This window comes from Phaseolus vulgaris, chromosome 8, assembly GCF_000499845.2.
Source record: "Phaseolus vulgaris cultivar G19833 chromosome 8, P. vulgaris v2.0, whole genome shotgun sequence".
NCBI lineage: Eukaryota > Viridiplantae > Streptophyta > Magnoliopsida > Fabales > Fabaceae > Phaseolus > Phaseolus vulgaris.
The window spans coordinates 9,474,881-9,541,133 of record NC_023752.2 but is presented as its reverse complement, the minus strand read 5'-3'; the positions used below and the strand labels follow the sequence as shown (position 1 = coordinate 9,541,133).

The 66,253-nt window shown below is 31.0% G+C and overlaps 4 protein-coding genes, 1 long non-coding RNA gene and 1 other non-coding gene across 6 annotated transcripts; 2 read left to right on the top strand and 4 right to left on the bottom strand.

Annotated features, from left to right (window-relative positions):
• Positions 1 to 13,139: 13,139 nt before the first annotated feature.
• Positions 13,140 to 19,956, bottom strand: LOC137824187 (receptor-like protein 7). Its single transcript, XM_068629672.1, has one exon. It carries the CDS (start codon positions 16,607 to 16,609, stop codon positions 13,289 to 13,291), a length of 3,321 nt encoding a protein of 1,106 aa, XP_068485773.1. The 5' UTR covers positions 16,610 to 19,956; the 3' UTR covers positions 13,140 to 13,288.
• Positions 19,957 to 22,952: 2,996 nt separating this feature from the next.
• On the top strand, positions 22,953 to 23,706 carry LOC137824186 (uncharacterized). The gene is made up of 2 exons (XR_011083218.1): positions 22,953 to 23,227; positions 23,333 to 23,706. It is a non-coding gene; the product is annotated as an uncharacterized lncRNA (long non-coding RNA).
• A 752-nt stretch (positions 23,707 to 24,458) lies between these two features.
• Positions 24,459 to 27,435, bottom strand: LOC137824185 (ferritin, chloroplastic). The gene is made up of 8 exons (XM_068629671.1): positions 26,789 to 27,435; positions 25,901 to 25,984; positions 25,745 to 25,805; positions 25,543 to 25,630; positions 25,371 to 25,432; positions 25,218 to 25,283; positions 24,819 to 24,882; positions 24,459 to 24,704 (listed from the first exon to the last, which is right to left on the bottom strand). The coding sequence occupies exons 1-8, from the start codon at positions 27,076 to 27,078 to the stop codon at positions 24,655 to 24,657; spliced, it is 765 nt and encodes a 254-aa protein (XP_068485772.1). The 5' UTR covers positions 27,079 to 27,435; the 3' UTR covers positions 24,459 to 24,654.
• A 9,262-nt stretch (positions 27,436 to 36,697) lies between these two features.
• Positions 36,698 to 37,172, bottom strand: LOC137824533 (secreted RxLR effector protein 161-like). Its single transcript, XM_068630199.1, has 2 exons — positions 37,093 to 37,172; positions 36,698 to 37,043 (listed from the first exon to the last, which is right to left on the bottom strand). Exons 1-2 carry the CDS (start codon positions 37,170 to 37,172, stop codon positions 36,698 to 36,700), a joined length of 426 nt encoding a protein of 141 aa, XP_068486300.1.
• Positions 37,173 to 58,338: 21,166 nt separating this feature from the next.
• Positions 58,339 to 58,409, top strand: TRNAG-GCC (transfer RNA glycine (anticodon GCC)). Its single transcript has one exon. It is a non-coding gene; the product is annotated as a tRNA-Gly (tRNA).
• A 667-nt stretch (positions 58,410 to 59,076) lies between these two features.
• Positions 59,077 to 64,425, bottom strand: LOC137824184 (uncharacterized protein At5g01610-like). Its single transcript, XM_068629670.1, has 3 exons — positions 64,122 to 64,425; positions 60,347 to 60,401; positions 59,077 to 59,571 (listed from the first exon to the last, which is right to left on the bottom strand). The coding sequence occupies exons 1-3, from the start codon at positions 64,206 to 64,208 to the stop codon at positions 59,201 to 59,203; spliced, it is 513 nt and encodes a 170-aa protein (XP_068485771.1). The 5' UTR covers positions 64,209 to 64,425; the 3' UTR covers positions 59,077 to 59,200.
• Between the last annotated feature and the right edge of the window lie 1,828 nt (positions 64,426 to 66,253).

The following is a 66,253-nucleotide window of genomic DNA, read 5'->3' as shown; positions in this document are numbered from 1 at the left end:
TATTACACCTCCCTTAAATATTACTATGTTTCTGTGATTCCAAATCTCGTTGACAACTGCGATCCAAATCACTCCCCAAACCTCATTTACCGAAGTAGACACATTACACAACCTAAATTGAGAAAAATTTAACAATGGAACATTATGAAACACACTTTACGCTCCCAACCATGCACAACAATGGTTCCACAAAAGCCACACAAATCTACACTCAAAGAACAGATGGGTGCAAGACTCCTCCTCCACCCCGCAGCAGAACTTACCACCGTGATCCCACGTTTTTCCAAATTAGCCTTAGTAGCCAACTTATTTTCCAACACCCTCCACGCAGTAACTTGTGCAGAAGGAACAACTTTACCCTTCCAAAACTTCATAAACTCCCTATCACTCTCCCCTGCTCGCCCCCCCTTAGACGAAGATACCCAGATTTAACCGAATACCCTGTCTCCTCCCCTTCCTTCCACTCCCAACTATCTTACTTCTCCAAAGTCAAGCTCACTCCCTGAACTTTCTGAGACAGTAGACTCACTAAACTCTTTTCCCACTCAAAAAGATTCATTCTCCAATCAAACTTCCATTCTCAAACGTTATTGTTCCAATCCCCTAGCTCTGCCACCGCAGAAGCTTTAGAGACACGTATTGAGAACAACCTCGGAAAAACATTTTTCAGCGCCCCCCTACCCACCCAATTGTCTTCTCAGAACATAACTCCCTTTCCATTACCCACCTTCCAAACGACATCATCTTAAAAGTTCCGACCCCACCCTTCTAAATTCCACACCTCCCTTAAATCTTTCCACCACAGGGATTCCTTTCTATCTACCCTTCCCACTCTGAAGCTTCTCCACCCCGTACTTGGAATCAATTACCTCCTTCTACAAACCCCCATTATCCGATCTCAAACGCCAAATCCATTTACCGAGTAAAATCAGGTTGAAATCGATATACGACTTTAATCACCACCACGAAATTTTAGAAGACACTAACTTGCATAAATAAATCCTTCTTTATTTTACTACCATATATAGTTTTTTTAAATTAATTATCACTTTATTCAATTTCCGTTGATTATGTATTAACTATTTTCATTTATTTTGAACAATTTTTTACTATTTTTTCACAAAGTAAGTTAAATACAAATTTTCAATTTAAAATTAAAAAAAGTTGTGTTTTATAGTTTTTTTTTAAAATTCAAATTTTAAATTTTAAATTAAAAAATTGTTTTTACCTTTTTTTTTCAAATTCAAATTTATCATATTTTAAAATCATAAAGATAAGATAGGAAACAAATTTAAACACAAAAAAGAATCCTCTTGTTTGTTGTTATACATGCACACCATCTTTCTTTCTAATTTTCTCTTCACTTTTTATTAAATCATTTATTACACTTATTGATTGCTCTATCTTCTTTTATATATTTTTTTTTCTGAGCCTCACCCTTTATTTATTATATACCAAAAAGTAAGATATATGTTATGATGGAATTGATAAGTTACTTAATGCAACGTATATAAAAACTGTTACAGATTCATTATTTAAAAAATGGAAATGAAGACAACAACGAAAAATAATTATTACAAATATTTCTTAAAATTTAATTACAATGACAACCATGAAGTAAGTTCAAAAACATTAATAGGTGTATAAAATTTCCTGAAAAAAAAATATAAAAAAAAAGCAAAAAGAAAAAAAGGAGTACTCGAAGTTCCATAAAGGTAAACTCATTACATTCATTCTTATATACATTTTCTTAGCTGACAAAAAAAGAAAAAAAAAATAAATCGTAAATGAAATTGATATAAAACTCATTGAATACTTGAACTTTTTTTTTTCAATAATGCAAAGGATTATTTAATCAAATTAAAGAAGTCATTTATGGATAAAATATTAAGGTTCTAATATATAAATTAGAACTCAAACCAAAGAACAAATGTAACAGCGTGCCCTTTTTTTAAAATCAACAGAAACATTCTTCTTCACACCACAGTACCATTTTTCTTCTCACTCTCTCTCCAATTCTCTTCTCTCCCTCTCTCTTAATTTCTCTCCCAATCTTCATCTATTTTAGAATCTGATCATACCACGTTGTAGCAGAGGAGTTAAGGAACATTTCTATCCAATCAGATTTTCAAACAGAGTAAGTTCATTTTTACTCTAAGTATCCTTTGTTCTCTGTTTTCCTTAGGATTTAGTCATCAATCTTGGTGGGGTCAGTTGAGAAGTTTAATCCTCTCAACTTATTCTATTATATACTGAATTTTTGTTTTGTTTGGATAATTTGCATTAGGTCCGTAAATCTTGAAGCTTATCCAAACGGTGGGAAATAAAATTCTAAAAGTTGCTTGGAAAGCAAGCAATTGAGGTAAGGGAAGCTAAATTTAATTTTTTATAGCACCCTAGGATAGAAGATCTGAATGCGGAAGGGACGTGGTCCCAATATTCAATTTTTCTTGCAGGGATGTTGTGTGTTATATATATTGGGTTGTTTGTTTATATATTATTTAAATTTGTAAAAATATTATATTTTGATGGTTTAATATTTCAGTGTTGTTTTTTTATTTTAATTACGTTTTTGAATGTTGTGGATCGTGTTTGGAATGATATTGTATGACGGGATGGTATGGAATTGAATTCATACATTTGGGATAATGTATGGACTGATGTTTGCTGTGTATTAAGTATTGATGCCTATGCGGTAACAGAGATCTCCGAGCTTCACTGATGATCTAAGTCACATAGACTAAGATATCAAGTGGTGAGAAGCTGACGGGGGAGTTCATGCACACCGTGACATATGAGATGCACAGCTTGGGTTGTATTGAACTTACCCTGATCCTTTCTGTTGGATTCGCTGGTAATCTTTGGATCAGGTGTTAGTCTCTGGTAGGACTTACTTAATACGGGTCTTCCGGAAGATGTTGTTTGTTGAATATTCTGGATGTGTAGATCCATGTGAGATCTATGTGATTGTTTTATTGTTGAGATTTGAAAAAGATTGAATAATTTGAGAAATTGATCATGTAACTTGGTTTTCTCTTTTGATTTAATTGTGTATATTATAAAATTCTATTTTCACTAGCTTACCTTTGTTTTTCTTGTTGTGTTTGAACTGCGATGACTGTACTACGTACACGAGCAGATGATCTTACAGGTGTCTGAGGATCAAAAGAGTTTTAAGGCGTTGATTATGAAACTTTTATTGTAAATATTTGTATTTCTATATGTCCTAATCATGTATTAGGAATGTTTTGAAAAACTTTATGCTTGTATTGAAATAAGTAGAACCTGTATTGTAATAGTTAGATGTATTTTCTGGGGTGTTACATTTAATGGTATCAGAGCGGTTCATCCTTAGGATAACCTGAGGGTAGTGGGTTTATTTTGTTTCTCTTGCGTGTAGATTTTTGTTTAAGTCTAGCCTCAAGACTTAGTGAAAAGTTTCTAATAAGATGCTTGACAAAGTTGTTTTTCTTGAAATCTTGTTTGTGTTTGAGTCAAGTTAATTGTTATGAATAAAGATGAAAGCATTAAGAATGAAAAGAATCTTGATAGAGTGGTGATGGTGCACACTCATGACTGGATCAAGATTATTTTCTATCTTAATTCTAAACCGTTAGAGTACATTTTAGAGATAAGTCTTGATTGGTTTTGTATCTATTTTGTGTGATTATTTCTTTTAAGTTAATTTGTCTTAAAGATGTAGTTGGAAATTTTTAGTAATTTCTAACCCAATTCTTTACGTGCTTAGTAGATGGCACGTAGACCACCTACTCCTCCTCCACCAGTAGATATGCCCAACTTAGCTCGGGCAATAGAGATGATGGCAACAGCCTTGCAACAATAGAGTGCTACTATGGCACAACAGCATCAGGCTGCCCTTCATCAATTAGAAACAGCTAGATTAGCAGCAGAAGCATCTCAGCTTCATCAACAACCCCATACTTTTAGTCTAGAGGATTTTCTGAGGCACAATCCACCCAAATTTAATGGCAAGGTAAATCCAGATGAAGCAGACCAGTGGGTGAGAGACATAGAAAGAATCTTTGAAGCTATTCAATGTCCTGAAGAGAGAAAGTTATCCTATGCCATTTATGTACTAACTGAAGAAGATGAATTCTGGTGGATAGGCATGAAGCAAATGATGGAAGACAAAGGAGAAGATGCCACTTGGGAGAACTTCAAAGTAAGATTCCTGGAGGAGTATTTTCCTGATAGTGTCAGGTATGCAAAAGAAATCGAATTCATGCAGCTGGAACAAGGAAATCTTTCAGTCACTGAGTATGCTACTAGGTTCAAACACCTAGCTAGATTCTACACCCAGACCATGACTGAGGCTTGGAGATGTAGAAAATTTGAGTTTGGGTTGAAGCAAGAACTTAAAGAAGTGGTGATTCCTATGTCTATTAGAGATTTCCCTGCTCTAGTGGAGAAAGCAAAAGTAGTGGAGAGTTTGAAAAGTAGTAGCAGACTTGCTAAGCCTCAAGTGGGAGGACCTTCTAAAAGCATGCCTAAATATGAAGATAGAAAGAAACCTTATTTCAGACCTCAATCTTATAGCATCGAAAAACCCAGTTCTCAATCACCACCTAGTTTCAAATGTTTTAGATGCGGTAGGTCACATGTTGTTAGATTTTTCCCTCATTCAGTGTCAAATGTGACATGTGATAGATGTCACAAGTATGGTCATGCAACAAAAGACTGTTGTGTCCAATTGGGAGCTCCAAATTCTGGCGGAGTGCAACAAGTACAACAAAATAGTAATAAAAAACCCAAAGCTGCTGGCAGAGTTTTTGCTATTAGTGGAGCTGAAGCTTCACAGTCTGATAGCCTTGTTAGAGGTATTTGTTCTATCCTTGGAACACAGTTATCTGTATTGTTTGATTCTGGGGCAACCCATTCTTTTATATCTTTTGATTGTGCTCCAAAATTAAAAAGTAACCAAATATGAACAAAAAAACAGACATAACTTGCTCATATCCTTTTTCTTTCTCTCGCACTTGCAACCATTTGTTCCGGTAGTTCCTCTCTCTTTGGGTTCTCCTTTATCTTTAATTTAGTAATAATAGAAAATGACAATATACTCAATTTTCAAAATTGCTCAAGTTTGGTCACATTTGACCACTACTCAAGTCTCCTAATATTTATTTCTCTCTCATAAAACCATAAAACAGACACCCCTCTCATCATGCAATTAATTTTCAAAATAAATTATCTCTTTCAATTCAAAACGGTTGCTCTATTTATTTCAAATAATTTTTAAATTTATTTCTCTCTCATAAAACAGACACCCCTTCTCATTATGCAATTAATTTTCAAAAAAAATTATCTCTTTCCATTCAAAACGGTTGTTCCATTTATTTCAAATATTTAAAAAAAGAAAAAGAAATGACGCAATGCCCAAAATACTAAAATAAAATCAAATATTAATATAAGGATAAAATAAGAAAAAATTTGAGAGCAGTTAAAGTGGAGAATCCTTTTATATATAGGTATAGATAATATTTAAATAAAAAATGTTAGTTTAGTTTTTCTTTTGTTTCCATGTTGAATACCTATAAGTGTTGGATGTTGCATTTTATACTTGGGTTGAAGTTCATTTATCATATTAAACATAAACTAAAGGAAAATTACATCAAATTCATATAAATTTGCAGACTTTGAGTCAAATATCAAAATAATTCAAAATAAAATGATCAATTATGTATAAAAATGTTAAATTCTATATCTAACCAAAGAAAATATAAAAGAAGGAAAATATCTAGAGTAAAGGTAGTCTTCTATACTAGGTAATACACAACAAAACACAAAATAGATATATGGAGTCTCTCAACAATATTCATGTGAAGAATGTATATCAGATTCCTTTTGTTTAGTAGTCAAATTAAATATGATTACAACGACGACCTAACTTTAGAGAGATAATAGTATAATTATGTTCAGATGATCCCAAATCGTCTTTCAACTAATTCAATACTGAAATTAGTAGATTGATGTTTAAAACATATCTGCAAGTAGTAAAAGTTAACAATAATAATAAGAATAAAAAGAGTTGAAATAGTTATGAAAAAAATACATAAAAAGTAAAAATAAAAATTAAAAAGGAGTTGATCATCAAGTTCTTCTCCCAACATTGAATTCTTCATCCCATAACTTCCATATTTTTCAAATCTTAGTTTCGCCCGTTTTCCTCCTCTTGCCTTCTCTATCATACCGGTTCCAATTCTAGTGTCCAATGCCACCTCGTCACCGACCTCAACTTCGTTTTGCACGACGCTCTCCATGCTTCTGGAATCGACACCGCACATGCCAGAGTATATATATTTAGGTTTTAGAATAATAAAAAAAGTTATTAATTTTATTTGAACTTTATTAATCATTAAAATAATTGACCATGTTTAATTTTTAATAATTAACACAGTATTATTAAAAAATTAATATTAATTTCCAAATAACCTTAAAAATAGTCGTTGTAGATTTTAAATTTACAAAGTAATAAAGAAAGCGTAGAAAACTAATTTGAAATTTACAAAGTAGTAAAGGAAGCGTAGAAAGCTAATTTTAAATTTACAAAGTAATAAAAGAAAGAATAGAAGACTTCTTTAAACATTAATAATAATAATGTTTTATTCATATTCTGTTGTTAATAATTTCATTAATTTTTCATAAATTATGTTTCCTATTTTATTTTTATTGATTTAATGATTCATTTTATAAGTTATCGACTTTCTAAAATAGAAACATTTTAATTATTTATTAAATATTGTACATATCTTTATTTTTTTATGTAATTATACATTAATATATACACACTCGTTGGTATATATATATATATTTCTGACAAGGTTATAATTTAATTTAATTTTCCAAAAATATTTTAGTCCAAGAACATAATGTAGAATGAATTAACATAACTGGAGGGAGGTAATGAAAGTGAAAATGATGAAACCCTTTAGAGATATTGTTGTTGAATCATTACGTAGCGTCAAAAACACGCTAATCTTTGTTCACTAAAAGTTACTACATTATTCTGAGCGATCACGTTCTAAAAAGTAAAAACAAATATCACAGAGATAGATTAAATAATGAGAAACAAAATAATATATCACCCGTGTTGTGGTCTCAACAACAGAGAATGACCCGAGGAACATTGCAGAGCTCACTTCGTTGGGGACGGATGTTTGAAGTGATTGTGTGCGTCAAGAACATTGGAAGATATTTTGTATCTGTTTATGTGGATGGTTTCTGTTGTAAAACTTCATATATTGTAAAACGGTAAAAATCAGAGACTGTGAAAAAATGAAAGAAAACAGAGTGTGTGCAGAATTCTATCGATTTCCGGGAACGTTGGAGTAGATCGTGAAAGTGGAACGGTTACTAGATCTATGCCAAGTTTGATATGCATCGTTGCCTTCTACATCCTAGATCGTGGCCGCACGTCTAGGGAAGGTTCACATTCTTCACTCTCGTTGCGTTCCTTCATCCTTGTAGTCTTTCCCAATCTTTCGACGGCTGCTCCGTTTTCGGAAGCCAGTCAATCTTCACTCTCGTTTCCGACGTTGGCAAGAACGCGTGTCCACCCTATTGGACATGTATGGAGTTGCTCTTGCACTTACAACTTCTAAACCCGACTCAAGCACGACTGCGAAACAAGTTGATGATTGGATCCATGCAAATAAGGTATGTCGTTACACCTTACCCAGTGTATTATCTAACGATCTGTTCGATGTCTATGCTTCTTATAAGAATGCAAAAGATATTTGAGATTCTCTTATCCTCAAATATACTGCCGAAGACATCGTCAGACAAAGGTTCGTAATTGCAAACTACTACCGTTGGGAGATGATCGAAGGCAAAGACATCAAAATGCAGATAAACGAATATCACAAGCTGATTGAAGATATCAAAACTGAAAGCATAACCTTGCCGAATGAATTCGTGTCCGAACTCTTGATAAAAAAGCTTCCACAATCTTGGATGGATTACAAACAACAACTAAAGCACAGACACAAACAGATGTCACAATCAGATCTGATCACCCACATCATCATCGAAGACAAAAACAGGAAGGAGTGCGCTGCTGTAGAGGCCAAAACTTTGTCTGCCAAAGCAAACGTGGTAGAAGACAAACTAGCTCCAAAAAGGTACGAGAAAAAATTTGATCATAAAAAGAAATATAATAAATTCTCTCGACCCAATGGAACTAACCTCACTTTCAAGAAAAAAGGGTAATTGCTTTGTCTGTGGAAAGTCATGTCATCATGCACCTCAATGCAGACATAGGGCCAAAAACGACTATCCTCCTAAGGCAAATCTAGCCAAAGGGAAAGATACTATTGTGGCATTCGTTTCACAAGTAAATCCATTGACAAATGTGAGAAAATGGGTGGTAGACTCTGAGGTTACCAGACACATCTGTGCAAACAGAAATGTGTTTACCTCCTACACAAGTGTGGGGGGTGGAGAAGAACTAGTTTAACTAGGTGACTCCAGGACAACTCCAGTCCTAGGAAAAGGAAAAGTTCTTATGAAGCTCACATCTGGTAAAACTCTGGCTTTGAGTGATGTGCTACATGTGCCATCAATTAGAGTTAATTTGATCTCTATGGCATTGCTAAGCAAAGTTGGGGTTAAAGTGTCATTTGAATCTGATAAGATTGTTATGACAAAAAACAATGTTTTTGTGAGGAAGACATATTGTGATCAAGGTCTTTTTGTATTGAACATTTATGAAGTTATGAATGAGTTTGAATCTTCTGCTTATATTGTTGACTCGTATGATATATGGCATGCTAGATTAGGACATGTAAATTCTTCGTATGTTATGAAATTGCAACGACTAGGATTAATCAACATGCATGACAAACAAAATAGTAAATGTGATGTATGCGCAGAATCTAAAATAACAAAGAAAACATGTCACTCTATAGAACGTCAAACTGAACTTCTTGGTTTAATTCATACCGACATTGCTGATTTAAAACAAACCATGTCTAGAGGTGGTAAAAATTATTTTGTAACTTTTATAGATGATTTTTCTAGATACACAAAAGTGTATTTAATTAAACATAAGGATGAAGCTTTTAACGTGATCTTAACTTATAAAAGCAGAAGTAGAAAATCAATTGAATAAGAAAATTTTAGATCAGATAGAGGTGGTGAATATGTTTTATTTAATGATTATTGTGAAAAAGAAGGTATAATTCATGAAGTAACCTCATCGTATTCACCTGAGTCTAATGGAGTAGCTGAAAGAAAAAATAGGACTCTTAAAGAAATGATGAATGCCATGCTTATTGGATCTAATGCTCCTAATAATTTATGGGGTGAATCTCTGTTTACCGTGTGTTTTCTGCAAAATAGGATACCGCATAGGAAAATTGGTAAAACACCCTATGAGTTGTGAAAAGGTTATCAACCAAATCTGAAATACCTAAGAGTGTGGGGGTGTTTAGCTAAAGTAATGTTACATGATCCTAAGAAAAGGAAAATAGGCTCTAAAACATCTGATTGCATGTTCTTAGGATATGCGGAACATAGTGTTGCCTACAAGTTTCTAGTTCTTAAAAGTGATATAATTGAACGTAACACTATAGTAGAGATGAAAAACGTTGAGTTCTTTGAACACATCTTTTCTCTAAAGAGTAGTGGTACATCTGAACAACCTATAGATAGTGTTAGTGATGCCTTGTGTGAGGATGTTAGGAGAAGTAAAAGACAGAGAAAGGAAACATCATTTGGAGATGACTTTTACACTTATCTAGTTGAGAATGATCCAATAAGGTTTTTTAGAAGCTACTAGTGCTCCTGATGTTAAACATTGGGATAAGGCCATTAAAACTGAGTTTGATTCAATTAAGAAAAATATTACGTGGACCTTAGTAGATCTGCCTAAAGGAGAAAAATCCATTGGTTGTAAGTGCATCTTTAAGAAGAAGTACCATCCTGATGGATTCATAGAGAAATACAAGGCAAGATTAGTAGCTAAAAGTTTTACTCAAAAACATAAAATAGATTACTTTGATACTTTTGCACCTGTTACTAGGATTTCCTCTATATGTGTGTTGCTAGCATTAGCATCTATCCATAAGTTAGTAATTCATCAAATGGATGTTAAAACAACTTTTTTGAATGGTGAATTAGAAGAGGAAATTTATATGACTCAACCTGAAGGATGTGTAGTTCCAAGTCAAAAGGAAAGGGTATGCAAACTCTTAAAATCTCTATATGGTTTGAAACAAACACCAAAACAATGACATGAAAAACTTGATAATGTTTTACTTTGTGAGGGTTTTTCTACCAAAGATGCTGATAAATGTGTGTATTCTAGATCTGAAAATGGTGAATATGTCATTATATGTTTGTATGTGGATGTCATGCTAATTTTTGGTACATGTAATGATATAGTTTTTAAAACAAAATTGTTTCTTGGATCTAAGTTTGAGATGAAAGACATGGGGGAAGCAAGTGTGATTCTAGGAGTTAAAATCATAAGGAAGGGAGATAGTATATTACTATCCCAAGAAAAATACACTGAGAAACTTCTTAAGAAGTTTGGTTACTATGACTTTAAGTTAGTGAGTACCCCTTATGATGTTAACTCTAAATTAAAGAAGAATAGAGGATAATCTATTTCTCAAACTCAGTATGCCCAGATAATTGGGAGCTTATTGCATTTAATGAGCATTTCTACACCACATATTGCTTATGTAGTAGGTAGACTGAGTAGATACACTCAATGTCCTAGTCAGGATCATTGGGATGCACTTGCGAGACTCATGAAATACTTGAGAGGTACAATGGATTATGCTATTGAATATAGTGGATTTCCCGTTGTGCTAGAAGGATACAATGATGCTAACTGGATCTCTGATTCAGATGAGAATAAATCCACTATTGGTTATGTATTTACACTTGGGGGTGGTGCATTTACATGGAGATCAGCCAGGCAAACGATTATTGCAAGATCAACAATGGAATCTCAGTTTGTTGCACTCGAGATGGCTGGTAGTGAAGTTGAGTGGTTGAAAAACTTCATAGCAAACATTTCGTTAGGAGTGAAACCAACCCCATCTGTATCAATGCATTGTGATTGCCATTGGCAATAGCTATAGCTAAAAATAAAAGCTACAATGGAAAGAATAGACATTTACAATTGAGACATAATTTGGTGAAACAGCTGTTAAAGAGTGGAACGATTTCTATTGACTATGTCAAGTCCATACGGAATCTAGTAGATCCTTTGAGAAAACCCCTAGGGAGAAAAATGATTTTAGAAACATCGAGGGGAATGGGACTTAAGCCACTTGCAAACAAACAAGTGATGGAAACCCAACCTTTGTGATTGGAGATCCCATGAATAAGGTTCATATGGGTAAAAACAACTCACTTGTTAGTTCTGTTAGCACTAATACTGATTTTAAATCAATTTTGTCCATTCCTATGGTGTGTGTGAAAGTGTTAGATATTGTATTATCGAGAGGATAGACTTTGTGGTTAAAATTATGAGGTAAAAGAGTTTTAACAATTTACAAAGTTTTAATGATCTTCATATCCCTTATGGGTGGTGTGTGATTTGCAACATACACTTGATGAAATCACCTGTATGAGTGTCAAGTGGAGCCGCTTGCATGAAATCTTGGCAAGATCTCTATAGCACTCATGAATACCGGGCAGGCGCATGGCCTAGTAGCGCAACACAACGATAACAACAAGTAATGTGGGGGTGTATTGTGATTGATAAACCTCTAACACATACTAAGTGTTAAGTTCATCAATCTAAGACTGGTTCATATAGCTTGCTATACCAGCTCTGATGCATTACATCTTAGATGAACCCAAAATTATTTTTCCTTTCTTTATCTCTATGTTTTATCTTTTGCAATATGTGGGGGATTGTTGTAAAACTACATATATTGAAAAACGGTAAAAATCAGAGACTGTGAAAAAACGAAAGAGAACAAAGTGTGTGTACAGAACCCTAGCGATTTTCGAGGACGTTGGAGTAGATCGCGGAAGTGGAACAGTTACTGGATCTAATCCAAGTTTGATGCGCATCGTTGCCCTCTACACCCTAGATCGTGGTCGCACGTCTAGGGAAGGTTCACGTCCTTCACTCTCTCTGCGTTCCTTCATCTTCGCGGTCTTCCCCAATCTTTGGGCGGTTGCTCCTTTTCCGGCGGTCAGTCAATGGAATGTGCCACGATTTCAGTTGTGAAGATGCAACAGATACTTGGTTCTTCTCCCTATATAAAGAGGGGGTTTCGTTCTCATTTACACAGATCTCTTACTTAAGCTTCCTCTCTTCTTCATCTTCCTATATCACTCTCCGTGCAACCTTCATCTTCTTCTCTTTCCCTTTTCACTTTTATTATTTTATTTAATTATTATATTTCTGGGTTCTATTGGGTATTTATTCTTTTAAGAGTAACTTACTAGTTCTGATCCTCGAAAATTTTTGAAAAATTCCTGTTGTATCCTAGGAGAGTTGTGCAATACATTACGGATAAGTCCTTACGGACAGTAATTATTCACACCTTTGGAAATCAATTTTGTTCGTTTTAAAACCTCATTTACAACCTTGAATAATTGAAGTACTTAATATTTAATTCACTATTCATTCATGTATTCTCTTTTGATTACTTAATATTAGATTAGACACTATTGATTTCAGAAAGCTTCAAATGTTATTATGTTAATGTTAATCGGAATGTTACTGTTAATGTGAATGGGAGGGAATGTTACTGTGAGATACATTAGACCGTAAACTTTCAGACTGCATCACCCATTAAAAGGTCTATGAGCTATCAAAAGCTATGATTCATAACATTGTGTTTACAACAAATTAATGAACATTAATGAAATTCATAATGTTAATGGGAATGTTACTCTGATATATACCCTTAAATCGTTTATGAACTCTCAGATTGCATCACCCATTAAAATGTCTATGAGCTGTCAGAATCTATGATTCATTACACTGTTTATAACAGATTAATGGATATGGAATTCATACCAGATGAAGTCTGCACCGTCTAACATACCACTTCTCTATTATTATTATTATTATTATTATTATTATTATTATTATTATTATTATTATTATTATTATTATTATATACAAAACTTTACTTTAAGATGTTGGTTTTAGATTGTGTCAAACATAAAACATTTATTATACAGTGATTTATAACACTGTGTTTATTCATAAAAACAAGTCCAAGAAGAAAACATGAAAACCCAAAGGAGAAAGAAGATGCAACATATGTTTGCTTCACCATCGTGAGATCAGCTACCCCATCCACTTTAGAGACTTGTACCTTTGGCCTCCATAGTATTCATAGACAAAATCAAGTTGGGGGACAACCCTTTGAAGGAAATTATCCACTAGCTGCCAATACAAAACCCTCCACCTCTTCAAGAACATAAGGGGAAGGATGAAGATTCCCAACCCAAAAATGAATCCCAACTCCACACTTATGAAATTTAACTCAATTGATCCATGCATTTCATGTACTGGTGTTGGAGCTGAATCTCCCACTCTACCATTGGTGCAACCTTTCAAGGGTGGCCCACATAATCCTTCATTGCCCACAAAAGAAGATGCTTCAAATGTGTTCATTTGACCACCTGTTGGGATTTTCCCCCACAAATGATTAAATGAGAGATTCAAGTATGCTATAAAATTTAAGTTCACAAGCTCGAGTGGGATTTCTCCACTCAGATTGTTATTTGACAAGTCCATGGATTCAAGATTCCTCAAATTTCCTATTGATGAGGGGATATTGCTTGAGAAAGCATTATGTGACAGGTTAAGAGATTTCAGTGCTCTCAATCTCGAAAATTCTTGAGGTATTGGACCTTGAAAATGGTTAAAGGAGAGATCCAAGGAAGAGAAGGCAGAGGGAATTTTGATAAACTCCATTTGCTTTGCTTTGTGCACAATTGCAACTGAATTCAAATAGCGACCACCAAATTGGTTAGAAGTAACATAGTAAGCAAATATGTGGTCAACCACAGTGTAAGGTTCAGTTGACAATAATTTGTATAATTTTACTACGAGAAACTTGTTGATAACCGAGAACAAATTATCGTAACGCATTTTGTCATGATTATCAAACATGTCAAAAAATAATGTCCCATGCTCTTCATAGGATACAGTATGATTACCCATCATTCTTGTCCAGCTTCTCAATAATGCTCCAGGTAGTATACTCATGAAGTTATTGTAGGATAAATCCACAATATGAAGCATCTCCCAATTGGTAGTGCTATGGGTGCATGAAATAGGACCATTGAGTTTATTTGACCTCAAAATTAGCACTTGTAGGGTGGAAATGTTCCTTAAGAAGCATGGAAATCTGTCACTAAACTGATTATTTCCAAGATTTAAGACTTGTAGACTCTGACAGTTGGCTAGAGAATTTGGGATAACACCCCCCAATAGATTTTCATTGAGGTTAAGGAACCTTAAATTACATGAAATTGAAATGGTATCAGAAATAGAACCCTGGAGTTTGTTTCCTGCAAGATTTAGTACTCTGAGGGTACTATTCCTTGTCATCAAACACATGGGAATGAAGCCGTTGAAGCTATTGTAGGAAAGATCAAGCAACCGGAGATAAGAAAAATTACAAAAGGCTTCATGGATTTTCCCTTGAAATCTGTTATTTGAAATGGAGAGAAAGTATACATAGGGGATATAGTTCTCCAAGTCAAGTGGCAAAGTGCTGAATTTATTGCTTGAGTAGTCCAAATGGACAGCATATTTTGTGAAAGTAGGAATGGATCCAAGAAGTTTATTGGAATGAAGGTCAAGGATGTATAGCTTGGAATTCAGATCATCAAAGGGTCCTTCCATGGTAGTGAGAAAATTGTTGGAAAGATTTAGATAAACTAGAGAGTCAAATCTCCAAATCCAGTTAGGTATTTTTCCATGAATCTGGTTGTTGGATAGGTCTAAAGCATGCAATTGGGGATGGTTTCTCAAGAACCCTGGAAATTCTCCCAAATTGCAAGAACCCAACAATAAGTATTTCATGCTGGGAAAGGACGAAATGTCATGGTCATCAATGGAAGTTATATCAACTGACAAGTTATTGTGTGAAAGACCTAATGTATGTAAACTCCTCTGGATCATATCAAGTGCTATGGTGCCACTGAATTCATTTGCAGAAAGTTGTAGGAAACGAAGTCCTTCAAGACGAAAGATAGATACAGGAATAGAGCCCTGCAAGCTGTTGCTGCTCAAGTCAATCAACTGTAATTTAGAGGAAGAAACATTTGGGAATTCATCTAATGGACCGTCAAATCCATTATGAGAAAGTGTAAGTTCTTGCAAAGATGGAAGTGTAAAAAGTGACACAGGAAATTTTCCACTCAGAAAATTATCTCCTAAATTGATGATGAGGAGATTTTCAAGTCCCTCAAAATGAGTTGTAGCAATGGTTCCTGTCAAACTATTGTGCAAGAGAGATAAATATCTGAGTTTTTTTACCATCATGAAAGAAGGGAGTGAACCGTTAAACTTGTTGTAAGACAAGTCCAAGTAAACAAGTTGAGTGAGTTCTGACATTGAAATTGGGAGTGTTTCAAAGAATTGGCAGTTAGATAGATCTAAAATAGACAACTGCTTTAGATTCGAAATAGAACCTGGTAATTTCCCTGAGAAATTTGTATTACTAAGATTCATGGTGTGAAGAACTGCATCCTCTTGGAAGTCTGGCAAAACTCCATGAAGATCCTTGTTGTTTGATATATCAAGAACGTTTAGAGTTTGTATTTGAAAGATGCCCTTTGGAAAATGACCACTCAACCTGCAACTGTTAAGCTCCAAAACATTCAAATTGGAGAAATTTGCAAAAAATTCTGGCACAGAGCTTGAGATACTATTTTTATTCAGTCTAATGACTGACAGTCCCTGAAGAGTTGCCAATGAAGAATCAATTGGCCCTGTGATATTGCATGATGACATGCTCAACACTTTTAGTTTTTGAAGAGAAGACAAAGCATGACACCACTCCTTTCCCTCAGCAGAGACCCTTACACCATCAAGATAAAGTTCTGAGAGTTTCGTAAGGTTCTGCAAGAACATGCTGATATTTGGCTTCTGGAGTTTGAAAAAATGTTGCGAGGCAAGTGATGTAGAGAAGTCAAGTGTCGTCAAATTTTTCAGGTGAGAAATCTGGGAAGGAATTTGTCCATGAAATCCAGCATTTGAAAAATTCAAAGACCTCAAATTCTTGAGCTTGTCAAACATCAATGGAATGGAAGAGTTGAAATCATTGTAAGCCAGATTCAAATTCAGCAAATATTGCAGTTTAAAGAGAGTGGAATTATCTAGTTCTCCAGAAATAGACTCCCCACTCAAGTCAAGACCAATTACATGTCCCATGCTGCATGTTACTCCATTCCATTGACAGCAATCACTACTTTGGTTCCAGTGAACCAATTTGTTAGAAGTGGCTGGGTTGAATACAAGATTTTCCTTTAATTGGAGTAACAAGAATTGGTCATGGTCATGACAGTGGCATGTTACTTGGTGGATGTTGATGTTCAAGCATATAAAGCACAAGGGTATGAAGATATTGAAGAAGATTTGATGGATTCTCATTGGAGATGAGTATAGAACAAGCTGAATAAGTGACTGGTAAGGAGTTTGAGGATGGTATTAGATTTTATGATTGAAATTTGAATACTCATACTCCTTTTATAGACACTCAAAAACTCACTCATTGTTGACTAAATAGTGACTCTTGTATAAAATATTATTAAATAACCAGAAATAATATTAAATAAAAGAGATGTACTTTTCATTATGTGGAGGACTGGGTCAATTTTCACCAATATTATATTTCAGCAGTAAAACGAGAAGGCAATGATCTCTTCAATTTATCACTTTTATATGTTGGCGTGTAGAAAGTGAGAAGTTACTTCATTTTAACTTTCAATACTTTAATACTTCCATCCATTTCAATACATAAGAATTTCTTATTTATATACTTTCTCAAAAAAAATAATTAAAAGAATAAACTTTAAAAAAAATACCAAACTTGTTAAACATGATAATTTTAGGTGAAATGTATATCTAAAATGGTGTTTTACACCTCCTTATTTGAAAAACTATTAGTTTAATATAATAAATATGGATATATTTTATTTGTAATACAATACAAAATAATTTTAACATAAATATTTTTATAAGTATTGTTTGAATTTTGTATTATATTAGTGTGACTGTTGTTGTTTAGAATTTGCAATTAAGTAATGTTATAGTACGGAAATTTTAGGTTTTTGATTGGAACAAAGCAAAACTTTGACATTATCATGAAGAAATGTTGCATATCCTAAGTCTTTAAAGTCAAGCAAACAATATTAAACTACTAACTTGGAGATTAGAATTGAAGAATAAAAATTGAAAACAAACAACGACAGAGTATCGTATATGATACGATGAAGCATTAAATCAACAAAGAAATGTCGATGACCCTCGTTTATTATTAGGTTTTCTTATAATTCTATAATTTTAAATTTTCCTTTCTACAATTTATTGTGTTTACACTAATTTAAAGATTAAATATAAAATAAAACTCCTAATTATAAGATTAATACAATTAATTGCCAATAATTAATATTTTTAATATGGATGGGAGAATATTTTCTTATATATTAAGTTATTCGAGTGAATATATTGGAAATAATTAAGACATTTGAAAAGTCCTGATAAAAATCTTAAAATAATAAATTTCTTAAGTTACACATTTCACTTATGTCCATTTGAAATGGAAATGTTCAACTCTTGAAAAGAATAAAGAATATGGAAAATTCTTGAAAGTTTTGTGAGTCATGTCTTTTCTAGTCGCTATTTGGAAAGCAACTTATATATTTTCTTAAAATGATAATTAATTTATTATTATTAATAATCATTTATATTATTTATATATAAAATATAAAATAAATAAATAAATCATTTAAAATAATAATAAATTATTTGTGTAAACAGTATCTAAAAAATCTTTAAATAAATATTTTTTTAAATACTACATTAAAAGATAAATTAATAAAAAAATATTCAATTAAAATTTTTAAAAGATAAATTAATTTTTTTTAGAGAATATTAATGTTTTGGGAATAACTCTATTTGAAATTATGTCATGGCTTCAATCTTCTTTTTTGCTAGTAAATGATCATTGTTTGGTCTCCAAACCAACTTCAAAAGCCCAAGAAAAGACTCCAATTCTTCTATGAAGTACCCAAGATTATTAGCTAAACTCTATCAACTAACAACAGACTAAATTCTTTATTTTGTAAATTTTTTATTTTTAGTAAAAATTGAGATAAAGTTTCTTAAATAATTGATCATTTAAAAACAATTCTAAGATTATAATTTTAATTGCATGAAAATATGAAAAACATAGTTTAAATTATAACCTTATAACTATTGTTTGAATTTATTAATACTTAAAATTGGGTTATATTTATTCTAAATAAAAAAATTTAATTAAAAATATGTACTAGTAGGTTCCGTATGACCAAGACTCTAATTCTGCATCTAGTCCAAATTAACTGACATGACCAACAACGATGACTCAGCGTTTGTTGATCTCCTTTTATTAGGCTCATTAACGACAATAGACTCACAATAATTATATAAATAAGCACAAATTCCAAAGGATCAAGTACGCATTCATCTAATCCTAAATACTGAATGTCGAGTGTCAAAGTCTAACTTCAGGCTTAGAGTACCTTTCAATTGCCTACAATGACTTTGAACATGTATGTCTTGTCTAACTCTTTTAAGATGTTAGCATTATGAGTCATGTGGTTTATGCATCCACTATTTATCAACCAAGCTTATTTGATCTTTCTTGTTGAGTAATAATTTGCACTACAGGAACCAAAAGCTAACTCTAATTAGTAAATAGTATTGGATTTATATCGCACATTTGGCTCTAAAGTCAAAATGCTAATTCCCTAGCATTAGTTTTTTAAGGCCAACTTTAATTGTTTTTATTAAAGCCTTTTAGTTTATTTAATTTAATCTCGATTAATTTGACACTAAATTAAATTTGTTTAATATTAATTTAATTTATGTCAATGTGGTCGACACTAATAACAACAATTTCAAAAAGTAATTTCTCTTACAATGATTCTATCTTCAACAAAAATAAAACACCAAAAAAATGTAGTAGATGGAGGAGATGAGTGTAGATGAAGGAAATGAATGTGCATGAAGGAGATAGGTGTGAATGAATAAGGTAAGTGTGAATGAAAGAGATGAGTGTGGATGGAAAAAAGATGAGAGTGAGAAGATTTATGTAGAAAAAGGAGCGTGTAAAATTGTGAGTGAAGAGATTTGTCATCTTTAAATATGGACCTTTGAATTAAAAACATTTACGGTTCCTATTTGTTGTCATGAACATGTACGGATTTATAGCATATAAATTAGCATTAACTTAGTGGACACTAACTTAAATAAATATTAAAGACATAGTGTCTATCTAAGCAATGATAACTTAAACAAATAACATTAGTGTCAAATAGGTCAACGCTAATTACTTTTTTATATTTATTTCACTTAGTGTCAATTTAGAATTGAATAAATCGATATTAATAATGTCTAACATTAAGTGAACTCTATAAACGTCAACTAAATCGACATTAATCATACTATAACACAAATATTTTTATTTATTAAAAAGTTAACATCGATTGAACGTTGACTTAGTCAACTCTACTTATGTAGTTAGGATTAGTTTATCCTACCTATAAGTTTTACATAATATAAATATAAATTTAAAAATAATTTTATGTTTTTTTTAAAAGTCAACCTTTTTGGTTGAGTCTAATAAAGTCACATTTTTGCTAACACTATTATTTGGAAACTAATATGAATGTAGTATTGCAACATAGAGTTGTTTCTCCGTTTTGGTAGTGTTGTTGAGTGGTCTTTCCTTGTGTATTGTGTATATTCTTATATGTAGCAAGTGCTTTTTCTTCTTTTGTTAGTTTGTTAATGACTTCTAATTGTTCTACTCTTAGACTTTCAAGTAATGGAGTTTAAATATCTTCCACTATATCCTACAACCTTTGAGTTCTCAGATGAATCTTCATCTTTTCAACCCACAAATGAAAGTTCTAATAGCAAAAAGAAGGTGAAGGTAAAGAATTATCAGAGACCATTTTTGCTTTGGAATGCTTTTTCTCTCAAACTTCTCACTTTCTCTTCTTTTTCACTCTCATTATTCCCTTAAAAAAAACATTTAAGCTCTAATATCATATTAGGATTTCAACGATAAAAGATGAAAGATACTATAAACGCAAAATAAATTTAGATAAAAGAAAGTATGATATATTATATATTTAGATAAAATATATGATATATTATAAAAGTGATTATTTCACCGTCACAAGAAACCTACAAAAATATATAATCAACCCCAAAAGTTTCTTTTATTAACATACATAAAGAATTGTCTTTTGGACCAGCCGACATTTATTCAACAAGTATTAAACTAATAATCTTCTCATTATTTATTTAATTTAAAAAGGTAATATATGATAAAAAAAATTCTTTACATGACTCAATTCTTCATATAATACTATTTACACTTTTATTTCTCCATCTAACATACTTTTATTTTTATTTCCCTATCTAGCACCATTTCAAAAGTTAAAAAATAATTATTAATTTTAATTTTGAACACATTAAAAAACTAAATATTTATAATTTTTAAAATAGCTATTAATGAATAAAGAAATGAGTTTTTACAAGATAAAAATAAAAAAAGTAATAAATTAAAAATGTTTAGTTTAATTTTTTTTAAGAATGAAAGTTGAATCTATAAACATAAATTAGTATTTATTTTTATTATTATTGATGATGTAATCATGTTAATTTTAAGTCAAAAATACATGACATAATTATAAAAATAACAAAGTCAATTAGTATTAATTAATAATGAACACACAGATAATATTGAAGAGTATTGGCCTGCATACACTGGTCAAATACTATGCCCATGTAAAGAACCTCAAAGGGGAACCTAAATCAAGTTGAATAAGGACCGATATATACAAAAGAGAACAACATGATCAAACAAAAAAAATGTGGTTCATATTATCAAACACAGACACACAAAATTCTTAAAAAAATTTAAACTAAACATTTTTAATTTATTAATTTTTTATTTTTATTTTGTAAAAACTTATTTCTTTATTCATTAATTATATTTTTAACTATTTAAAAAATTAAAAATATTTATTTTTTAATACATTCAAATTTTATTTTTTTTTAAATTTTTTTTACTTTAAAATAGTGGTAGATAGAAAAATAAAAACAAAAGAGTTCTAGATAGAAAAATAAAAACAAAAGAGTGCTAGATAGAAAAATAAAAACAAAAGAGTACTAAATAGAAAAATAAAAATAAAAGGTGATAGATAGGGAAATAAAAAATAAAGAAAAGAAAATTTTCAAATTCTAACCGTTAATGTTCTGAATATTTAATTCCACAAGTAAAGTCCCTTTAAAATTTAAATCCGCGAATAATTTACCTAGGGAGTTTATATCTGCAAATAAAAACTTCCGAAAGAAAATCCCTAAATAATTGCAGCTGAGTAAAGAACATACAAATAAAAACATTTTCAACACTTTTATTTCTTAGGTTTGTGTCAAGAGAACCTCACTTTTCTCATCATTTCTATTAGATTTTTTTCCCTTTCAAATTTTGTTCTCAATTCAAAAAAATAAAACAGTGAAAGTTGTCTGAAACACCAAGAATATGTACCAAAAATATTCCCATCTACACCTCTCATCCCAAAAAAACACACACACAAAAACAACAAGAGATATAAATTCAAATTCAAAGCATATAAATTGGTGAGATGTCAAAACAAGTGATTGATCAACACCTAAAAAAAGCTTAAGAACATGCCACGGCCTAACTTTTAAATTTCACTCACCAAAATTAAACTATATATTATACCATAGAAAGCGATTGAAACAGTATCCAAATTAATGCTCCTTCAAACATTAATCACTTTTATGGTCCTACTAAATTGTGCCAATTCAAGAACCTTGCCTTTTAATATCAACCACTCAGGATGTTAAGTCTCTTCCATGGCATAATAATAATTCTTATTTTTCTTATTTTTTTTGTTTGATGAATTGAATCTCAACAACTTATTAAGATAAGTACATACTTTATGTTTAAAAAACGCTTATAGGATTACTTCGAGATTTTTTTTACAGAATCATATTATATTTCGAAGAGTTTTGTGGTTGCATTTGACTATTCTTATAAATATTTTTAAAATTTGAAATAATTTAAATAAATAAAATAAAATTTATGAGTAACTTTCTATGTTTTCGTGGCAATACAACTTTTTTTTTTTACTTAAAACGAGACAATATGTTTCGTGAAAATAAAATTTGTGAAGAAATAATTTTCAATAAAAAAATTTACTTACGATTGTGGATGTAATTAATATTTTTTGGTGCATAAAGAAAGACTACAGAGAAAGTGCAAATACAAACACAAAGAAAATGAAGATACACCAACAACCGCTTCAAAAGGGCCCACACCGAACCATTTTGCTTATAGATGTAATTAGATTGAGAATATTTAGTGAGTTGAATAAGTAGGGAAGCAAAATCCAAATCAAGTTCCTCCAACCCATTAATTATACACTGTTGACCTGCATTATCTGTTATAAACTAAAAAGATCCACCTCTATGATATGATTTTTGGAGTATTTTTCATTTTTTCTACAGTCAAAATCAATTTACAATAAGTGTTTTTCTGGTCAAATTTAATGAGAATGTGAAAATAATATTTCATACCAATAATAATTTACCATAACTAGTTTTTCTGATACATTAAAGAAGTACCATAAGCATGTAGTAACAGTTTGAATGGCATAATCAAGCAAATGTCTTGAATACTTTATGGAAGATAGAAGACTCAAGAAGTACACAAAAGGCCTTGTCTTCTATCTTGTTGCTTTCTTATATGGCATGATTCATCTTGTTGTTTTGCTAGAAATCATTACATTATTTTTTAAGGACATGCTTCACACATATAAAATGGAGGGTGCAAGGAAGAGAAAACTAGCTATCTGCTTCAGAAAATGGGAAACTGGAAGGGTTGGAGGTACTTCAAGAGGATGTCTATCTACCCAATTAAAACTATCATTCTCAAAGTGACTTCAAACTTCATGTTCAGATCTAAAGGTAAAACTACTTTGAAGTAGAGATGCTATGATTCACTAGTAATTCTGGATCACATAGTTAACTTTCCTTTGATATTTTTTTATTTATTTATGGAGTTGAATACAGGGCATAGAAATGGACTTATGAATCTTTATAAAGACATGGAGTCTTGTGGAGAATATTCAGATATCCAAGTTATGTGGAAAATGATTGAGTCTTCTTCTCCTCAAAATACATTTCACAAGAAAAGAACCAACATATCTTCATATTGGATGATCTGTTTTAGGCCAACATGAAATATTGTTGTGTGGTTATTTAGATGGTCATGAATTTTTCTTGATGGATGAGTCCAAAGGTTTAATTAAAGTATCATAGATGTATGAGGAAGGGGAATAAAAATTTTCTTCAAGTTCCATTCCTTCAGCGTCTACTCCTTCCCTCGCATATCATTAATTTTGTTTCCAAGGGAAGTAAAAGTGAATTATCAGACTTTGAATTATTCAGTTTCAGCTGAGTTTTAGTCTATATTTTGGATATTCATTACAGTTTTGCATTTGTAAATGCAAGCTCCAATTATCTATATTTTGCAAACTATAGTTCTAGAGCAACCAGGATTCAATTCAAACCCTGTGCGAATCGGTAAACAGGAAACCAAAACATATCACCAAACTAAGTTTGGCAAGACAACTATAGTTCAACAATACAGCAGAACAGAAACCAAAAACACCCCTTTCCTTCAGAAAAGTAGAGTTCCTCCATAAAAAGAAGCAGAAATCAAGTTACCAGCGTGATATATCAAGTTAATATAGGTGTTGCCAGTGAAGCTCTTACAATTTCCCACTATCCATTGGCAATTTCCATTTATGTAATAATTTTCTTCTGAAAATCTTACATCAGATTTGCGTTTATTTTTAAACCTAATAACATATTTTCAAGTAAATTAATGGGTATCAGTAAGAAGAGCAGTGTTTTTGATACTTGGTACTTGACAAGTGGCCTTCAATTGAAGACATTCTATGTTTGGACCCTACTTGGATTCCAAATTAAGTTTAACTTTTAAGTCAGTTTGTGGCAAGTATTCCAACTTAAGTTTTTCCCTGTGACATCAAATTACTAACCTTCCAGGGTATTATAATTTATTTTCAAAACAAACGTGTATATTTTGATCTTGTATTCCTCATTGTCAAGATTATGAAAATTTTCATATCATCATGCCAAAGTAACCATTGACATTTTTACTGGAGAGGGACGATTGAAAAGCAGATATCGAATGTTATTGCATAAAATGCTTGCAGTCTTTTACATATGATACTCGCTACCACAACACTACAAGTTCTTACACCTCAGTACTCAGGAAAAACACTTAAATACTACTTCTAAATTAGAAAACAACCCAGAACTTAATACAAGAGCAAATATAAACGAAGACTAATAAAGACTATTCAAGTTCAAGCGGCATGTCCATCATGAAGCAGACTTTGATCAAAGTGCCAAACACCTGCGAGCCAATAAAACATAAATACAAGTAGAAGGAAAATACCAAAGTGATGGAAATGTACATCAAAGGCAAATTCAGTGAACCAATATGAGAAATAGTGGTAGCAAAACATACCGTGACCCTTTCCAACCATTCTCAGTTGAGCCACATACTCTGAGATCTTCTTAATTGCTTCTACCTGTACAAAAGAAAGGGACATGTTTTAAGAAACACATAAAACACATTGGCAATATAAACAAGCTCAGTGCATAGATACACATGTAATGGTTTTCTGTTTTTATTAGCCTGTGGTAGATGTGTTCCTCCTTTCAGGGTAAACAACAACAAAAGCCACATCTAATGGTCCTGGTTTGCTTCATAAGGAATTATACAAAAATAATAAAAAGTTTGGAAAAACCATACAGTTCATCTATATTTCCTCTCTTTATTTTTCCAATTTCTTTCAATTTTCTAAGAAATTTTACCGAAATTTTTATGAATTCACAACCACTCTGAGGTTTAGATGACTTTAACCTGTTCAGAAAGAAACTCGCTTTCAATGAAGTCTGCCAATTGAGGGTCTTTGTTGCGATCTGCCACCTGTTAGATAAAATAATTTGTGAGTTCCACAGGGAAAAAAATTAAGAGAAAAACAAAACCAAAAGCAGAAAAGTAAAGATGCATTACACTGTGCACACTCCGAAGTTTCTCATTCACTAACTTCTCCAAAGACAAAGCTAATTCCATTGCTGAACAAAACAATAGAGGAAAATCAGCATATATATTCAATTGAAAACATGAAAAACCACAATGCACAGTTTCAGAGTCATTGAAACAGCAATTAAATCAGTAAGCTCACCATATAACGCATCCCCCTTCTCCACATGCTCAAATTCTGAGGGTACATTCTTGATCGGGTGAAGAACAACTCTACCTCCACGAGTGTTCTAAACAATTTACCAAAGACCATATATATATCAGTATACTGTCATGTAACTTCAGAGAAGTTACTTTTAGCTACATGATTAGGAATTAACAGTTAACTATAAAATTAATTTAACCTGATATTTCATAAGCTTTTCAGCGTGCTCTCTTTCTTCTTCACTAGATTCCTTGAAGAACCTGTTTTCAACAATAGCAACGTGAAATGAACACCTGTTTGAGAAATGGAAGAAACTTTTAACAGAAACAGACACAAGGGGTTTAATGTTAGTTACCTGGCAAATCCCTTGAGAGCTACGTTGTCCCTGTCAAAGTATGCAAACAAGGAGTGGTACACATAGGATGCATTGTATTCCACACTGTGACACAAAATTGAAGTGGAAAAAACTCTTAATCAGAGGACCACTATTATATGCAAGCAAATAAAAATTAAAAACCAATATAAATTTTCACCTTTTTTCTAAATTAATAATGCGTTTTAACCTATCAAAATTTGATCGAATATGTTTTTAATTCTTATATTTTAAGAATGATGATTTTGGTCCAGATCTTGTACTTAATCTTGAAGTAATTAGGGACAAAGTCCACCACATCTCAGAAATGCTCTGCTAAAACCAAAATCACCATTTTTATAATACAAAAAACTAAAAACAATATTTTAAAAAAAAATACATATTTACCCTTTTTTTATTTCAGGATCAAACCCTGCAGAACAAAATCTAAAAAGTAGAAGCAGAGTGATTGTTAAATGGTCACTAATTTTAAGACATCATTGATTATTACACATGTATTTACAATAATCACCGTTCGTTTTTAATTTGTAACTACAAGTACAAGGAAAAGTACTTTCCTGAGTTTAAATCACTCAACAATGCAAAAAGGTCACTTTACAAGAGCATATATAAAAATAATTGATTGATCTGCTTATATAAGCAAAGCAGAGACTCTTAAAATTGTTTTAAGCTTTTTATTGTTCATTTTTTGAATTATAAATTTGTCAACTTTTCAATCTGTTTAAACAAATCTCTCTAAACAGGAGACAGAAAAGACAGCAACAGATTTGTAAACAAAAACTCAAACAGATAACAAAAGCAGAAAATGTAATCACAAGTAATTACTCAAAAAATAAACCAAAAAAAAAGTGAAAACAAAAAAACGCTCACTTTATCTGCTCGTTAATTGCAGATTCGCACTCATCAGCGTAATACTGACGAGCCAACGAAACCTGCCCAGCAGTGGGAACAGCAAGCTCTTCCTTCTTAACCTCCTCAAAGGGTTCAAAGATCACCCCAGTAAGAGGCACAGTTGAGGCAGAAACACCAAGGTTCCTGCTTCCCACTTTCTTATTCAGAAAGCTCAAAGAAACAGAACAGGTTGGGTTTCTCACGGCCCCAACACCGTCTGAAAGAGAAAACCCAGAAAAGGGGGAAACTTTAGAAGGAGCGAGGGCCATGAGATCAAAATCTCCAAAAGGATAAACGAAAAGAGATCGAGAAAGAGGGAAAGGAAATGGAAGAAGAAGAAGAAGAAGAAACAATGGCGGCCAAGGATTGAGGCTAGAGTTGTGGTGGTGAAGCTTGCGTGGGACAAGGAAGGTATATGTAGGAGAAGAGAGGGGTATTTTGGGATTTCGGAAAGTGAGATCTGTATTTTTGAGCGTTGGATGAGAAACAGATGGACGGGTAGGATTGCGTAAGGAAAGAGGCGTGTGGCGAGCTCGTGGTGAAGGTGCGAAAGGAGAGAAAAAGAAGATATTGTTTCCACGTAATAATAGTTGGCATCATTCGGAAAGTAGGGACATGTGTTTCCCACTTCAACTCCCAAGCATCTACCACCAATATAGTATTTTACATTTTTTAAATTTAAAATTAGAAATTATGATATAAATCTTTATTTTTATTTAATGAGCTGGATTATATTCAAATTCACATCAGCATCAAATAAATAATATTAAAAATTATTTATCATTTTAACGTTCAAGGTAATTAATTTAACGTTAAAGTAAATATATTAATTAAAATAATTAAAGTACCAAAATATTTTTAAATAAGATAATTAATTTTTTTATACGTGTAATAAGTAACCTTTTTTCTAATATGCATAAAGTAATTATATATATATATATATATATATATATTATTTTATACTTTTATTCAATAATTTACTTTGATATTGTATTTGAATTAAAAATAATTATATTTTAGTTAAATTTATAATTTATTTTTTTATAAATTAATTTTATTATTAAAGTATTGAATAATTGTAAAATAATATTTTTCAATATACACTACAATCATTAAATAGAAAATAATTTTAGAGATTAAAAATAATTAATTGTTATATCGATTAAATTAGATACTATTTTAGGGACTAAAAAAATTATTGATTTCTAAATTAGTTTTTATTACTGATAAATACTTTCTAAATTGTTATCTTACCTATCAAAATTTTTGCTACCAAATTTAGAATCTAAATAATTAGTAATTAAAATATTATTAGTTAATTATATACTAATTTAAAAATCATTTATCAATAATAAAAATTAATTTAAAAATCAATTTTTATCTAATTTAGTTAATATATCAACTAATTATTTTAATTTTTAAAATTAATTTTTATTTAATAATTTTTAGTAGGGATATCATGACTACTAATTTATCTTGAAAGACAAAAAAAATATGTTTACATATTTAGAATTAAAAACCTTTCTTTTCGCACAATTTAAAATTAATATAAAATAATTTACTTATTTTAACTTTCTCCAAATATTATGCTGGCAAATTTTAATTTTAATTTTTTTCAATACACAACAATCATTAAATAGAAACTAATTTTAGAGATTAAAAATAATTAGTTGTTATATTGATTAAATTAGATACTATTTCAGAGACTAAAACTATTATTGGTTTCTAAATTAATATTTATTAGTGATAAATAATTTCTAAATGGGTATCTAATTTTGCTACCAAATTTAGAATCTAAATAATTGGTAGTTAAAATGTTAGTAGTTAATTAAATACTAATTTAGAAACTATTTATGAATAATAAAAATTAATTTAGAAATCAATAATTTTTTTAGTCTTTAAAATAAATAATTTAGTTAATATAGCAACTAATTATTTTTATTTTTTAAAATTAATTTCTATTTAATGATTTTTTAGTAGGGATATTATGACTACTAATTTATCTTGAAAGACAAAAAAAAATATGTTTACATATTTAGAATTAAAAACTTTTATTTTTGCACACTTTAAAATTAATATAAAATAATTGACTTATTTTAACTTTCTCCAAAATATTATGCTGACAAATTTTAATTTTAATCTTTTTCAATATACACTACATCTACAAGAAAATTATTAAGTAAAAACTAATTTTAGAGATTAAAAATAATTAGTTGTCATATCGATTAAATTAAATACTATTTTAGAGACTAAAAAAATTATTGGTTTATAAATTAATTTCTATTAGTGATAAATAATTTTTAAATTGATATCTAAATAGCTAACTAGGTTTTTGCTACAAATTTAGAATCTAAATAATTAGTAGTTAATTAGATACTAATTTAGAAATTAATAATTTTTTTAGTCTCTAAAGTATCTAATTTAGTTAATATAGCAACTAATTATTTATAGTTTTTAAAATTAATTTTTATTTAATGATTTTTAGTAGGCATATTATATTATGACTACTAATTTATCTTGAAAGAGGAAAAAAAATATGTTTACATATTTAGAATTAAAAAAAAATCGCACAATTTAAAATTAATATAAAATAATTGACTTATTTTAACTTTCTCCAAATATTATGCTGTCTAATTTTAATTTATGTAGATTTATTTTCACTTTTAAACGGTTGATATGATTACCGATTTTTTAGTTTTTATTATCAGTTATGATTAATTAATTAAAACAATTGGATCAAGTGCATAATTCAATTGATAATATATTTATTATTTTTTAAAACAACATAATCACGTCTATCTTTTTATTTTTAATACATTATTAACAATAAATTTTATATTGTTTTTGTGTATAAATTTGTCATCTATACAATATTATTTTTAAAAATTATTGCATACGAATAAACAATATTAAAAAATATTATTTACCTCTCTTACGTTCAAAATATCTGTAAATATTTCATTGTAACTACAATGAGCAATAACATAATTAAATTATAAAGTCGAAGTAAAATGTAATTATTTTTAATATAAATAGAATGTTAAAGTAGAATTGAATGAAAGTGTAAGAATAATATGTATATATAATTAATATTAGATAATATATATATATATTATTTAATTAAATCAAGTATCTAAAAAATTTAATCATTTTAATTTATTTAAGATATTTTTTGTGTAAGTACTTAAAAAATTGTTTTGAGTAGAAGTGCTAAAATTAAAATGACATCAGAATTTTTCATTATTAAAGTGAAAATTTATATATTAATAGAAAAAAATAGTTATTCAGGTTTCATTTTAATTTAACCATTCTCTCTCTAACTTGTTTTAGGTGGTCTTTGGTCTTCTGAGTGAGCAAAGTCAAAAAGTTTCAATTATGCTCATTTTTTCTTTGATTTAGTTTTATGTTTTTTTTCTTCTGTTTATCTGGATAGATTCATTTACATGTGGTACAAGAGACTTCAGAATGAGTCTTTGTTGGTTTAGAGTCCTAGTGATATGCTTGGATCATTCATCAGGGTTTTGTGGTGCATGTTAAGTTATCATTGTGATCTTTAGGAGTTGGACCTCTTTGTGAGCACACGTACTTCTACTTGGGTAATGGAAGCTAGTTTTAATCTGCAATAGAACCTTAGGTTAGAAGATCTATATGTGAATGTGACACGGTCACAATCTTCAAATTTTCTTGCAGGTTGTATTGTTGAGTAAATGAATGTGTTTTATTTGGGATTGAAAGTGAAAGTATTAAGATAATAGATTTTGTTGATTTGATAAATTTACAAGTTGATTGTGGTGTGAACAAGATTCTTGAATGTTTGGCAGATTTGGTGTTTTTGCTTTAAGTGGTTGGGAGTGTCGTTTGTGTCTCACATTGATCCTTCGTCAAACATTGCTCAGTTCAGGTTAAGCATGTTTTCTGATTCATTTAATGATGTATGGAGCACAATTTGGGTTGGGGTTGTGGGGGAAATCTGGAATCACAAGAACTCTATCATTTTCAATAGGAGGGTGGCTGACGCGTCAGAAGTGTGTGCAATGGTGCAAGCAAAGGTGTGGTCTTGGATTTCTGCAAAATTTCGTTCTGCCTCGTTTTCCTTCTCTAGCTGGTGCTTAGAACCTTTGAAATGTATGAGAATGGTTTATTGACGTATGTTAGGTTTTTAGTAAGATTCGTGCTTTGGTTTGGTTAGTTTGGTGGCTTTAGTTTAGAAGTTGTTTATTGTATATTTTGTATAAGGGTTGAACCACCCCTGAAGTGGTTCGCATTTATTTAATCTTTATTGCTGATAAAAAAAAGATTCTTGAATGTTTGAATGGTATTATGAATCATTGGAAATGGAAACATTGATAAATATCTGTTGTTTGAATTTGGATGTTGAAAACTAAATGAATTTGGTTTAAAAATCATGAATATATAGATATATAGGTTGACATGAGAGTACTTATCCAACAGTAAGCAAGGTGATGTTAGTTTGGTTTGATATGTTTTATAAAATAAAAGTTTGAGTATTAATTTTGATGAAATCTTGAAAAGTTGTTTCCTAAAGTTTTGTTCTACTATTTTCGCTCAAGCAAAAGATCCTCGTTAAAGATAGAATATGGCAGGAAAATTTTGCTTGCTCTTGGGTACACTTTCTCTCAAGCGAGAAAATTCTCGCTTAAGAAAAAAATTGGGTGAAATTTTGGGGTGCTCTCGGGTCTATTTTCGCTCCTGCAAATGGATTCTTGCTCAAACAAATATAGTACTTGAATTGAGCTTGCTCTCGACCTCATTTTTTGCTCAAGCGACGAGATTTTCGCTCAAGCTAAAAAAACCTTCAAATTTGAAATTTAATTCTAAAACATTATTTTATAATTGTTTATTGTTTTAATTAAAATTTGTGTAAATTTTATTTATATAAGTAATTGAACTAATTAGTTATGTATTTATGTGACTTCTTTTATATTTTTGGATTGTTTAAAAATGTAAAAAATTGGTGTAATTGAATTGTGTATTTATGTGATATGAGATATGAAATATGATCAAGACAATATTTTCAAGAAATGAATTGTCGTTTTGATATTGTTAGGATGTGCATTCACTAGGAATTCGTCTAGAAGGAGGTATCCTGACTCTACATGGAATCAAATAGATAAAGTTATTCAGGTGGTGAGAATCGAATGAGACTCATATGAATGGGTCAGTTGTTTGAAAGAGATAATATGTGCATAACTGAGTGAATTTCACAGTGTGGTCGTATGACAGGGCAAATCTTTTAGTCTAACTCAATACACGCATCTTCCAAAAGTAGAGTTAAGCGTATGTATGTTAGTCAATGAATTTCTTACATGAGTGATATGGATTGTGAATTATGATAAACAATTGACTACTTCGAAAAATGTATAAAAAGTAATAAATTTTATGTTTGTGATTTATAGTTACATTTATATAATTGCTAGTTTACCCTATTATTTGTCTTATATTGTTTTTTATTCATGTTGATTGTGTATTACAGTAGTATATGATTTTACTAGTAATAAAGTTTCATAGTGAGCATATGAAGTACTCTATTTCTTGTGACTTTTTTTTAATGTATATAAATATTAAATGAAGATGAATGCATTTTTTTAGATACTTCCTTGTGATATGTGTATACTTATATATTTTAATTAAATATTTACATGCACAATATAATATTTAAGAGGTATAATTAGTAACTTTAAATTTAGTGTTTAATTATATTAATTAGTATATTTTCTCTTTGGTTTGTATAGGGATGGTCTCATGATGTACTCTTTTTAGATGTAGGCTTGAGCGCCTTAAGTGATTCTCTCTGGGTTCAACTAGATGTATTCTGTTAGGCATATTTGGGAGTTTGTCTAATAAGGGAGGTTAAAGGTTGTGTTTATGTATAAGGGTTTGACCACCCGTCAAGTGGTTCATATTTATTCATTTTTTATTACCGGTAAAAAAAATAGTATATTTTATTTTAAGATTAAGAGAAGAAATGATAGGGTTTCTAGAGGAAAAATTGTTTTTGTGAAAAAAAAGGAATGTTGTGAAGGGAATGGAAAATTTATTTTTGGGAAAAAGAGAATGTTGTGGAGGGAATGAGATTTTTTTATTTTTATATTTGGAAAAAGATTAATGTTGTAGAGGGAATGAAAATGGTTACATGTTCTTTTTAGTGTTTTTTAATATCAGTATGTAACACAATATACACTAATATAATCTATATGTAAATATTTCAGTTTTTTAAATTAAATATGTAATACCTTACATACGGTGAGAATCCGTATGTAATTATTTCTGTTTTTTTAATTAAATATGTAATACGTTCCACTTTTTTTAAGTAAAAATGTAATGTTGTATATACGGATATGATCCGTATGTAATTATTCTAGCTTCATGGCGTCAAAATTACATATGGATTATGTCCGTATGCGATTACTTTTGATTTACATACGAAAAAATTCGCATGTAATGTATTTACATACTGAATTAAATTCATATGTAAATATCCGTAAGTAAAGGAATTTGCAACAAAACAAACAGATAGAATCGAAATTCGAATCTAAAAAGGATTGGAAAATCCTACTGGGATTTCAATATTTGTTTTAGGAATATAAAAAAATGCATTTGTTACATACGGATTCATATATGTATGTAATAATCAGTATGTAAATAAATAATTTCTTGTAGTGATATAACAAGTGATCCAATTGGTTCAAATTGAATTTTTTATTCCAAAATAACATGGAATATTTTATTCCAAAATAACAACAACTTGAGTCAATTTGACTTAATTGAAATATTTCAACTTTTAACTATTAAAATATATATAACATATCTCATTGAAATCTATTCACTTAAACTATATAATTTTTTATCTCAATCACTTTTAACCCTTTAACATCTCAATCATATTATACATAACTAGCTAGAATTTTTTTATAATAAAAATTTAATCATCTTACCACATGAATATCTTCATCATATCTCTAAACATTTATCATTTCATATAACATTCCTGTCTAAGTTCAAACAACTAGAATACATTCAAACAACACAAAATCCCTACATAAAAATCAAGATATTGTGACCACATCACATTGAAATCCAAATGAGGTATGTGGGGGTATTTAATGGATATTGAAAGAGCATGGTGTTTGAGTGACTAGGTGTGATCTAAAAAGTCCTTTCAAAAGTCATATTGATTCGAAGAATGTTTGGATTTCCCACCAAAAAAGAACAAGATGTTTGACTTTGGATAAATGGTCAACTAGGCTCTACTCCTACAAGGCTTGAGCCTAGGGGACTTGTGGATCATGCATAATAATACATCAAGTTTTAGGTGACATCGACATGCTTGTCGATCTTAGAACCGATGTACTTAAATAATAGTAGTTTTCTTAAAGTTATCGATCGATGGTCGAAAAGGAACTTTTGAGTAGAATCCATAAATATCGTCCAGAATTTAAGAAAAGAGCTTAACCAACTAAACAACTAAAACCAATTTCTTAATTTCAAAAAATGTAACTATAATTCCACATGATAAAGTACTAATTTCCTAGAAATTAGAAATTAGGAAAGGATGAAAACTTAGTAGACCTTTCCTCCTATAAATAGATCTTGGTCCTAGAGACTCAGAGGAGGTGATTTCACCCTTCTATAGTCTAGTCACCTTGCGTATCTTTAACTTGACCTCATGATTTGAAACAATTTTTTATTAACAAGTGCGAAAATATATATAGCTTGACTTCAAGCCAAGAATCACTAGCTTAAACAAATTGAGGATTTTGAGTTTTGTTCTCAGGACCTTGTGCATCTTAAACTTCATTTGTGCCTTAAAAAAGTTCTTTACCAACAAATAAGAAAGTATGTTTAGTTTGACTTCTCACCTTAACCTCTCTATTTTGACTTTACAAGGATCTTTATCTCAATTTCATACATTTAAAAGCATGAAAAAACTCATCTACTATGAAAACATAAATTAATATTGTTGATTTGTATCAAAAGTTACATAAAAACATAAATTAATATTTTTGATTTGTATTAAAAGTTGCATGTCAAATTAAAAAACGAGCACTATCATCTTCATACCCTAACACTAACCACACTAACCACTATGCATATTAAATTGGTGTTGCTGATGCAAATTATTATTAACATTGATTTTATTAAATTGGTGTTGTTAATGCAAATTATTATTAACATTGATTTTTATTGGTGATTCTTGTATATATTAGTTTTATTTAACTTTGCTGTTTTGTAATAATTTTAATTTTTATATTTATAAGTAATATTATTATATTAAGAACTAACTCATAAGAATTTAATTGCTCTTTAGTTGCTTATTTGTTCGAGTATCAAAAAAATCCTGTAAATAAATTTTTATTTGATATTTGAAATAAATTTTATATTCTCGAAATCTAAGTTTGATATAAATTTTTTATCTTTCTAATGATTTATTCAAAGACACTCTATCTTTGAATAAACAAAACACTTACCAATTACCACTTCATTCAAAAGTATATTAAGTTAATTTGAATATTTTCTACCCTTTGATTCATCATAGTAAATATGCCATAGAGAGATTGAGGATGAGCAAAATATGAAAAGATGATAACCGCTAAGGTATGGTAACACAGCACACCTTTTTCTATCTTCCAAAACAAAAATTGTAATCTGTATACCCCTCTCCGTTACCATAAACACTTAGGAAAAACTCTGAATTATAGAATTTAAGAAGTATTTTTGGATTGAAAATACCTTCGGATTCTATAATCTATAATAGTTTAAAAAAATACATTATAATAAAATTGAGAATGTATTTTTGGATTATAGAATAAAAATACCTTTTAAATTTTATAATTCAGAATGTATTTTAAAAAAATATTATAGATTATAGAATGTGAAAGGTACTTTCTCCATTTTACAATTCAAAAAGTGTAAGTAGAAAAAAAAATATTTATGAATTGTATAATTTAAAGTATATTTTTTTCTAAGACAAAATAATTATTTCGCCTGATTTATGACGGTTTAAAAAAAAGTTATGGAGGTACAGGAATAAAGAGTCGAAGAGTAGAAGTAGGGTAATGAATAACCTATGTAAAAAAGAAGTTAAAACCGAGTCTTTATTTTCGTCGTTAAAAATAATCATATAAAAGAAGAAGCTTAATTATTTGAATTTAGTGAGCTAAGAAATCCGAAATTTTTGGCCATGCTTAATGTGAGGTGGTTAAAAACTCAAAATCATCTGTCATCTTCCACCAATAGAGTATTGAAAGCATAAACGTTACAATTTCACCATATATTTTTATAAGTATAAGTTTAAATTAATATTAAGAGAAACAAATATATATATATATATATATTTATCAGTAATAAAAAATAAATAAATGAGAACCATTTCAGGAGTGATTCAAATCTGTCTCACAAATTAAAAACAATTTATACATGGTACACAAATTAAAAACAATTTGTGCAAAACTTCACTTTGTTTCATCTTCTTTTTCTGATTGGTGTTTGGAACCTGTGGGGTGTATGAGGTTGGTCTCTTAAAGCTATTTTTTAGGTGTAGTAAAGACCATGTTTTTTAGTTAGTTTGGTGGTTTTCGTTTGAAGCTGTCATTTGTGTAAAGTTGAATCACTTCTAACTCCTAACCACTCTCTTAGTTCTTCAAATCTGTCTAGTCTAAGTGGTTTGGTGAAAATATCAGTCATGTTGCAATGCTTCACTTCTAGCTTTCCTTTTCCAACTTGTTCCCTCAAGAAATGGAACTTGGTCTGTATGTGTTTACTCCTCCCATATGAGATTGGATTCTTGGTAAGTTGATGGTTGATTGGTTGTCCACACAAAGTTGCACAGACTTCACATGATCCAGCTTCAAATCATCAAGCACAGACTCAAGCCAAACACATTAACAAGCTGCCTGCAGCTATATACTCTGCCTCACAAGATGAGAGAGCAACTACAGTTTGCTTCTTAGAACACCAAGATATTGGTGCTTTCAGATATTTGAAAAAATATCCATAGGTGTTCTTCCTTCCGACTTTATCACCACACCAATCTGAATCACTCCAAGCCTCCAAACAGTCTTCAACTTCATTCAAGCTTACTAGAAACAGTAAGTCATACCCTGCTGTCTCCTTAAGATACCTCAATATGTGCTTTGCTGCTGCCATATGAGGGGCTCTTGGATTACACATGAATCTGCTTATTAGTCCAACTGCATAGCTTATGTCAGGCCGGCTGTTGCAGATGAACCTCAAACTTCTAACAATCTGTTTAAACAAAGTACTATCTACTGCAATCTCCTGCCAGGCTTGTCAGTTTCAAATTTCCAGCAGTAGGCACCCTAGCTCCATTGGATTGATCCATATTGAATTTGTTGAGCACTTCATTAATGTACTTCCTTTGATGCAGGATAATACCTTGATTTGTGCATACAAATTCCATTCCTAGAAAATAGCTAAGCATTCCCAAATTTGGTCATTTCAAAAACAGCCTTCAATCTATTTTTGAATTGCTCAATCTCTGTCATTGAGCTCCATGTCATTAACAAATCATCCACATATAGACATACATAGATTAAGCTTTGACTTTGTGACTCTCTTACATACACTCCATATTCTACTGAACACTTTGTGAAGCCTAGCTTGAGCAAAAACGAATCTATCAGTTTATTCCACACTCTAGGAGCTTGTTTGAGTCATAAAGTGCTTTCTTAAGTTTGAACACTTTGTGGTTGGCATCCTTTACTTCAAAACCTGGTGGCTGAGTCACATAAACCTCCTCTTCTAAAATTCCATTCAAGAATGCAGATTTAACATCCATTTGATAGATTTTCCAGTTTCTAGATCTGGCCACAACAATCACTAATCTAATGGTTTCCAATCTGGCCACTGGTGCATAGACTTCAGTGTAGTCTATTCCATGTTTATGCAGAAAACCCTTAGCAACTAATCTTGCTTTATTCAAATGACTAACAGTTGGTTTAAGTCCAGACCAAATTGTTTCTGGTACAGCTGCCTCCAAATTTTTGTAGGACACTATAGGCTGCAGTGGTGACAGCCTCTCCCCAAAAGCTATGAGGCAGCCCCTTGCCTTTGAGCATGCACCTTGCCATATCAAGCAAAGTTCTATTTGTCAATGTGTTTGGCTTGAGTCTGTGCTTGATGATTTGAAGTTTGATCATGTGAAGCCTGTGCAACTTTGTGGACAACCAATCAACCATCAACCTTGCAAAGAATCCAATCTCACATGGGAGGAGTAAACACATAAGACCAAGTTTCGTTTCTCAAGGGAACAAGTTGGAAAAGGAAAGCTAGGAGTGAAGCATTGCAACACCAAGGAGCAAGTGGCTGATATTTTCACCAAACCACTTAGACTAGACAGATTTGAAGAACTAAGACAGTGGTTAAGAGTTAGAAGTGTTGCAGAATTTAGCTTAAGGAAGAGTGTTGAAATAAGCTAAATAGAAGAGTTAGGTTGTTAACTCTAACTATCCAAAACTTAAAGCTAGATACTTCTGTTATCATAATGTTTTTAATTCATTCTATTTTTAACAGCTATAAATAGCATTGCTTGTATTGTATCGGTACAGTTTTTCTAATAAAGAGATTTCAGTTTCAATTCCAATTATCAATTAATTCTCAACAATAAGCACTTCCTCATAGTCCTAAATTCTAAAGGAAAGGAATTTTTACAAAACTTTAAACACTAAGAAGATATGTAGGAAGAAAAACTCCTTGAAAACTAACTGTATTTTTCTCATAGTCCTAAATTCGAAAGAGAAAGTGGAACAAAACAGAGTAGTATTTTTTAATTATGTTAATGACAACATTATCATTATTTTAAATAGTAATGATAATATACTAATTAAGATTTGTTGTTGAAAACTTTCTAAATCTTGGATGTTTTTCTCCATCAAACTAAAAGAAATAATAATAAAAATTAATTAATTCTAATGATTCAAAAATATTATAAATTTAATTAAAAATAATATAATAAAATTTTTAAAAACATTATCATGCAATTATTTTTTTTTCTAAAAAAATAAAAGTAAATCACTCTTACAAATATTTAAATTAATAATTAATTTGATTTAAAATAATTGTTTTAATTATTTATTTTGGAGTGAGATAAGTATTTTGAAATTAAAAGAAATTAACTTAATTAAGTAGAGTAAATAATTTTGTAGTTTTAGTATTAGAGTCTCATTCATATCTATACAAATAATTTTAATATTTTTTATGTTAAACATGGTAATAAAGTTTGTGGAGTGTTGAGACTTAAATTTATACAAAAATAACTAATAATTGCTAATGATGTATAGTAAGGAAAAACAGTAAAGTGTATTTAAAATTAGAGATGAGATTTCTGTTATAGTTAACACAAAGAATATCTAAATTTATATCTGTTTAAATGAAATAAACTTATGAGTTATTTCATGCTATTATTTTGTTTTTCTGTTGCAACTGCAACACACATGCACATTAACACTCCAATGGTGAACGATACCAATGACATGTATAAAACTTTAACTTCATATTATTCTTATGCAAGACTTACTTGCCTAATTAAAAAGTATTTTCTTAATTTTCATAGACTTAGAGAAAATAGTTAAGACTCTTGTTTGTAAACAATACAACTTTTAAAAAAATTCAAAGAATGTTAAAAGATGTGTGTTGATAAGTTTTAAAAAACTATTACATTATAACTTCACTAAACAAAGAGAATTCCTTAAACTATTATAATAATAATTCTCAATTATTTAGAAAGAATTAAGAATCTGTTAACCGATTATTAACTTGTGATTTTATTTTTATTTTATTTTTATTTTATCAACAAAGAATAAATAAAATAAAATGAGACACTTTCTTATACAAAATCCTAAAAACAGGCTTTCTAAAACCTTACCAACTAAGGATCCGACAAATATTGTATTAAAAATCAAGTTAAAATCCCAGACAAAGATAAAGAAACCCAACAAATACAGTTATTTATTAACTTATGATAATAAATTATTTATAAATGTTAAAAATCTCTCACAATTAAAAAGTCGATTAATCACTTTTAATAGTGGATTATTTGCATATAGCCAAATTTTATATAACAAAATAATAAATGAATCATTTATGTGTGTTTAAATGACTTTTCTTTAAATATTTTAAAAAATAGAAAAATTAAAAGTAGTTTTCTTTATAAGCTAAAATTTGTTAATAGATAAACTAATATGTAGAAACTCCCTCATATAGTTTCTCGTCATTTATATTTTTAACTTATGTATAAACTTATGTTATGTAAAAGCTCATTTCTATTTTCTTTCTATTAAAATGACTTATAATGGAAACATATAGTCTTATGCTTTTATTTTCAACAATTTAAAGATACAATATTTAATAAATTATATTTTTTATAATAATAATTTAAATTGATCTTCGATTTTAAACTTAATCAACTCTAAATATTTCTAAAAATCTTATTATTCATAAAGTATATATATTAATGAAGTTACTCTAAACATGTTGAAGTGCTAAGAACACGCCCTTTATTCTTATTTTATTTATTCCAAATTACTCTTTAATGAATATCCCAAGACAAAATCACGCCATAATCATACATCTTAAAACAGTAACAAAAACAATGTATATACTTTATTATATATATATAATATATCTAAATGGCTAAAAAATGATACTATTCATTTTAATTGTTGTATCTTTCTCTAATTTGTTAGTAATTTTATTGTGTTTCTTATAGTCTCTTCTCACCTGACTAATAATTTATTGACTTTTTATCTTGGCAAATTTATCTCTTAACCCAATTTTTTAATTACATAACATAAAAATAACAAAATTTACTAATAATTTGATTCTTATTTTCTTTATTCCAATTAAATTTGATGTGCCTTTCATTTTAGTGTTTTAATTAGTTTTTAATTCATTGTTATAATGATTTTTAAATTTCACACTGTTGATAATTTATTAATGCCGATCATTGTTATATGTTTTATTTTTTATATGATAAACGTAATTTCAAAATTTTCGCACAGTTAACATAGAATTTTTTTTTTTTTTTGCCTTTACTTTATTAATTCTAGTAATAAATTATTTTTTAAATCTAACATCTAAAATTAATTGTAACACCCCATAATTTACATATAACTATTATAATAAAAGTTCGTTCTACCAGTTTCTATATAAACTTTGAATTTTTCAAAACATTCCTAATACATTATTAGGATTTATAGAAATACAAATATTTACATATCCATAGCTCAAAATAAAACTTTGAAACATCTAAGGCTCTCCTGCACCTGTATGGTCATCTGCTCGTGTACATAGTACAATCATAGCAGTTCAAACACAACAAGAAAAGCAAGGGTAAGCTAGTGAAAATAGAATTTTATAATATACACACTTAAATCCAAAGAGAAAACTAAATTACATGATCAACAAATCTCAACCATAAACCAATCACATAGATCTCACATGGATCTACACATCCAAAATACTCAACAAACAACTTCTACCGGAAGACTCGTATTAAGTAAGTCCTACCAGGCTGATAAAAAAGAAGTAAGTCCTACCAGAGACTAACACCTGATCCAAAGATTACCAGCGAATCCAACATCCAACAGCAAGGATCAGGGTAAGTTCAATACAACCCAAGTCGTGTCACGGTGTGCATGAACTCCCCCATCAGCTTCTCACCACCTGATATCTTAGTCTATGTGACTTAGATCATCAGTGAAGCTCGGAGATCTCTGTTACCACATATGCATCAATACTTAATACACAACAAACATCAATCCATACATTATCCCAAATGTATGAATTCAATTCCATACCATCCTGTCATACAATATCATTCAAAAAGTGATCCACAATATTCAAAAGTCTATTTTGACATAAAAAAAATAACACTTTAATACTAAATCATCAAAACCTAATATTTCCACAAATTTAAATAACATATAAACAAACAACCCAATATATATAAACACACAATATCCTGCAAGAGAAATTGAATATTGAGACCACGTCCCTTCCACATCCAGATCTTCTAGCCTAGGGTTTTATTAAAAATTCAATTTAGCTTCCCTTACCTCAATTGCTTACTTTCCAAAAAACTTTTAAAATTTTATTCACACGGTCTGGATAAGCTTCAAGATTTACAGGCCAAGTTATCCAAACAGAAAAAAAATTCAGTATATAGTAGACTAAGTTGAGAGGATTAAACTTCTCAACTGACCTCACCAAAATTGATGACTAAATCCTAAGAAAAAACAAAGAACAAAGGATATTTAGAGTAAAAATGAACTTACTCTGTTTAAACATTTGATCGGATAGAAATGTTCCTTAACTCGTCAGCTTCAACGTGGTCCGATCAGATTCTAAAATAGATGAAGATTGAGAGAGAAAATTAAGAGAGAAAAAAAAAAGAATATGGAGAAAGAGAGAAATGGAGATAAGGAAGAAAAAAAAAACGTGCATGATTTTTTTTTTTAAACGCCGTTACAAATTATGGTAAACGTAATTTCAAAATTTTCGCACAGTTAACATAGAATTTTTTTTTCCTTTACTTTATTAATTCTAGTAATAAATTATTTTTTTAAATCTAACATCTAAAATTAATTATGGTTCAAAACGTGTCTATAAATATATATATATATATATATATATATATATATATATACATTTACGCAGTTCATGATTTACCAAATCAAGAGTTACATAATTAACATCTACCAGAAAAAGAATATAGTATATATTTAGCAAACTCTCTATACCATATCCTATACGAGGTATGGTTTAAAAAAAATTACAAGAAAGGTAAACTATTAAAAAATTACAAGAAAGGTAAATTATAAAAATAGTAAAAAAAATACAAAATATAAAATATGTGATCACATTAAATAAAATATTTTTTTTCTTAATTGGTAAATAATAAATTAATAGAAAAAGAGCACAAAAAAGGTGCCCCAACCTTATATACCTTAAGGGTACATCATATATTCTCAAAGAAGTCTAAAAAGAAAGAAAAATTTGTCAATACATATCGACCTTTTATCCTCACAAAATCAACATTTTGCTACCAAAGGAAAAAAAGCGTCCTTGGAGCTTTGTTTTTTAACCAAACTCACGATTGCATTTGGGTGAGGGCAAAGATTTCACTCACATCCATTTTTACTTGGTTAAACACAATCTCATTCCTATGTTTCCAGATACACCAGATGATGGATACCCACACTCCTTTCCACAACTTATTACTTTCTTTGTTAAGCCAAGGGCAATGAAATTGTTCGAAGTGTTCCTTTAGAGCAAAATGATTTACATATCTAACCCCAGTCCATTTACTACAGCAATTCCATACAACGCTCACAATCTGACAAGTTAAGAAAAGGTGTAAAGACATTTCCTCCTCGGTCCCACATAAAACACATGATGAATTCGCAAGGTGGACTGACCTTCTAATCAGATTTTGCTTTGTGGCGATGTTGTTTTGCAATGTTGTCCAAACAAAACATTGTGTTGATGGTGGGAACAACAAATCCCGCATAACCCTATACATATCCTTAAGTGCACTTGGGATAGAATTAGAAACGATTGCATATGCAAATTTGACAGAGTACATACAGATGATGGATACCCACACTCCTTTCCACAACTTATTACTTTCTTTGTTAAGCCAAGGGCAATGAAATTGTTCGAAGTGTTCCTTTAGAGCAAAATGATTTACATATCTAACCCCAGTCCATTTACTACAGCAATTCCATACAACGCTCACAATCTGACAAGTTAAGAAAAGGTGTAAAGACATTTCCTCCTCGGTCCCACATAAAACACATGATGAATTCGCAAGGTGGACTGACCTTCTAATCAGATTTTGCTTTGTGGCGATGTTGTTTTGCAATGTTGTCCAAACAAAACATTGTGTTGATGGTGGGAACAACAAATCCCGCATAACCCTATACATATCCTTAAGTGCACTTGGGATAGAATTAGAAACGATTGCATATGCAAATTTGACAGAGTACATACAGATGATGGATACCCACACTCCTTTCCACAACTTATTACTTTCTTTGTTAAGCCAAGGGCAATGAAATTGTTCGAAGTGTTCCTTTAGAGCAAAATGATTTACATATCTAACCCCAGTCCATTTACTACAGCAATTCCATACAACGCTCACAATCTGACAAGTTAAGAAAAGGTGTAAAGACATTTCCTCCTCGGTCCCACATAAAACACATGATGAATTCGCAAGGTGGACTGACCTTCTAATCAGATTTTGCTTTGTGGCGATGTTGTTTTGCAATGTTGTCCAAACAAAACATTGTGTTGATGGTGGGAACAACAAATCCCGCATAACCCTATACATATCCTTAAGTGCACTTGGGATAGAATTAGAAACGATTGCATATGCAAATTTGACAGAGTACATACAGATGATGGATACCCACACTCCTTTCCACAACTTATTACTTTCTTTGTTAAGCCAAGGGCAATGAAATTGTTCGAAGTGTTCCTTTAGAGCAAAATGATTTACATATCTAACCCCAGTCCATTTACTACAGCAATTCCATACAACGCTCACAATCTGACAAGTTAAGAAAAGGTGTAAAGACATTTCCTCCTCGGTCCCACATAAAACACATGATGAATTCGCAAGGTGGACTGACCTTCTAATCAGATTTTGCTTTGTGGCGATGTTGTTTTGCAATGTTGTCCAAACAAAACATTGTGTTGATGGTGGGAACAACAAATCCCGCATAACCCTATACATATCCTTAAGTGCACTTGGGATAGAATTAGAAACGATTGCATATGCAAATTTGACAGAGTACTTACAGATTTGCGGGTCTCTCCATAACCATTTGTTCTCCCTGTCTGTTTTCAAGATTTGACCTTCCAGCACAGTCATAAATTCATCTACTTGAGTCTTCTCTCATTCAAACCACTCTCTTCTCCACTTGAATTCTCAAACCAATTGTCTCTATTCCATTTACCAAAGCGACTCAGGGGATTATTTATGATGAAAAGGTTATTAAACAACCTTAGAAATCTAACTTTCAATTGACAATTATCAATCCAAACGTCTTCTCACAACTTAAACGTCTTCTCTCAACTTGACTTTTTCACCAAACCCCATTTCATATTAAAAAATCAAATCAATTTATACCCTCTCAATACTCACACGCTTTCTTTAAATCGCACCACAATGTAGAAGTGACATCAAATAAAGTCTATCTACTCCATTTCAATATATTAGTCTAAATACCCTAAGTTTAATACAATAACATCTATACAATTTTGAAAAGAATTTTATTAAATATATCTTTATCATAAATTAGCATTTTATTCATCATAAGATCTTTTGGTCTACAAATTTGAGTTCCATAACCTATGCAGCACAGATACTGACACGAACACGAAGATACATATAATATCTAATATGTAGGACATGGGGACACAAATCTATATAATATAATTATGAATTATATAAATTAACAATAAAGATTTATGTGCACAAGTATGTTCTATATTATTTTTTGGAGCATAAAAATGATTTTCATGACTGATTCAAAAGGATTTATTTCTTATTTTTATAATCATAATAAAAATTTATACAATAAGTTTGAGTTTTTAGAAAATTAATATATTTTTTCTTTTTAAAATTGTGTTAGAACCATACTAGAATTGTTAGAAATCCAACAAATACTTTTTGAATTGGACACTTCATGGATACGTGTTCTACAAGTGTCATACGAGTGTCAGTGTCCGATATGAGTATCCGACACCGACACATCATTTAAGAGAAGTGTCTGAGCTTTATAGTCCATAACTCAAGACAAATTCCTTGCACGACTAACTCCCTTCAAATTTTCACACGTTTAATTTATTAATATATATAATTTAGATAATCAATGATGAATAATTTTTCACACAATTAATTTATTAATTTATGTAATTTAGATTGTTAGAATTATTATATTTAATATCACTAATCACAAACTTGTTACCCTAATATTTGAAGTATCTGTCACATTTCATCTAAGTCAAACATAGAACTCAATTCATCCCCCTTCACACAAATCACATATGTTATTTGAAAATCATCATATATTTTGTAAACAATATTTAGAATTCAGGTGTTTTCTCCTTCACCAACATTTATGTGCATTTACAACAATATCTTTCAGACTTTTTAAAACCTAAAAGCAAGTATATCACGGTTTCTTTCTTCCTTTTCTGCAAACATAGAGCGCCAAGGAGTGGTGGTGCATTGGTTTCATCTTAGTGCTTTATTTTGTGGAGGTGATATACTAAAGGATATATCATATCGGATTGAGTCATCCAGAATGTTGTATTAACCTTAATTTAAAAAATTAAAATAAAGTTTTGTTAAATTAAAATAAAGTTTTGTTAAGATTTATTATAGACATTAAGTTTTTACTATATAGTCAATAATAAATATCTATTATTATGTGATTAAATTCAATTTTAGGATTGATTAGTCATGAGCAGTTTTATTACTGTTATTAATGGATAGTTATGATATTGTTTAAGTTATTCTGTAAAGACTATATAATAACCATATATTATTGAACACTTTCTCTCATTATATACACTTTTAAAAAAAGAGATATTTTTAAGAGGTTTTATGTTATCTTACTATTTTAACTTCAGATTTGTTGAGATAATATCATTATCTATTTGAGATATTGTTCAATTTTTAAGTTTTTGAGCTCCATTTATTACAAAGTGGATTTTAAGTCTAACTCAACCCCATAAAACCAGCTCATGGGATGAGGTTTGCACCCACTTATATATAATGAAATGTCTTAATCTCTAGTCGACGTGGGATCTTCAATACCATTACGATTTTGTCTCTAAAAATGTTTCTATAAATTAAAAAAGGAAGAAATATTTAAACTTTTGTGAAACTATATATTATATTTTATGCATTATTTTTGTTGGTAAGCTTTTGGAGCATGATATGAGGCTTTCATATACGTGTAGTGATGCGAAGGACATGGCTAGGGATGTACACTACACCCTGCATACAATGTTACAAGAGAAGGTATACTTTTAATATAACAAGCCTTGAATTGTCGTAAATTGATGGCATAGTTCTCGACGTTAAACACATGCTTTTGAAAAAGACTGTCAGAATGTCATGGACTTTGTTAGTGGAACTCATATTTTAAAAGAGTGAATGGACCTACGCCATAACAAATAAAATTAAACATAAAGTAGTTTTAGGATAAAAGATGTTTTATGTTTGTTGACATTTTTTTAATCTATTTTTAGATTTCTATAATTTCTGTTGTTTATTTTTAATTTTTGTCTGAACACGGTATTGAGTAAAAGATTATACTTAAACAAAAATTTGGTTAGTGATACGGATATCAAAAAAAATTTGGTTAGTGATACGGATATCAAAAAAAATTTGTAATACCAAAAAAATTGACGGTGGGAATAACAGCAAATAAAAGGGCATAAAATAAAAGCCCATGATTTGTTATAAATCTAAAGGGCAAATTCTTCCTACACCATATCAATTTTAACCTCCACCATATCAATTTTTCAAATTTCCAAACTACCCTTATTCCAAATTAAAAAATCCAAAATAATAATTATAATTGAGAAATAAAAAAATATATGCTGGAAAAAAAATCACAAAACTAAAAATACAAAAATTTCAGATAAAAGTTTCAAAAATAATTTTTCCCATTTTTGTGTAAGGTTATTTTCGTCATTTAGAAGGGATATTTTTGTCATTTCCTATAGTTGATTGGGTGCATGCTGAAATTGATATGGTGGAGGGAGAAATTGCCAATCTAAAGGTGCAAAAAACAATGTGAAAATAAGGTCCATTAGCATGGAAAAATTCCTCTCACCAACAAAAGACAATTTCTCCCTCCATATCAATTTCAGTATGCACCCAATCAGTTCTAGAAAATGACAAAAATATCCCTCCTAAATGACGAAAATAACCTTACATAAAAATGGAAAAAATTATTAACTTTTATTTGAAATATTTTGGATTTCAATTTTCGGAACATATTCTGAAATTTTTTTTCCAGAATGTATTTTTAGTTTTTTGTTCAGAATTTTTTTTTCAAAATGTATTTTTTTATTTCTCAATTATAATTATTATTTTAGATTTTTTAATTTGGAATAAGGGTAGTTTTAGAAATTTAAAAAAATTGATATGGTGGAGGTTAAAATTAATATGGTGCAGGAGGGTAGTTTTGAAATTTTAAAAAATTGATATGGTGAAGGTTAAAATTGATATGGTGCAGGAAAAATTTGCCCCAACAAAAATAGTGGGACCCACGCATGAAGCCCATTTCTCACTCTTTTTTGGTTTACATGAGCTTCCTCTCATGCTCCTTCAATTTCTAATAAAACTGTGGGCCCAACTCCTCCAAAAGCAAATTGAATCCTTCAATTCCCTACCAAAATTGAGGGTGTTTCACAGTTTAAAATATTGAAATTACTCTCACAGTTTTATGTAATTCTTGAATAGGGGTTTCATAAACAAAAAGTATTTCTGGGATAGGGATTCAATGTAATTCTTCAATAGGGGTTTCATAAACAAAAAAATATTTCTGGAATAAGAATTCTATAAGCAAAGAGCGTTTCCATAGAAAATCCAGAAGGCAAAATATTCCAAAATATCTTTTTTGAAATACATTTTTTTGATTTCCGGTAAATCTAGAATTAATAAAATGTATTATGAAAAATATGTTCTGGAAATATTTTGGAAAGAACAATCCAAAAGTCATTTTCAAAAGGGGTAAAACAGTCTTCTTTGAAAATGATGGGGTGCAGGAACAAATTTATTAGGGTGCAGGAAGAAATAGCCCAAATTCATACGGTTGTGGTACCATGTAAGTTCAAAATATATGAGTGGAGATATGTAGGTGTGAGTGGTATTGTGAAAGGGCTTCTTCTTCTTGCAGCCCTATGATTTTCTTCATTCACCCCACAATTTTATAAATCTTGAAACTGGCCTTGAACTTTGTAAAAAAAAGTGAATTTGTGAGGGGGTGCTAAAAGTAAAAGAGGGGGTCATAAAAATAAATGAGGGGTGCCAAGAGTAAATGTGAGATGTTCTCTCTTTTTTTTCTCTTGTTTTGTTTTGCTTTCTTTTTTGTTCTTTATTGCAACTTTTGTTTTGAGCGTGATAAAAAAACTTAGACCTCACTCATGAATGAGCTAGAACCAAAATATATTTGGCAATTTCTTCCTGCATTTCTACATTTTTTTTCCTACACCCCATAGTTTTATATATCCCAAAATTGACCTTCACCTTTTATTTGAAATCAGGATCTGGAAGTGTGTTATGGATTCATCAATCTGGAAGTGAATCATGTTGCTTTCTGGATGAGGGGGTGTTCCGGAAGCAAAGTTTACATAAATTGTTAGATTTCTGAATTGCTGAATTCGGAAGTCTAATTTCTATTACGGATTGGTGGATCAAGAATGATTTTTTTCAATTATGGATTTCTGAATCCATAGTGCATATTTTTGAATTACGGATTGATGGATCCAAAATGGTGTTTTTAATTATGGATGTTCTGCATTTTTTATTTTGGATTAACACTGTCATTCATGTACTACCGAAAGTACATATCCAGGAAGTTACCGGAGACGCCAATCCAAAATTTTACTAGAAGCACCAATATGAAAATTTACCAGATTTTATAATCCGAAATGCAAAAAAATAAATATATAGTTTTATATAGGGACAGTTTTGTGTTTGCACAACATTATAGAGGTGCAGGAAGAAAAAAGTAGGCGTGCAAGAAGAAACTGGCAAATATTTTTTAGGAACATGTATGTTAGAATATATGGCCTTAAACGAGAGGGGGGTGAATTGTTTAAGAAAGATTTTCAGAAACTTTTGAGCTTAGAATGAAAATACTTCAATAAAACCTTGATTAAGAAATCAATTTTTCCAAAACATAAAGCAAAAGCACAATACTGGAAAAACAATTGGTTGTTTTACCGAAACAATCGGTTGTTTATACTAGTTATCAAATAACAAAACTGAATTTAAAGAGATAGGGATAGAGAGATTGTACACAGTTGTTTATACTGGTTCACTCCAAACCCAGAGCTACATCCAGTCTTCTCAGAAACCCTGAGGAAATCCACTAAGCAATCACACCTTGACCACTTACACAACAACCAAGAGAATGACCTTGAACACCTCAAGAAACACACTCTCCTTGGCCAACACACCAACACTAAGATTGCTGATCTTGATCCCCTCAAGAACACACATCCAATCCCAGCAAACACAGAAACGAAACTTGTTTAACAGAGTACAAGGATTACACTTGTTATAGAAGATAATCTGAAATCAATACAAGCAGAATCCTATTCCATACACTTTGATCAATCACAAACTCTTAGCAATCTCAGCTCTTTGAAAAACTCAAAAACTCTTATCAAAAACTTGTCAAAGATTAATTGTCAAATCTGTTTTTCTGAATATATTCAAAGATGTAGTTTGTTATCAAATCTTAACAAACTCTTAAATTGCATTAAAAGATTGGTCAAAGCATTTAATGACTGGAGCGTAAGCAGTTAAAACATTTAAAGCTCAGTCAGAGATAAAACAGATTTTTTGTTATGGTCCCAAAACAAACAATCGGTTGTTTCCTCGAATCAATCGGTTGTTTTGGTTCTTAACAGTTCAACCATTTTAAAAACAGTTTTCAATCTTTTTCTCAAAACACCTAAGTATAAACAATCGGTTGTTTTGACAAAACAATCGGTTGTTTTAACTTAGTTTGAAAACATTTTACTTTCACAAAGATTGAGAATGCCTATGCTTTAGATTTAATCAAAGGGTGGATTACAACATCCAAACTACCCCAGAACTAAGCTAAACCAGCACAGCAACAACAAGCACAACAGAGGCTTCAACATCCTTCAAAGGGTTTAGATTCTTCAAAGCTTGAACACCACTTGGTTCAACAATCTCCCCCTATTTGATGAAGACAAATCCCTGGTGCTTGTGTTCGTTCTGATTGAATCTGAAGCAGTTCATGCAAAAATAACATTTATACTGTCCAATGCTTCTTACAGCAGCAAGTTAGATTATTACTCATTCAAAGCATAAAACATGATAAACAATCGGTTGTTTACACGAAACAATCGGTTGTTTCTATTAGCAGCAGCAGAAAACACTTTCATATCAGAGATTTTAACATTTTATACAGTATCAGATAAAGATATACAAGAACCAATTAATTCTTCCCCTATTTGTCTTCACAAATAGACTTTAGCATGTATCAAAAACAGATTTAGGAGAGATTATTAAGATCAAGGATACCTAACTCATTTCTTAAGAAGAAAAACCTCTCTTTTGGTAAAGGCTTTGTGAAGATGTCAGCTAACTGCAGTTTGGTCTCCACAAACTTCAATTCACAATTCCTATTTTGTACATGATCTCTGATGAAATGATGCCTTATCTCAATATGTTTGGTCCTTGAGTGTTGAATCTGAGTTTTGGTAAGATTGATGGCACTTGTGTTATCACACATCAAAGGAACCTTGCTGATTTGTAATCCAAAGTCTGCAAGTTGTTGTTTGAGTCATAGGATTTGTGCACAGCAGCTACCAACAGCTATATATTCAGCCTCAGCAGTAGAGAGAGCAACACATGCTTGCTTCTTGCTATGCCATGAGATTAGGCTTGAGCCAAGAAGGTGGCAAGTGCCACTTGTGCTCTTTCTATCTAGCTTGCAACCTGCAAAGTCAGAATCTGAATAACAAATTAAATGAATTGGGGAGTGAGAAGGATACCATAATCCTTCAGATGATGTTCCTTTGAGATATTTCAGAATTCTTTTTGCGGCTTTGAAGTGTGACTCTTTAGGATTTTCTTGATATCTTGCACATAGACACACCGCAAACATGATGTCCGGCCTACTAGCTGTTAGATATAACAAAGATCCAATCAATCCTCTGTATTTTGTTTGATCTACACTCTTTCGAGCAGCATCAGCATCCATGTAACAGCTTGATGGCATTGGAGTGCTTGCTTCTGTGCAACTCTCCATTTCAAATTTCTTGAGAATTTCCTTGCAATACTTTGATTGACTTAAGAAGATTTCATTCTTTGTTTGCTTAACCTGCAAACCAAGAAAGAAAGACAGTTCTCCCATCATAGACATTTCAAACTCACCTTTCATTGCAGCCACAAATTCTTCACACAAACAATCTTGTGTAGCACCAAAGATGATATCATCAACATAGATTTGCACAAGAATTATTACTGCATTTGACTTTTTGATGAAGAGAGTCTTGTCTACCATTCCCCTTTCATATCCATGAGATAGCAGAAAGTTGTTAAGCCTCTCATACCACTGCCTTGGATCTTGTTTCAGTCCATACAAAGCTTTCTTCAACTTCAAGACATGGTTGGGATGCTTATGATCTTCAAAGCCCGGTGGTTGATCTACATAGACTTCCTCGTTGATGTAGCCATTCAAGAAGGCACTTTTGACATCCATTTGGAAGAGCTTGAAACCACTCATACAAGCAAAGGCTAACAACAACCTCACAGCCTCCAATCTAGCAACAGGAGCAAAAGTCTCACCATAGTCTATACCCTCCTCTTGATTGTAGCCCTTGGCAACTAGCCTTGCTTTGTTTCTTGTGATGACACCATCTTCATCTAGCTTGCTCCTAAAAACCCATTTCGAACCAATAATATTCATTTCATTAGTTTTAGGGACAAGAAACCATACCTCATTTCTTGCAAACTGATTCAACTATTCATGCATAGCTTCAACCCACTTCTCATCCTTGAGAGCTTCCTCAATTGACTTTCATTCAATTTGAGAGACAAAAGTTGTGTGCCTGCAGAAGTTTGAGATGGAGCTACGTTTGGAGACACCTTCCTTTATCTGCCCTATGATGTTATCCACTGACAGATCTCTAGGAATCCTCCACTCCTTGGGCAACTCACTCTGTTGCAGAATTTCAATCGGTTGTTTCTGCGAATCAACCGGTTGTTTTTCTGCACAGATTTCCAGCTTCTCCAAACTGATGCTCTGTTCATTTTCTTCAGCACTGGTCTTTGGGATTTGATTGACTCTGCGATCTACCTCATCAAAGACAACGTGAACTGATTCTTCTACAGTCATCAACCTCTTGTTGTAGACTCTATATGCATGACTTGTGAGTGAATAACCAATGAAGATACCAAGGTCCGCTTTCTCATCAAACTTTCCCTAAGTTTTCCTTTCCATTGTTGAGAACGAAACAATTGCAGCCAAAGACTTTGAGATGACTGATGTTAGGCTTCCTTCCATTGAAGAGTTCATATGGAGTTTTCTTCAAAATGGGTCTTATAAGTACCCTATTCATCACATAACATGAGGTGCTCACTGCATCTGCCCAAAAGTACTTAGGAAGAGATGGTTCACTAAGCATTGTCCTTGCTAGCTCTTCAAGAGACCTGTTCTTCCTCTCTACCACTCCATTTTGCTGTGGTATTCTTAGAGTAGAGAAATTATGCAGAATTCCCAACTTCTCACAGAATTTGCTAAACTTCTCATTCTGAAATTCTCCTCCATGATCACTCCTTATAGAACCTATGTTGTTGTTCTTTGTGTTTTGTAGTCTTCTTGCTAGCTTTTTGAATGCAGCAAAGGCATCACTCTTTGATTCCAAGAAAAGAGTCCAAGTGTACCTAGAAAAATCATCAACAATAACAAGAGCATAATAATTTCCACCAAGACTCATAGTTCTTGAGGGTCCAAAGAGATCCATGTGAAGAAGTTCAAGAGGTCTCAAAGAAGAAACAACATTTTTAATTTTGAAAGAACTTTTCACTTGTTTCCCTTTTTGGCATGCTTCACAAATGTGATCCCTCTCAAACTTGAGTTTTGGCAGCCTAATCACAAGATCTTTTGAAATAAGCTTGTTCAAATGATTCATGTGAATATGAGCAATTCTTCTATGCCAAAGCCAAGATTCATCTTGCTTGGATAGAAGACATCCAATTGAACATGGTGAAGAGATATCTAGAAGATACACATTATTAACTCTCTTACCTACCAACATTACCTCTTTGGTGTTGGGTAGACAGATTTCACATGTGTTTGACTTGAACATCACTTGATATCCCTTGTCACAAAGTTGGTTAATACTCAGCAGATTATGCTTTAGGCCTTCAAGAAAAAGTACATCATGGATTACCAAGATGTTCTTATCTCCTATGGATCCTCTCTCGAGAATTCTTCCTTTGTTGTTGTCTCCATAGGTGACATGACCCTCTTGATTGAAGGAGATACTCAGGAACTTTGATTTGTCCCCTGTCATATGCTTGGAGCATCCACTATCCAAGTACCATAGTTGCTTGCTCTCCTCCAAGATTTCCTACAAAAGAGATTTTCAAGTACAAAGATTTGGTCCCCTTATGAATGTGGGTCCATCTGGTTTATACTCATCAATTAAAGCTTTATTTCCCTTAGGAATCCACTTCATAAGACCTTTAGGAACAACATGTTTTCTGATTTTACAAAACCTCACAGAATGACCTCTTTTCATGCAATAGAAGCATGTAACAATCGGTTGTTTCGATGGTCCAATCGATTGTTTTTCTGGCATTTTCGAAAATGATTTTGAAAATCTATCTTGTTTGTTTTGTAGATTAAAACCCAATTCAGCTTTTCCAAAAACACAGTTTTGAGATGCTAGAACACTCTCAAAGTTGGATTGGCCTTTAGAAAGCTTATCCACTGTTTTAACAAGATAGTGAACCTTCTTTTCAAGATTTTCGCAATTTTCACAAACTAAAGTATCACACTTGCAAGAGGAGTTTTTGTAAATGATTTCCAGATTTTCAAAATCTGTTTTTGAATTTTCTAAATCCTCTTCCAGTGCCATTACTCTGTTTTCAAGCCAGCTGTTCTTTTCTTTTAACCGATTGTTCAAGAGAGTCAATCGGTTGGCTTCTTCATGCGTTTCTTGAAAGGCTTGAAGCAATTGACCATAATTTTCAGAGTTTGAAGTGTTTGATGAACTTACACTACTTGAGTCATCCTCCCTTTTGGCCATGAAGCAAAGATTGAGGCTTTTCTTATTTTGCCTTCTTTTCCTTCTTGCTTGACTCTTTGTCATTGCTTCCTTTGGTTCATGAGCAGCCTTGAGTGTATCCCACATATCCTTAGCAGTTTTGCACTTTGATATCCTGAAAAATTCATTAGTATCTAGTGCAGAAGCTATAATGTTTTGAGCAGACCGATCAAGCTGAGCCATTTTACATTCATCATTTGTCCATTTAGACAAAGGTTTTGCAATGAAAGAATTATCCTTTTTGAACTTTGTAATGTAAGGACCATTCTCAATTGAATCCCAAATTCTTTGATCAATAGATTCAATAAAGATTTTCATTCTTGCTTCCCAAAACTTATAATTCAATCCATAGAATAAAGGTGGTTTGTAGATTGAAACACCCTCCTCAAAAGATAGTTTTCCAGCCATAGAAAAAAGATTTTTAGATCAACTTGAATAACTTTCAATAACCAAGCTCTAATACCAATTGTTAGAATATATGGCCTTAAACGAGAGGGGGGTGAATTGTTTAAGAAAGATTTTCAGAAACTTTTGAGCTTAGAATGAAAATACTTCAAGAAAACCTTGATTAAGAAATCAATTTTTCCAAAACATAAAGCAAAAGCACAATACTGGAAAAACAATTGGTTGTTTTACCGAAACAATCGGTTGTTTATGCCAGTTATCAAATAACAAAACTGAATTTAAAGAGATAGGGATAGAGAGATTGTACATAGTTGTTTATACTGGTTCACTCCAAACCCAGAGCTACATCCAGTCTTCTCAGAAACCCTGAGGAAATCCTCTAAGCAATCACACCTTGATCACTTACACAACAACCAAGAGAATGACCTTGAACACCTCAAGAAACACACTCTCCTTAGCCAACACACCAACACTAAGATTGTTGATCTTGATCCCCTCAAACACACAGCCAATCTCAGCAAACACAGAAACGAAACTTGTTTAACAGAGTACAAGGATTACACTTGTTACAGAAGATAATCTGAAATCAATACAAGCATAATCATATTCCATACACTTTGATCAATCACAAACTCTTAGCAATCTCAGCTCTTTGAAAAACTCAAAAACTCTTAGCAAAAACTTGTCAAAGATTAATTGTCAAATCTATTTTTCTGAATATATTCAAAGATGTAGTTTGTTATCAAATCTTAACAAACTCTTAAATTGCATTAAAAGATTGGTCAAAGCATTTAATGACTGGAGCGTAAGCAGTTAAAACATTTAAAGCTCAGTCAAAGATAAAACAGATTTTATGTTATGGTCCCAAAACAAACAATTAGTTGTTTCCTCGAATCAATCGGTTGTTTCGACAAAACAATCGATTGTTTTAACTTAGTTTGAAAACATTTTACTTTCACAAAGATTGAGAATGCCTCTTTAGATTTAATCAAAGGGTGGATTACAACATCCAAACTACCCCAGAACTAAGCTAAATCAGCACAGCAACAACAAACACAACAGAGGCTTCAACATCCTTCAAAGGGTTTGGATTCTTCAAAGCTTGAACACCACTTGGTTCAACAATGTATTTATTAAAAGAAATAAAAAAAAATAACTATAGTTATTTATTTATTTTGAAAATATTCAAAAACGGAAAATTTTATCATTTCACTTTTTTTTCATTAAAATATTTTTCTTTTTTTTTCTCAAATTAATTTAACAAACATTTACTATATTTACTCCCATTTTCACAACCTAACAAGACATCCATTTACTATGTCCTATCTAATAATGACTATCACAAAATCAAATCCAAACCCCACCTTACAGAGATACATTACAACATAACTACATGACTTGTTAAAGTTATAACACAAATAAATGAAATTTTATTTACCTTATTTATTGTAAAATGTCTAACACAATCTCCTTGAACTAATTCATCTTCATTGTCTCCGTAATTCATTAACTCTTCCATGTCGGACATTTTATCTACTTTGTCAAATATTTTCCTCCAAAATTGAGATTCCTTCTTCATAATTCAACACTAACTTTCCTACCATTACAAGTAACAATGATAGATAATACCTTTATTATAATTTTATCAATTAATAAAATGAAGATTTCAAAATTATTTCAAACTTTCTATTCTAGATTTAAAAATATCATTCAGATTGTACGGTCTAACAAAACACATTCTAGATTATTCAATTTGGAAGGTAATTCAAAATCTGGAAATACCCTTTAGATTAAACAATTCATAATGTGTTTTTTTTTTAAACGTGTTATGAATTGCAGAATGTAGAATATATTCCCAGATCCATAAAAAGTTTTCAGATTGTACATAAAGTTATATTTTAGATTGTACAATTTGAAACACATTCCTCGATATAGAAAAGTCTTTCAGGTTGTACAATCTAAAACATAAAATTATATTTTGAATTAATCTAAAACAAAAAGTTATATTTTGAATTGTACATCTAAAATTCAGAATTACACCGTACATAATACATAAAATCCAAATTTTTATATTCTAAATTTTATAATCCATCTTGATTCCATGAATTGAGAACACAAACAAATGTAGAAAATTACCAATACTACCACCAACCACCTTTCACAACGAATAACCACCACTGCAGCGAATCAGTAAGTCAAGAAACAACACAAACTTCACAAGCAACTTTGTTAAACTTCAATAAGCATAAATTGATCCAATATCTCCTGAGCTTCTTGCTATGCGGAGTATGAAGATCTTATATAATGATTTCAACATGCTCGAATTTCACTTCATAAAGAATAAAGATAATATCACCTATCATATTTAATCATTATTTCAGAGTTACCTTTTCGAGTAATGAGAACTTTTTCTTTTAAAGTAATTGATGATTAATTTTCCTTATTCCTCATAGTCTTTCAATTGCAATTTTCGGTACTTTTGAAAAATATAATAAAATTATTTAAAAAAATTAAATTGCATTAACCTTTCTAAATTATTAAAAATTAAGTTTGGATTAAGATTAATTTGATATAAATGATTTTTATTTTTATTATGTAGATCAAAGGGTTGAAGAATGACCAACATATCTCATTAGTTTGCACTAGAAATTGTAAACTATATTAAAAACTTATAACTTAAAATATAAATAATATTAATAGAATATAATTAATAATAATACTTATAATTTTCATCATTATAAAAAATTGTAGTTATCTTGAGATAACCTATATTAAAAATAGAGCTTAAATGAATTACTAATGAGATATTCAAATTGTTTCGTTATAAAAAAAATTAATTGACATAAGCTTTTTGAAAAAAATAAAAACTGAAGAAAAATATTAATATAAGATTAAAAAATAAAATTTTATCTAAGATTTCAAAGCATTACACATTTTAATTACAGTAAAATTAATGATAATAAATGAAGCTTAAAAGATTATTATTGTAATAAATATCCAATGTATCAGACCTTATTACATGAGCACCAGTGGTCTAGTGGTAGAATAGTACCCTGCCACGGTACAGACCCGGGTTCGATTCCCGGCTGGTGCATTCTACATTTTATTTTTAACTGCATTTTGAAAAATTCATAAGTAACTCAGATCATGTTTTGCTCCACATGCTGAATCGTTGACGAAGACATTTCATACCAAACTTCTACAAATACAGATGCTATTTCAAATTTGTAGATCCTAATTTGCATTCAATATTAAAGGAAAATGTAACTAAAGAATCATTGGCTTACAATTTAAGACAGACTTCGACATTTCCAAAAGGGACCAATACTTTTGAATATGACAATTCCAAAAGGCCACAAATACATTTTGAATACTTCTTTATTATGAAGTTAATGTGACACCAACACTTTCTGCGTTTCAATTGTGTCATTTAACCATTCTCTACACAATTAATAGCAGACTCTAATAGTAGTGGGGAACCAATACCCCGAGTCATGTACCAAAGTATTATTCTGACAATATCCTTGAGTCATGTTTGGATTACCGTTAGAACCCTTGTAAAAGTGCTTTCATATTAAATGGTACAGGGTATAAAGAATATTTTCTTAAAGGGTATGTTTAACACCCAAAAGTACTTTTTAAATGGTTATCCAAATATGCACATTGTTCACTAGCACATATGTTCCAGTATTGAATAAAACTTAATAAACCCAAACAGTAAAAACTGAAAGTACTTCACATCAAGCAAGGACCAAGAGAGGTTCCACCAAATTCCAAGTTCACTCACTGCATTCATATCTAATAGAATAAAATGATCCACAAGAACAGATAATTTATTTTACTAACTGTAAAACTACTTAACAAGAGTAACTTGTTGTAAATATATCAGAACTTATCTACGTTTATACCATCTCTAGTAACCTCATATGCTTCCCTTTTCCTTGTCTTCTTCATGCCAGCCATGAAATGGAGCTTTGGTCCCTCAGATGAAACGGTGGTTACTTTTACCCAGATCAGCACTTTAGTCTTTATTCCCTCTATTTCTGCTAGCTTTCCTTTCTCCAAATAACCACTCACACTGGTGGAGAACCGCAAGACAGATGAATCTCGGTAGCCGACTTCACACACTTGAGGAATGTAAACAACAAGCTTCCCTGTTTCTTCATTGAATTCATAGTTTGTTGCATCACGAGGAAAGATTCCAATGGGTAGATCATACTCCTTTAGTAACTCCGTTAATGGCTTTTGCATCTTTCCTATGAAGCATAGAGAGAGTAATGTTAATCAAAAGGGTGGAGGGTAGGAGTGGGAAGTATGAGGTGTCAATGACTGGAGAAAGCAATGGTTGGAGAAGAATGTATAAATAATCTTTAAAAGGACTTGGCAGTTTCTAAGATTTGTAAAACTGGGATGCTAATAAATTCAATATGTAATCTGTATGTACTAAAGATCAAACGTAAAAATCCTACTTCCACAAGTTACGTTACCTATAGAATGATCAAATACCAAAATTCATAGGTTTTCTTGTACAAGATGGACTTTGGCAAACATGATGAGACAATGCATGCTTGTTACATTAAGTTCAGTTTAGAATGTTTTGAAGTCCTTTTCAGTGTATTTAGTGTTCTTTAGAAAAAGAAATTTCTGAAAAAGCTATGCAAGTATATATCCCTATTCACACTAGACTACCGCCAAAACTCCTGCCTGCCTACCCCCACACCATATATATAAACAAACACAGTTGAAAGTGATTCATATTTCAAAATACTAAATCCCCATGTTAGTCCAGTTCTCTCATCATGGAGAATCCCCTTACATTCAGGTCAAATAAAAATTAATTACATAGAGGATTGATGAAATCTGTATAATGGCTTTGGCAATCCAAGTGAAGATTTTGAAACTTTGATGCATTTAATTATCAGAGATTGAGTTTAAATTAAAAGAACTCCCCACTAAAGCATAGATTTCATAACCTATACATATACTTGTACAAATGTTTGAGAAATACATAGAAACATAATTGATACAAACCTTTTAATTTGTTGACCAACCATTTGGTTCCCCCTTCAATACTGGTTGACAGTGACTATTCAACAGTGGCAAAGGTGTTAATAAAACATAAGCAATAAAACGTCTTCTCAAGATTTGTTAAATTTATAAGAAACATTACAAACAAGATGCACAAATGAATAAAATGCTTTCTTTGAACAGCAGGGACATAAATCAATCTTGAGCATTGCAAATTCCCTAATATCCATATCAAAGTAATCTTGTATGCTATATAGTTATACCCAAAGCAGGAAGAATTAAAGAACTAAAAGCATTAAGTCATTAACAATCTAACCCATTTTGCCTTATATAAGCGAACATGAAAATTTCCAGCAAGGAAAAATGAACACCTCTCAGCACCAAAACAAGACTAACTTCAAGCATGCATTGATATATTACATACTATTAATCATTAGGGCTTACTGAGACACTCAAACTACTTCTAACTAGGTTAATCGATAATCTATCTTAGCTCATCTCTCACCTGAATCACTGATATATATTAAAAAAATTCAAAACGGTTCTAGAAACACAATCTCACACAATATGGTATCAACTTCTACACACAAGTTGTAGAGCAAATACTATGGCTGGTTGTGAAGGGAATCTGAGGGACCACTCCGAGATTATGCTTCTGGATTCACTTACTCCAATAAACAAGGCTTTTTCTGTAGTTGTACAACAAGAAAGGCAAATGTCTGCTACTGGAGTGATTGAGTCCTCATTTGATACGAAAATCTTTGCTGTCAACACCGATCAATGTACTGGTTCTGGAAGAGGTCTTGCTGTCAATTCAAACCAGTATCCTAGATATGGCAGAGGCCGTGGAAATGCTGGTAGAGGTAGAGGTAGAGGTCGTAGTACAACAGGATGAGGCCAAATTGTCTCCAACAAACTGTGTACACACTGTGAAGGACCAATCACACAGTAGATACTTGCTATTTTAAGCATGGTTTTCCTCCTAGCTACAAGCCTAGACAAAGCAATGCCAATGATGTTATCTCAAATGAGGATTGTGCCATGGAAAGAGGGCCTCAAACCCAATTAGGAAATACTATCCCAGGTCCTAGTTTTACACAAGAGCAGTATCAAGGACTTCTTAACTTGCTTCAATAGTCCAACTAAGGTAGCTGCTGTAACACTCCCTATCTTTCCAACTTGGCCCATACCATAGCTTTACACACTCATTCCCCTGCTCCAGGTAAACGATTTGATCAATGGCTCCTTGATACAGGGCCACTGATCACATGACTTTTAACCTTGCAAACTTTCTCACATTTTCTGAAATTTCACCTGTTCTTATTACCTTACCTGATGGATCAAAAATTCATGCAAAGGTTTCTGGTATTGTGCAACTTTCCCCATTTTTAACCTTAAGTAATGTACTATATACATGAATTCAAGGTCAATTTGATATTTGTTGCAAAATTATTCCTCTTCCAATTATAGGAATTTCTGTTATTCAGTATCTTCCTTAATTGAACCTAAAATATATACTCAAGCTTCTAAAATGCTTGAGAGAGTTGATCTTCCTCCTGGTAAAAATCCCGTTGACTGTAAATGGGTTTATAAGGTCAAATTCCATGTTGATGGAGCATAGAAAGGCATAAAGCCCGATAATTGGTTATACACAAATTGAAGGAGTAGATTATTTTGACACTTTCTCTCCTGTTGCAAAACTCACAACAGTGAGAGTCATCCTTGCCTTAGATACTGCCAAAAACTGGTTTCTTGAACAGATGGACGTTAATAATGCTTTTTTGCATAGCGATTTACATGAAGAAGTTTATATGAATTTTCCCCCTGGTATGGCATCCTCTCCTCCAAATAACGTCTGTAAATTGAGAAAATCATTGTAAGGGTTGAAACAAGCTAGTAGACAGACAGTGGTATGCCAAGCTCACCACAACGTTATTAGCCCTTAAATTCACCCAATCTTCAGTAGATCATTCAATCCTAATAAAGCATACAGGGTGTCTTTCACTGCATTATTAATCTATGTTAATGACATAGTTCTTGCAGGCAATGATTCTAATGAAATTGAGTCTGTCAAGGTACAGTTGGACCACAAATTCAGCATTAAAAATCTTGGCCATCTTCACTAGTTTTTTGGCCTTGAAATCTCACGTTCTTCTTCTGGAATTGTGGTTAATCAGAGAAAAGGTTATGGGGATTGTTCCATGGTCTGAATTTGGATAGGGGAAAAGGTTATCTACTGGAATCAGATTCTCCTACAGACATTACATTAATCACACATAGCTGTCCTACAACTTGGCCAATTTTTCCACTTTTGAATCAGAACAAGCACATTATGGAGCAAGCAGGAACTGTCAAGTTATCACATAACTTTAGAGAGACTAACCAAGTTGCAAATGCATTAGCCAAATCTAGCACTTTTTTTTTCTAATTTTGCCAGCGGAATATATGATTTCATTCCTGATTTTATTTTTCTGTACTGGCAGATGCTTCATCCTCAAGCTTTCCTCGTGTCTCTTAGTTTTGTAACTCCCCTGTTCCCTACCAGAAAAAGAAAAAACATATACAAAAAATTTATAAAGCTTCTCTGTTCCTTTGTTTATTCACAGCCTAAAATTTCCTTCCTAAGTTACTAGGCCCTTACCTGTCTCTCCTTAAAAAATCTATGGCCCATTTCGTATTTAATCTCATGTCCACAATAAAAGAGTCGTGAAATTAAGCTTCCAATTCTGAGAATTAAACTCTAATCCTGGACCCAATGCCAATGTTCTGCTCACCTTTATACTATCTTATAGCCAAGTTTCTACTCACCAGAACCATAAATAATGCCCCAAAAAAACTCAAAATCTCAGAAATGATGATCACCGTAGCATTTTAGTATCTACAAACATTTCATACACATTTATAGACAGTGTTCCTTTTCAATTCCAGTGATTCTGTTTCAAAACTAAAGTAAATATGGCCAGTTTGCTACACTTATCACAATGGTAACATATTGACTAATCACCAGGAAATATATTATATTCAAACACAGCAATGCAATCTTCCCGAAGATTTATGTTGAGGATATCCACGCACCAAAAGCAGGAGAATATGAAAAACAAACTCAACATCATTAACTATCAAGTACCCCTGGTTTTATTCAATAAAGAACTCCAAGTATCCAAAAGGGGAAAACGAACCAACACCTACAAGTAAATTCAGTGTGGGTGTGTAAAAGAAGAGAAAGATAATCACAATAAACAGGTACCAAGACTTTAACATTCGGATGAAGGCGACTGCCTGATTTCAAAAGGGTGCACCTGCTACTCATTTAAACCAAAACCTCAAATCCACCTTATGCAGCATGAGTTTACCTTGTAGTTCACTTTCCCCCTCCCATACCAGAACTAAACTTTCTTTAGCACACATAAAGGAACTACCTAAACCTTTTTCTCACTCCTTCCTAAAACAACCAAAAAAGTCACAAATTAAAAACGTCCTTTTTTCATAGAACCCCAAAAGGGCATGCCTGTATGCATTATTCACATGAATATTCAGCAATTACGTCTCAATTTCAACCTTAACCCTCAACAGAAATACTGCTCCATGGTTGAGCAATAAAATAAATTCCAATTTTTTTTTCAAGAGGGGCAAATATGACAGCCAGAACCATAAAATCGAAGCACACATGGTAAAGGAAAAAGAAAAAAAAGAGAGAAAAAAGGAATTTTTTGCAAATTAAATATAGAAAATTAAGAATGAATCTAGCAAAAGATTGAAAGGGTGTTAAGGACTGTACGTTGATATCATCACCGACAGAGTCAAACTCCTTGTTGGCCTTGCGGCTGAACCAGTATGACCCCACCTTGTTCAGTATCTCATCCATTGCTACCTTCTTCTGTTCCCTCTTCTCTCTTCCTTCTCAGAATAAAGAACTTCACAACATAAATTCTGAGAAGTCTAAACTCTGACCAAACCTCTTACTTTATTATTGTACCCAAAATATAGATACAAAGATTACTTTTTCAATTACTTAGCCGCGTGGAAATCTTTTCTACTTTAACTGCTAATTTACAAGGGATAATTAAGGTAGAGAACAAGATAATTAAATATAGGTTTCTTCTACTTAAAAGATGTGGGTAAGTTGCATATCTCTCATCATTTAATTTTTATTTTCCTATTTAATACTATTTTATTTTTATTTCTCTTTCTAACACCATTTAAAAAATAAATAAATAAATAATAAATTACTTTTTATATAATTTTAATTTTAAATACATTAAAAATAAAATATTTTTAATGTTTAAAATAGTTAGAAATATAATTAATGAATAAATAAATGAGTTTTTACAAAATAAAATAAAAAAGTAATAAATTTAAAATGTTTAGTTTAAAATTATTTTTTTTAAGGATGAAAAAAATAAAAAATTAAACTCTACAACAACATAAAACTTGAATATATAAACATAAATTAGTATTTATTTTTATTATTGATGATGTAATCATCTTAATTTCAAGTAAAAAAATACAGGACATAATTATAAAAAAATAAAGTCAATTAATATTAATTAATAGTGGACCCACAAATTATATTGAAGTGTCTACCTTAAATGCAAAATCCTAAAAAAAACTAATGCAAATGTTACACTTAATGCTTAAAAATGAGAAGAAAAAAAAATACAAAAATAAAGAAGTCTAGAAAATAAAAACAGCAACAATAAAATAAAAATAAAAAACATATAAAATAAAGGCAAAACAAAATAAGATAAAGATAAAAAATATAAAAAAAAATTAAATAAGATAAATATAAGAGATATAAGGTGATATTAAATAAGTATATGTTGATCATAAAAAGGAAAATAAATTAAAGATGATCATTCATTTAATTTTTTTTCAATGGTACATTAAATAGTTTGTGCGAAATGAAACATAATTAATGACGAAAAAGTATTAAGAGTTTACAAATTTATTGTTTTTGCCTTGTGTTCCTTCTATGAGTAGTATGATTCTCTACTCTTAAAAGTAACATTAGTAACTCTTTGATGACTTATCATGTTATTAAAGAATTGGACAAAATAACTATGTATAATATTATTTTTGTAAATTTATGTTTTTAAATTTGTTAATATAGAAAAAATATAAGAATTAACAATGTTATATTTTTTTAAAGATTAAAATCGAGTTTATAAAAATTAGGTAGAACATATTTAGTCGAAAAATATAAAATAAAATAAGTTATATGACCAAATTATTATAAAAAAAAGTATTTGAAAATGTATTATCAACATAGCAGTTTAATATAATTCACCAGTATTTCAGACTCAATTTTAATAAAAACATAATTATATAATATATATATATATACACTTATATATAAAGAGATTTTTTTAATGTCCACACTTACTTTCTCATTTCATTTTTATACTAATATTTTATTTTATTATTTTAAAAATATATAATAAGAAGTTTTTTTGTGATTTTATTGTTATCTTTGACATTCTTGTCATTTTCTTCTTTTGGTATTCACTTTTATTTTTTTTAATTATATTATTTAAAAATCAAATGTAATTTCCTTAAGACTTCTCACTTTCCTCTTTATCAACACTTTCCACTTTCTTCTCTATCAAAACTTCTCACTTCTCTTCCCTCTCTCATATCCTGATTTTTTATTTATTTTTCTGGTTTTGTTTCATCTGTTTTACATGCATTACATTTTTGTATATCAGGTTAAAAATTGACTCACGAATTATGGCAACAATAGGAGAACTCAAAACTCACCACATTGCAAGCACGCAAAAAAAATACTTGCATTGGCACATGTGTGTATGAATTCATATCCAATAAATGTGTATTCGAAAACCTAAAATTCTATAGTAAGCAAAAAGTGAAACCTAAAATTCTAGAATAAACAAAAAGTGTTCCTAATGATGA

Coding starts and splice junctions, on each gene's coding strand:
- LOC137824187 (XM_068629672.1), bottom strand. CDS start 16,609: ATGAGAATCCATCAAATCTTCTTCAATATCTTCATACCCTTGTGCTTT.
- LOC137824185 (XM_068629671.1), bottom strand. CDS start 27,078: ATGGCCCTCGCTCCTTCTAAAGTTTCCCCCTTTTCTGGGTTTTCTCTT. Junction 25,631..25,744: donor AAAAGCTTATGAAATATCAG/GTTAAATTAATT, acceptor TAAATTGTTTAG/AACACTCGTGGAGGTAGAGT. Junction 24,883..25,217: donor GCGAGTTTCTTTCTGAACAG/GTTAAAGTCATC, acceptor TCTTTTGTACAG/GTAGAAGCAATTAAGAAGAT.
- LOC137824533 (XM_068630199.1), bottom strand. CDS start 37,172: ATGGATCAATCCAATGGAGCTAGGGTGCCTACTGCTGGAAATTTGAAA. Junction 37,044..37,092: donor GCAGGAGATTGCAGTAGATA/GTACTTTGTTTA, acceptor CATCTGCAACAG/CCGGCCTGACATAAGCTATG.
- LOC137824184 (XM_068629670.1), bottom strand. CDS start 64,208: ATGGATGAGATACTGAACAAGGTGGGGTCATACTGGTTCAGCCGCAAG. Junction 60,402..64,121: donor CTGTCGGTGATGATATCAAC/GTACAGTCCTTA, acceptor ACTGTTGAATAG/TCACTGTCAACCAGTATTGA. Junction 59,572..60,346: donor GTTGGTCAACAAATTAAAAG/GTTTGTATCAAT, acceptor TATGCTTCATAG/GAAAGATGCAAAAGCCATTA.